The sequence below is a fragment of the Pecten maximus genome, chromosome 3, assembly GCF_902652985.1.
Source record: "Pecten maximus chromosome 3, xPecMax1.1, whole genome shotgun sequence".
Classification (NCBI taxonomy): Eukaryota; Metazoa; Mollusca; class Bivalvia; order Pectinida; family Pectinidae; genus Pecten; species Pecten maximus.
The window spans coordinates 8,273,118-8,345,206 of NC_047017.1; the positions used below are offsets into that span (position 1 = coordinate 8,273,118).

Below are 72,089 nucleotides of genomic sequence, written 5' to 3' on the forward strand. Positions count from 1 at the left end.
ATAGACCCCTATACTTGTTGTAATAAGTGTCACTTTCTCGACAAAAGTTATGTCGAGTTGACTACATCTAACTTAAGTTATTGCCATATAAATAGCGACATGTTCAGTTATCGCGTTGTCGCATTGTCGTTATGTCGCTTCCGGGCTGTCGTCTCCGTGAATTCGAAGTTACCTGTGGACTGAGTATTGCAATTTTTCAATAGATATCCCGGGAAAGTTATTTATCTATATTCAGTGATATAGCATATCTCATCATGTTATGTACCATATAGGGCCTTATGCATATATATATTTGTAATTTAACGGCGTCGTTAACGTTGGCGCAGTCTTGTCAACTTTCTCGACACATTAACGTTGTACTATAATCTAGCCTAAAGGCCCCCTCAAAGTTTAAACTGGGCTTACTGAATCTATCGTCCCATACCTATATATCTCCCTACATTGTAACACTTGGCAGCTAATATTGGGTTCCTCGCAACACGTACTACAAGCAGCTAACCTATTAATAGACCTTATTGGTTTAGCCTTCCGTCCGTATTTTTTGACGTTATACTTTCTCATCCCTACAAACACGAAATGGAATAGGCCGACTTGTAAACAAAACGGAAGTTGGTCTGCATGGCTGCCGAGATAGTCGTTAGATCAGTGATAATCGGATGCAGTGTGCACGGATTTGACAGGTTTTAAAGCTAACTAGAGGCAAATTGGAGCCATGGCAGATCTTGAAGAACTTAAACAGAAGTATAAATTCCACGATGAGACCCTGAGTTATTTTAAACTACGAGCCGAGGCTGGGTTTGGGTCGTACCCGAACGCACCGTCCGTAGAAGCGGCGAGAGATATTAATTTGCAAGTGACCAAAAAATTTGCTGGCGAGATCGAATTTGACGGATCGGAGAAGGAGTTTAACGTTCCTTCACCATATGTCCCAGGTAAGTGTTTATCTCATCTGTAACTAATATGTTTAGATATAATGCATCCACACATTATATCGTCTTCGGAATGTTCCATTTTGCCGACGGGAGATCGTGAAGGGGGGCGGGGCCGTTTATATGCACAGTATTAAAAACAACCTCACGGTCTTGGAACGGAATGTTCTGCATCTGCAGTCTTATGACATAAGTTAAATAAATAAATAAGAGATACATATATTGAAGTACCACATTTATCTTCTTTACTGGCATATATGCATGTGTATGCTAGGCATGGAATGAGAGAACCAGCTGCAGTACGATGCTTACACAAATAGTGGAGAGTTTTGTTGTCAAACATGTTTTATATGTGAGCTGTTCCGTATTCCGTGCCCCGACCAGGTGATCATGAAATGCTAACATCAACTCCCCACCAACAAGGTGATTATGATATACCATATAAAATACCCCCCCCCCCCCCCCACAACAGGTGATCGTATATAACCGCGTCAACTGCTCCCCTCCTCCCACAGGTGATACTTATATACCCGATTCACGATTCAACTGCCTCCATCAGCTGATCAGGATATTACCACATTGACATCCCCCCAGGTGATCATGATATTACCACATCGACATCCCCCCAGGTGATCATGATATTACCACATTGACACCCCTACCAGGTGATCATGATATACCCACATTGACACCCCCCCCCCCCCCCCAGGTGATCATGATATACCCACATTGACACCCCCAACCCCACCCCCAGGCGATCATGATATACCCACATTGACACCCCCACCCCAAGGTGATCATGATACTACCACATTGACACCCCCACCCCACCCCCCAGGTGATCATGATATTACCACATTGACACCCCCACCCCACCCCCAGGTGATCATGATATTACCACATTGACATCCCCCCCCAGGTGATCATGATATTACCACATTGACAACCCCCCCAGGTGATCATGATATACCCACATTGACACCCCTCCCCCACCCCCGCCCCCAGGTGATCATGATATACCCACATCGACACCCCCCACACACACACCCCCACTAGGTGATCATGATATTACCACATTGTCTGCGCCCATCAAGTGTACTATGTGAGATGACCACATCAACTACCCCACCCCCTCCAGGGGAGATGCCCACTACAACTGCTTCCCCAGGGGATCATGAGGTAAACCAACATCATCTGCCTCACCACCAGGTTTATCATATATACCTAAATCAATTGCCCAAACCTCAGTAGATTAGACGCCCACATCTATACTGCCCTCACCCCATCCCCACCCTCACTAGGTGGTATGCCAACATTAGAGGATGACGTTGATTGACATCACTCCGATGAGACAAATGCCTTTTGACACGTCTACATTCAGTGAGAACATTAAGCTGCTGCGCTCACATGTTCTGAACATCATCGCTCAATTGAACACGGAATTGAGATGTTCAGGAGGAGGGGGTGGGAAGGAGGTGGGGGGAGGAGGAGGGGAAGGGGGAAGGAAGAGGGGGAGAAGGAGGAGGGGGGGATGGGAAGGAGGTGGGGAGGAGGAGGGGAGGAGGAGGGGGAAGGGGAAGGAGGAGGGGGAAGGAGGAGGGAAAAGGAAGAGGGGGAAGGGGAGGGGAGGAGAAAGGAGGAGGAGAAAGGAGGAGGGAGGGGAGAGGGAGGGTGAGGGGGGAAGGAGGAAGGGGAAAGAGAAGGGAGAGGAGGGGGGAGGGGGGTGTTATCCTTTTAATGGGTTTTCCTGTGGTGAGCTGTGTGTTTAATTTGGACACTGGTTGCTGGTGAGGTTGGTAATAATTGTTACTTGTTTAGGTTTGAAGTACGTATACATTCACATGTTAAAGCAGTGTGTAGTATTAGTACTAGTGTCGTGGATGTGAGTTACGTTAAGCCGACTTCACAATGGACTAGTCCACTGAAAGGCTGTAGTAGCTAGGGAATGTTAAACTCATTAATAAAAATATTGATAATGATACAATATAATGTATCAGTAGTTCTCAATGGTGTTTGGTTTATTGTTTAACATCCTTCCAACATGCTACTTGTATGGCCATTTAAGGATGTCCTCTCGTGTGTGTGATATGAATGTTGAGACTGTGTGATTTGGGAGATAGAGGGGCTATAGTTAATGTTTTCACTGTCACATCATGATAGCATGGAACTGACGCTGACGTTATAGTGCTACCTCACTGAAACATACTGCTGAAGACACCTAGCAGGACACCTCACCCAGTCACATTATACGAGCGAACCATGCAGTCATACCAAGCCCAAACTGCTATGCTTAAAGAAGGAGCATAAAGTACAATTTTTATAGTCTCTGATATATCTCCAGTAGGGGACAGTATCCAAGGCCTTCATCACAAGGGTGAACGCTCAACTACAGGTCTAAAGTCAGGTAGTGTAAAGGGAGACATTAGGAAGTACTTAGTATACCAACATATACTGTAAACGTACTTATTTTAGCGCCATCAAATTTTAGCGCATTTGCAGATTTCAGCCAGTTAGCGCAATGATGAATTAGTGCATCCACAGAACTTTCTATAGAAATGGAACGTACAAAAAGTAATTAGCGCAATCGTAATTTAGCGCAAGGCTTCCAGCGCGAAAAGCGCTAAAATAAAATTTCTGCTAAAATATGTACGTTTACAGTATATAGTATTTAGAGAGGAGAGTCAAATTCAGTTGCTTCTTACAAATCATGCAATGGAGGCAGGGCTAGTAGGTAAAATTTTGTATGTCCCTAGCTAGCAGCTGCAGGGCAGGATTGTAATGATCTGATCTAGTATAGTGTATGTGTTAATTATACAAAATCCTTGTTTCTGTTACAGATGGTATTCCTGTGAGCTCTGATCTAGTATCTAATAGTTATACAGAATCCTTGTTTCTGTTACAGATGGTATTCCTGTGACAGTATATAGCTCTGATCTAGTATCTAATGGTTATACAGAATCCTTGTTTCTGTTACAGATGGTATTCCTGTGAGCTTTGATCTAGTATCTAATAGTTATACAGAATCCTTGTTTCTGTTACAGATGGTATTCCTGTGACAGTATATAGCTCTGATCTAGTATCTAATGGTTATACAGAATCCTTGTTTCTGTTACAGATGATATTCCTGTGAGCTCTGATCTAGTATCTAATAGTTATAGAATCCTTGTTTCTGTTACAGATGGTATTCCTGTGAGCTCTGATCTAGTATCTAATATAATCCTTGTTTCTGTTACAGATGGTATTCCTGTGAGCTCTGATCTAGTATCTAATAGTTATATAGAATCCTTGTTTCTGTTACAGATGGTATTCCTGTGAGCTCTGATCTAGTATCTAATAGTTATAGAATCCTTGTTTCTGTTACAGATGGTATTCCTGTGAGCTCTGATCTAGTATCTAATATAATCCTTGTTTCTGTTACAGATGGTATTCCTGTGAGCTTTGATCAAGTATCTAATAGTTATACAGAATCCTTGTTTCTGTTTCAGATGGTATTCCTGTGACAGTATATAAATCTAAGAACTGCAGTCTAGTAGTAGCTCCATCCATATTTGTGTTTTTCCATGGAGGCGGTAATGTGGTCGGCTCCAGGCAAACTTGTGATGTCATCTGTAAGCTGTTCTCAAGGTAGATACATTGTAATATACTGTAAATATACTTAATATATTGAAATATACAGTACTATAAATATGCTACATACATTATGATACAGTGTTAACATACTAGATACATTAAAATACACAGAAAACATTCCATTGGTTTGGTTTGTTTTTGTTTATTAACATCCTATTAACTGCCGGGGTCATTTAAGGACGTGCCAGGTTTTGGAGGTGGAGGAAAGCCGGAGTACCCGGAGAAAAACCACTGGCCTATGGTCAGTACCTGGCAACTGCCCCACGTAGGTTTCGAACTCGCAACCCAGAGATGGAGAGCTAGTGATAAAGTGTCAGGACACCTTAACTACTCGGCCACCGCGGAAAACATTCCAAATACATTGTAATACACTGTAAACATACTTAATATATTGAAATAGGAAGGTCACCATGAAACTAAATAGAACTAACCTCAATGTCATCATAGCTATAAGCAGAAATAAATCTCAAGGTCACCATAACTACCTATAATAGATTCTTAGGGTCATCATAAGTAGACATGAATGAATCCCAAGGTCACCCTAACAGAAGTAAATCTCAAGGTCACCCTAACAGAAGTAAATCTCAAGGTCACCATAACAGAAGTAAATCTCAAGGTCACCATAACAGAAGTAAATCTCAAGGTCACCATAACAGAAGTAAATCTCAAGGTCACCATGACAGAAGTAAATCTCAAGGTCACCATGACAGAAGTAAATCTCAAGGTCATCCTAATTAAAACTAATTAGAAATTAATCTCAAGGTCACCGTAACGAAACAGAAATGAATCTCAATGTCATAACTAAACAGAAATGAATCTCTTTGCTGGCTACTGTGTAAATTTACCTAGGATGAATTGAATTGATAAAGAACTTTACTTTATTATCCATATCTAAAAGTCAAGAATCAAGATTCAAATGAAAACTTGACAATATAAATAAATAACTCAAAATATGATATGGTTATTATTTGCTCTGAAATATATATATTTGCTTGAAGAATCATTGAAACGCTTCATTTGAAAAAAAAGAAGATGTAACTTGCATTCAATGGGTCAAAATTTGAAAAATTGAGAAAGACATTCAGTTTAAAAAGTCTTTAAACAAGTCTGTAAACACAACTGTCATCGTAATTATCTGGGTCTGAGCTTAACAACGTAACATATACTCATTTTATTCACACAAGCTGTGGACAACATGAAATTTGGGTAAGAAAATGTCAGATATAATTATATATATAATTAGCCAGTTAAAAACATAACATTTCCAAAATCAAGCCTTTTACCAAAATGATCTGTAAAATTTATTTCAGTATCAGTCAGACCTTGTGTCTTTTTCTGTAAAGAGTACATAATTATTTAGGTGGTATATATATATATACCTGTAGTAATATCTAAAACCTTTTTGAATGATGACTGTTAATGTTTGCTGAACAATGCGTAACTTTCACAAGCTGAAGTTTACAAACTGTCTGAGTCATGTTGGTATTTAAACATTATGATCAAATCATGGCTGTAGGCTGGATGTGCATTTCTTTACCTACTCGTTATCGGATGTATCCTGACAAAGGCCTATACTTAAAGCTGGCAGTAAAAAAACAAAAGCCTTAATACCTCGAGCTGACAGTAGCAATTTTACTTGAAGATTTACTGCACAATGTCATTTAAATAATTTGATATAATAGTTCTCGTCCAGACATCTTCTCACAAAGAGGATCACTAACTACAATGTTTTGCTGATAAATTGCATTGATACTGCATGCACAATAAATGGATGTATGTACTATGATACTGAACACAGGAATTCTGGGTAATAATCTGGGGAGTTTCCTGGTTTTGGAGAAAGTGGATGGGATCTTAGTTCCATTTATACACACTTGTATAATTACAAGGCACATTCTGATCATTTTAATGAGATATTCAGCAAAAACAGCAAAAATCTCAAAATCCCGCCACAGAGTGACCCCTGTGAACAGTTAAGTGCAATTCAACACCCTTGAGTATTAAATGCTATGTTGAATTGAAAAGCCTTGAATTTACTTTTGACCTTGAAAGTTAAGTGCCTGTGACCTAGAAAAAATTGTTGAATATGTGATGCAATATGCTTGACAGACATTTTTCAAAATTGTTGTTCTAGGCAGGAGGTCGTTATAAACAGTGGTCATTATACAGCAGGGGTCGTTATATACAGTGGTCATTATATATACCGCAGGGGCCGTTATATACAGTGGTCATTACAGCAGGGGTCGTTTAATATACAGTGGTCATTTAATATACAGTGGTCATTACAGCAGGGGGTCGTTATATACAGTGGTCATTACAGCAGGGGTCGTTAATATACAGTGGTCATTACAGCAGGGGGTCGTTATATACAGTGATATTACAGCAGGGGTCGTTATAGACAGGTGGTCATTGTAGCTTGACTGTAATTACATGGAAATGAATAGGAGAGATGTCAATATCTCCAATCCAAATTGGAACAGAAAATCTTTTTTTTAAAGTCTTTCGTCCTTGTATTAAAAGGTGACATTGCATGGTGTCTGGATATTGGCAAATGAAGGCATGAAACTTAATTAGCCTGAAAAATGGCAGACATTACAATCACCATGGTAATGTGAAATGTCTGATTACTTTATATGAAAAAGTCCTTGACAAATTTAATTACCTACATGTAAGGCCTTTAATATTGTTTGATCCGATCTGTATGTACCCTGAACAAGTAATTGACAGTTGGCACGGGTCATGATAGCTAGACTCAAGCAAATTCTATCATGTCTCGAAGAATGAGTTAAGATTCAAGTCAAAGGTTTTGTTTTTTTTGGTGTTCGGTTACAGACCACTGCTCAAGGACATCTTGGTGGTCCTTCTAATGTTTTCATTTGTCTCGGCTCTCGAGCTACAGGTTCATACTATTTACCTGTGACAGTAAACAACTTTTCTTTATTTACTGCATCATTTTCTCACAAGAAAAACTCAACACCTGTATGAATAGATTTACATGTATTTATTGACAATAAAGAGATAGGTACACATCGACACATTCATCACCATCAGCATCCTCAACATCATATCTATCCGTTCCCTGACTAACATATAATTACCCTTAACCCCATACTACAGGTCCTGTCGAACCATTTCGAAATGAAGCAGCATCTAGTAAAAAAATACAAAAAAAGTCTTGGTCTCGGTTAAAACATGTGTGTCGCCTCTGGTCTGCCCTCGCTGAATGACACCTAATAAGACAACCTGCACGTGCATTACTAACTACCATGCTACCTATGAGAAACTCGCCATCTACGGGAAAATAATTTCTGTCCAATTCACTCTGCTCAAACTATTGAAATTTAATGAGTTTCAGGTAAAATTACTAACTACTATATATATGCTACTGATGAGAAACTCGCCACCTATGGGAAAATAATTTCTGTCCAATTCACTCTGCTCAAACTATTGAAATTTAATGAGATTCAGGTAAAATTACTAACTACTATATATATGCTACTGATGAGAAACTCGCCACCTATGGGAAAATAATTTCTGTCCAATTCACTCTGCTCAAACTATCGAAATTTAATGAGTTTCAGGTGTAACAATAGGTGTCTTAACAGGTAGACGTGAACTTTCATACCGTCATGCTTAATTAAGTAGATTTTATGTAATTCCCATGAGAAACTTTTACGAACAAATTAAGCTATGCAGGCATGAATTCAGATTGTATATAATTATATACCTACTTGTGTGTATATGAATATTATTTTAAGTATTTACATGATTTACCAGTGATAGATTTCCCACCACGATTAGGAAAGTCCCAAGTATCATGTCTCGAGTACAATTTGTAGAGTAAACTTTTATGGCCTTATGTACATAACATAGAGTACGAGTCTCCTCAAACTTATATTTAATTCAGGAAGTTCCTGAACTTAACATGTACATATTCAATGGGAATTTAAAGCATTAATGAGTTTAAAGAGGAAAATTCAAAGAAAAGGAATTTTCCTTAAATTCTGTTATGTTTTACTATTGAAATTTTTAATGAAAGTGATATTGAAACTGAGGCCTTGTCCATCTTGAAGCATAATTTTGTAAAATTTTCTAGTAACCAGCGTAGATTCATCGAGATTTACAAAATATGGTTACCACATTTAGTCGAATACAATTCCTACCTTCAAAATCTATGTTATAGGCCTGAACTTGCTCTCTCCCACAAAACTCCCATGTATAAAAAATGTGTGATTTATGTATATACAATGTATAAATATTCACACAACATAACACTATAAAAACAGATTCACACATCCCTTGTTGTAAGCCAGGCTGTTTGTCCCCCAGGTGACTACTCCAACAGAAGAACATTGGATTGCCATATGATATTGATGAATTCCAGTCGGCTTGACGATGGACTAAAGATCGAGATGTGTTATAGATTGTGTCTGTTGTGGATACTAATGTAGAACCCAGAGATTAGATTTGTGTGATGGACCGGATTTAGCTCGAATTTTCAGCATCATGCAGATCTAGGAGTTTTGCTTATCTGATCTGAAGTGGTGTACAGTTGGCGGTGGTGGTTGTTGGGTCAGAGAGTTCAAATTATACCCAAGAATAAAAAAAAAAAAAAATGCTTGAGACATAAATATTAAAAAAAAGGATTTTAAGCTATCATCATCATTTGTAGGAGTTCGATGAGTCTACAATTTATATCCCATTACTAACAGTTTATACAATACGTACTGGGTTTACAACATATGAACATTATATATATAATTATGCTTCGTATCATGATATTACCTGGTTAAGTCATGATTTATACATAAGTCCATAACTTCCAAACCTTTATCATGATGTCATTATTATTGTGATGTCATAATTGTCTCGTTGGTGATAACGAAAGATGGCTGTTGAAAAGGCTGTTCAGTTGTCCAGTTGGCATTCATCAGCCCATAACTTCAAACAGAAAGTAGTTCAATGCTTAAATAAGCTAGATGACAGAATGTCAGCAAGACAAGAAAGGAAGGAACTAAATCTGTGATATAAAAGTTGCTTTTGAAATATTTTATGCAAATGAAATATAAGTTAAGCTTATCTTAAATTGAAGAAGTTCCTTGAATTGCAATAATCAGTAAAACATTTTTAGCTCAGATCTGCTCGAACATACAGCTGGAGATCTTTGACCGACTTTCAATAAATATATACCAGGTATCAGTGTACAGGAGTCAATGTTCACAGTCAAAGTTTATTTTATGGGGTAATAAATTGATGTTGAAACAAATTTTAAAGTTCATTAAATTTTTTCATGACTTTTTAATGACACCCCACGAATATGCAGCAGTGATATTAATTCCTGCATTTTAATGCCAGATACATCATTAAATTCAATATACCTTTATGTAGATTAATGTTAGTCAGATGTAACATTGTATACAGAGATATATTCATGTGTAATTTTGTTTTACAGAGACGCCCCATGTGTGGTCGTCAACGTGGAATACAGACTCGGACCAGAACACCTATTTCCCGCGAGCAATGACGATGCTAAGTGTGTGGTCCGCTGGGTATCCATGAATAAATCACTATTAGGTAAAAAAAAATATATTAAAACGGAAACCCGGGTATCCCATGAATAAATCATTATTAGGTAAAAAAAAATATATTAAAACGGAAACCTACATTTAATGGTGTTCAAAATTCAAATCCATGTAATGCAAAAAGTTTAAAATCAACCCAGCCTTTTTATACAGGATTCTTGTAATTTTTTATCTGAAAAAAAGGACAATTAAGTTTTATTGTAGAGCAAAATGCATTTGAAAAATTGAACGATGTATAAAAAAAGGAATAATTTAATTTCCACTCAATTTCCTGCTTGATGTAATATTAGGTTTTGATAATATTTTCATTAATAATTCAAACACTTGTGATGATGTCGACTGTTGTATTGTAATGCACATTAATGATTTTGCTGGCATTTCAGAGAGAATTTGTAAATATTTATTGATTTTCAACAAATAAACTCCCTTGCCAGTTGGAGGTGTCGACAGATCTAGCTCTCCTTGGTTAGAATCCAGCCACTACAACATTTATTTATATATTGGAAAACATGTTCACATGCAAATTTAACTGATAAATACTAGCCATGATATACCACTTGGCTGGAGTAAACCTCTTTAACTCGATTGGTTGAGCACAGGACTAGAAAGCCAACAGTGGTCCTGGTTTCGATCCTTAGTGGAGGCATAAAAATGAATTTAATTAATTAAGATTTCTGTTGCTTTAGTAATGCTTGTGCTGATGCAGGGGCTTAGCTTTACTTGTGAAAGCATTGCTTGAACAATTAAAACTCCAAGATTAGCTCTTTGCTGGAGGGTGTAGCCCCTGGTAAATACTAGCTGCGATATACCGCTTGGCGAGGGAAACGTTCTATATAGATTGATAGGTTGAGCGTAAGACTACACAGCCAGAGGTCTTGGGTTTGAGACCTAGCAGAGGCATTGATTGAAATATTGTATTTTTATGATCATATTCATTGTTAAACTTATATGTCTGCAATATACCTTGTAATTAGATTTGGGTGATCATCAGTCCAGCTTGAAGGTCAAAAATCTCACTTGAGCACTTTGTGAAGGGGTGGGGGTATATCTGTATGAGCACATATACCTCTAAATTTTTGCAATACTGTTTGTTTTTTTGTTCAAATTTTCCTGTGATTCAATGCACAATGGTGCAAAGTTATGTTCAATTTCAAAATAATGTTGAATGCGTTATGGTCAATTCAATCCACAAGGATCTATGCTCAGAAAAATCTGAAAATATAACCCTCCTTTAGAAACATTCTTGTCTACTGTTGATGCTGATATGCTTTGTAAAGATGTTTTTGTTGTAAATCTTAACACAAGACTTTTTAACTGTAACAGGTGCTGTCAACAACAGTACGGTGGGTGTGGGCGGGGACAGTGCCGGGGGACAACTTGCTGCCACCGTCGCTCATCAGCTACATTCGGTTGTTAATTACCAGGTAGGTCATTATCTCATCTGCATGTTTTCTGTTTCGTAGGCGCAGTCAATGACAGTACAATTGGGGTCGGAGGTCACAGTGCTGGGGGTAGACTGGCGGCCGTGGTGTCGCAACAACTCCGGAGCGACATTGATTACCAGGTAACAATGTGACCAGGTGGTGGATTATAAACTTACCAGGGGTGGAGCTTGTCTTTCCTCTTCATCAGTCCTTGCATGTATTCTCATTTCTGTTCTCTCTTTAAAAGACAATTAATATTCAGTAAACCAAATACAGTGATTTCCTGTGTATTGCCTGCTTCGTTAGATTGCATACATCAGCTGAATTAATGGTTTTACAATCTAAAGTCTGTAGGTAACCGGATAACAGTATATAATGCCAGCGCGATACCAGTTCACTATCGGGGGAATCCCTGTGTTCAGCTCTCACAGTTGACCTGTATTATTTCGACACACAGTGTAAATAAACATATTTCTAGATATACTTGTCAGTTGTTTTTACTTGATACAATTCCTATTTCGGATGTAAACAGCAATATCGGTACATGTACCTGATAATAACAGGAAAGGACAAAAAGGTAACTTGCATTTGACAAGTATTGTATAGCCCGCAATTTTTATGTTTTTTGGGAAATATTTTGTTAAGATAGCTCGCTTCATCAGATAGCCTGCTTCATTAGATAGCCCGCTTCATCAGATAGCCCGCTTCATCTGATAGCCCAATCCATCAGATAGCCATAGAAAGCATTTTTTAATGTTATAAATTGTATAACCCATGGACAATACACAAGAAATAACAATATTGCTATCTTAATCTCTGATATTCTTAAGTATAGCATGAAAAATGAAAAATTTGTTGTGTATATACTTTCGTTGCTTTCATGGTTGCTATGGAAACATGAATATAGATATAAAGATGCACAACAAATATTGTTGTATGTATTATTGTTATATTATTGTATATGGACTAACCACAAAAATTGTAACCATGCAATAATTTGAAAGCTTCAAACCACGAAAGAAATACACACAAATAGTTAATGTTATAAAGTAGATCAAAGATTTCTTTTAAGCATGACTGGTACATGTATATCTCCAGTCCTGGTTGAAACTCCTTCTTATCAAGAGTGTCAGCCCCAGGCAACCTTTGGTGAAGGTCATGAGGTTTGTGGTTCAATCCCTGCTCAGGAAATCAGAGTTAATAAACTGCTGGTAGTTCTTTGTATGAGACACTTCTCCTCAAAACCCCTGATAGTATACAGTGGGCCATCTATATGATGTCCAGTATTAGGAATTCACCAGCTGCTACAATTACAAGGAAACACTGCTTGAATATGAACTAGGCTGTTCATGTGGAAAAGAAGAGAGAAAACAAACAGCAATCCAAGCTTGTATAATTACTATTCTCTCCAATTAGATGATGCTGTTCTTTCTTATATATCCAACTGTCCTTCCCAATTAAGTGCTTTAGATTTACATTTTCAGCATATTTTTCACTTAAGAATTTTCACCTACCTGAAGGTCATGATATTAGGCCAGAAGCATTTTGGGATAAAGGGCTATCAATTTGTTCAAATGAATGACCTTGACCTACTTTCAATGTATCAGGTGTCTTTAAACAACTTTCTCTCAATTATGAAGAAGTCTAGTGTCAGGATATTGTGCCAGTAGCATGCTGGGATAAAGGGCTACCTTAGCTTGTTCAAACAGATAATCTTGATCCACTTTCAAGGTCACAGCTGTGCCTTTGGTATCGGGGAATTAAGTGCTGCAAAATTTGTTTAAATGAATAAACTTATAAACTCTTTATTTGAGTAAGGTGGTAATCAGCTCTTGATCATCTTTGAAGTTGCATGAGAAGCAGGTGAGTGATACAAGCCCATTGGACCTCTTGTTAAAAAAACAAGTTTTATTTTTGAACTGAAAATGTTCAGTAAAACATTTTGTGATATTTGGGTGAGGTGTTGTAGAATGAAGTCATTTCCAGGCCATAAAACCTATAATTAAAGAGTGTTTTTGTTTGTTTTTTCTTCCAGATTCTAATATACCCCAATGTTGACTACAGGAGGCAGTATGCATCTCAGGAGGAATTTGAAAATTTCCCTGGACTTTCAAAAGAGATGACTCAATGGTAAGTAGGTGAATTATGTTATAAAGGGTCAAGGTCAGTGATATAAAGGGTCAAGGTCGGTGATGAATAGTCAGAGTAAGTTATATAAAGGGTCAAGTACAAGAGAATTAAGGCTCAATGTCAAGAGTGTTTATGGTCAAGACCAAAAGTGGAAGGGGTCAAGGACAATAGTATAAAGGGTTATCATCAATAGTATAAAAGTTCAAGGTCAATAATATAAGGGGTCAAGGACAATAGTATAAAGGGTCAACATCAATAGTATAAAAGTTCAAGGTCAATATTATAAGGAGTCAAGGTCAGTAATATAAAGGGTCAATGTCACTAATATAAAGTGTCAAGGTCAATAGTGTGAAGGGTCTAGATCAGTGATTTAAACTGTCAAGGTCAGTAGTACTAAAGGTCAAGGTCAATAGTGTTAGCTAGGTCAAGGGCAAAGTACAAAGGGTCGAAGTCAATAGTATAAATGGTCAAGGTCAGTGATACAAAGGGTCACTTATAAAGTCAGTGATATAAATGGTCAAAATCAGTGTTTCTGTATCAAGATGTTTTGCAATTAACTTTTAAAGGAAATATTTGAAAAAAGAGAAAAGAAGAAAAGCAGGTTTGAGGTACAATGTATCTGGAGCTTTCTTTAAAAGAATGTGAAGTAAAATATTTATTTCTTATTTGAAATAGGCTTTTTAGGTCATCTGACCCGAAGGGTCAGGATGACCTATATATAGTCATCATGCTTCATCCTTCGTCGTGCGCCGTGCGCCGTGCGTAAACTTTTCACATTTCAATCTTCTTCTCAAGTTCCACCAGTGGGATTAAGCTGAAACTTGCCTGAAATGATCCTGAGATGGTCCTGACCAAGTGTTGTTATTTTTCGGGTCAGTCTGAAATCCAAGATGGCCGCCATAGCTGCCATTTTGAAAACACATTTTAAACTTCTTCTCAAGTTCCACCAGTGCTGTTGGGCTGAAACTTGCCAGAAATGATCCTGAGATGATCCCGACCAAGTGTTGTTATTTTTCGGGTCGGTCCGAATTCCAAGATGGCCGCCATAGCCGCCATCTTGAAAAACACATTTTAAACTTCTTCTCAAGTTCCACCAGTGCTATTGAGCTGAAACTTGCCAGAAATGATCCTGAGATGATCCCGACCAAGTGTTGTTATTTTTTGGGTCGGTCCGAAATCCAAGATGGCCGCCATAGCCGCCATCTTGAAAAACACATTTTAAACTTCTTCTCAAGTTCCACCAGTGCTGTTGGGCTGAAACTTGCCAGAAATGATCCTGATATGATCCTGACCAAGTGTTGTTATTTTTCAGGTCGGTCCAAAATCCAAGATGGCCGCCATAGCCGCCATCTTGAAAAATACATTTTAAAATTCTTCTCAAGTTCCACCAGTGCTGTTTGGCTGAAACTTGCCTGAATTGTTCCTGAGATGATCCCGACCAAGTGTTGTTATTTTTCGGGTCAGTCTGAAATCCAAGATGGCCGCCGTAGCCGCCATCTTGAAAAACACATTTTAAACTTCTTCTCAAGTTCCACCAGTGCTGCTAGGCTGAAACTTGCCAGAAATGATCCTGAGATGATCCCGACCAAGTGTTGTTATTTTTTGGGTCGGTCCGAAATCCAAGATGGCCGCCATAGCCGCCATCTTGAAAAACACATTTTAAACTTCTTCTCAAGTTCCACCAGTGCTATTGAGCTGAAACTTGCCAGAAATGATCCTGAGATGAACCCGACCAAGTGTTGTTATTTTTTGGGTCGGTCCGAAATCCAAGATGGCCGCCATAGCCGCCATCTTGAAAAACACATTTTAAACTTCATCTCAAGTTCCACCAGTGCTGTTGGGCTGAAACTTGCCAGAAATGATCCTGAGATGATCCCGACAAAGTGTTGTTATTTTTCGGGTCGGTCCGAATTCCAAGATGGCCGCCATAGCCGCCATCTTGAAAAACACATTTTAAACTTCTTCTCAAGTTCCACCAGTGCTATTGAGCTGAAACTTGCCAGAAATGATCCTGAGATGATCCCGACCAAGTGTTGTTATTTTTTGGGTCGGTCCGAAATCCAAGATGGCCGCCATAGCCGCCATCTTGAAAAACACATTTTAAACTTCTTCTCAAGTTCCACCAGTGCTGTTGGGCTGAAACTTGCCAGAAATGATCCTGATATGATCCTGACCAAGTGTTGTTATTTTTCAGGTCGGTCCAAAATCCAAGATGGCCGCCATAGCCGCCATCTTGAAAAATACATTTTAAAATTCTTCTCAAGTTCCAACAGTGCTATTGAGCTGAAACTTGCCTGAAATGATCCTGATATGATTGCGACCAAGTGTTGTTATTTTTCGGGTCGGTCCGAAATCCAAGATGGCCGCCGTAGCCGCCATCTTGAAAAACACATTTTAAACTTCTTCTCAAGTTCCACCAGTGCTGTTGGGCTGAAACTTGCCTGAATTGTTCCTGAGATGATCCCGACCAAGTGTTGTTATTTTTTAGATTGGTCTGAAATCCAAGATGGCCACCATATCCGCAATCTTAAAAAACACATTTTAAACTTATTCTCCAGTTCCACTGGTGTCATTGAGCTGGAAATTTGTGAGAATGTTTAGGAAGGAGGGCAAACTAAGTGTTGTTGTTTTTTTCGGCCTCGTAAAAACTTTGACATGGCAGCAATGACGGCCATTTTGTAACATGATTGCGCAATCATGGTTTTCATGAACAACACCTATTTCAAACTTCTTCTCAAATTCCACCGGTGAGATTCAGCTCTTACTTACCAGAAATTATCCTTAGATGGTCCAGACCAAGTGTTATTATTTATTGGGTCGGTCAGAAATCCAAGATGGCCACCATGGACAACAGTGCCACTATATACTTGCTACAGAGAATGCATACTACAATAATATAAGGGTTTTAATTTAGAGTCAGATGACCGTTAAGGCCCCTGGGCCTCTTGTTATAAGTTTGATATTTGTTACGAGAACCCACTGTGTAGGTAATACTCTATAATATACATGGATATATTTATATATGTAATTTGATACAGCAACATTCATGAGTTTGTTCTTGTATTTGATAGTTTATTATTCTTTAAACAAGAGAAAGTTAAGAAATAGGTGGATCCATTTGAAAAGGTCAAAATTATACTCTTAGCCTAATTTTGAGGTACAATGCTATTCTAACATAATACAGTGCAACTTCCTAAAACTGAACCTTCTAAAAACCGAAAACCTCTGCATACCGAACGAATTGTCTTTGTACGGAATTGGTCCTTCATTATTATAGTATTAAAATTAAGATCATGACATGAGGTCAGGCCAGTCAGCCGTGAAACAACACCTGTGACGGGTATTGTGTGAAGCCTAATTGTCTCTGGGCCTACGTATACATGTAGGTGATTTGTACAGGTATCCAATATATACCCCAAGGGGTTATTATGACGGTAGGCCTAGTGTATAATCAACACGACAATTATGAACCAATGCCACACTTCATTGAAGCACGGAAGTTTGTTTATCTTCTCAATGTTAGTAGAGCTAGAAGCCTGAGTTTCGCATCTAATTTAAATGAGGCCCAAAGGGGGTTGTTTTTGCATGGTCGTAAATGAAGCCTGTGTCCGATGTTTTCTAAGACAAAACCGATGTCTGAAATACGACAAGTATCAACTGATCAATTGTAATTGATATTGAAACAAAACATCTTCACACTCTTCCATATTATTCGATGTGTAAAATATTCCATATCGGCCCTATCCACTTGACGAAACTTCACCGGATGTAACAAAATGTAGGTCGATCATAAAGTGTAGTTGTACATGTACAAATACTGTTTAAAACTGCAGTTATAGTCATTTGCCTTTCTACATTGATTAACTTTCATAATATTCCCATTATTCAAACAAACCAAATTGTCTACGTACATGTATGTACGTGCCGGTTGGTAATCGGGTACATTTTAGCAAAACATCATCCGACCAATTATATCCGGAATTTGACCAGTCATTTCGATCAACTTCTCCAAACCGAATTAAACCCTCTGTAAACCGAACAAATATCCATGTCCCACACATGTTCGGTTTATAGAGGTTCCACTGTATTTACATTTATGTACGATTTATTATGATGTTCTGAATCAGTAACAGGGTCTTGTATTCTTGTGTTTGCACTTTGTCCCACAACAAAGCTAATGCATATTGAATTTTTTCTGAACTAGAATGACTGGGTATTGTACTATCCAAATTGTTTTTTGTTTTTAGGTTTTCCAAAAACTATATAGATGATAGTAAGAAGGAAACAGTTCTAGCCTCGCCTATTCTAAATGAAAAGTTCAACTGTCTGCCGCCTGCAATGATCATCCTGGCAGAGTTTGATGTTCTTAGAGATGCCGGCTATGGTAAGTGATATTAACTGGATTTTATCATCACAAACAGGCTAGGGCCATCTTCAATGTCCAAGGGTCCCACTTTGAACATAGTTACCTTTTATATATGTAATGACAAGGTGGTGTGGATAGCCATATGATTGGTTCTAGCTATATAGATTTCAGTACCAGACCAATCACTGGGTAGGTACCATATTTATCCACAAATAAGCACCCTTCCTTAGTGTAAAAGTTTAGGGAGGGCTTATTATTATTAGCTCAGTATTTCAAAATGATTTGTTGGTAGTGTTTTTTTTGTGGGCAGTGAGTTATTTGTGGACAGTAGCTTATTTTTGGGCAATGAATTATGTTGGGTAGGGACTTGTTGGCAGTGACATATTTGTAGGCGGAGTTTTATTCGTTGGCAGTGGCTTATTTGCAGATAAATATGACAATTGTCATATATTAGAGAAAAACCTGATCAGTTTGTGGTTTGAGAGTCTATCAATTCAATCACATTGTTTTATATCTTTTTTGCAGCATACCACGAAAAGTTGAAGAAAGCAGGTATCCGCTCACAGACATTCTGTGTTAAGGGGGTGACGCACGGCTTTTTCCATCTCCCAGGTGAGGCAGTAGTGTTTTGTTTTCTCAAAGTACATATCACTGACTGAAAAAATTGTTGGATACACTTTAGATTTTCTCTAGATGTTTTTCTAATGACCTCAAGGTCAAACATTTTCTGTATTTATCCGAGTAGGAAATAAAGTTTAATAAAGGTTTGACTCAATGTAGACAGTAGACAGAAAAATTGGAGGGAATGTTTGTCTTCTTTATTCAGGTTACTTAAAGAAAGAACTTGTCTTTATCAAAGTTTGATGGATTTATTTGTATTATTAGTTGTATCATAGGCAAAACTAATACAAAAAAATAAAACGAAAGCAAAATAATAATACAAAAATTGGTGTTTATTTGACCCTTGGTTTTTTGGTCAAACATTTAACAAAATGTGTGGGTTCAAAAATTGAATAGAATGAAAATTAGCTTGAAGTTATTTTTTCGTCAAGGTCATTTCAAGGAATCCTGCCAGAGAGCCCATGAAAAGGTCTGCAAGTTCATCAAAGCCAGCTCGTGATCTATCAACAGATGTTGCCTTGGTTACCGGGAGACTGTGCCATTGGATGAAATTGTGTTTAATAATTCTCTAGCTTATTTTAACAGTGTTTGTATAGAAATGTTAACTGTGTATCGCTAGTCAATATAAAATGTTAGAAAATAACAAATTTATACAATATAGTCTAAAGTCCCATTGAATATCTATAAATTTTGCTCATTATTTTTACTCAAGACCGGAGACATTATCAAGATCTGTAGCTCAACCCACACCGAAATAAAGTACAAAAAAAGTATGGGAAAAAAGTACTAAAAAAGCATAGAAAAAGTATGCTTTTTTTGACTCAATTTGGAACCGATATTCCAACACGGTTCCAAATTGAGTCAAAAAAAGTACTAAAGTACAAAAAAAGTCTAACAAAAGTATACCTTTAGAACATTTTATTGTTTTCATTAAGTACAGAAAAAGCACAAATATAGTACAGAAAAAGTACATTAAAAGTACAATAATAGTATAAAGTGCACAGGGCCAAATTGATGGTGTACTTTTTTTGTGCTTTTATACTTTTTTAGTACTTTTACAGGGAAGTCCATAAAGTACAAAAAAAGTACAAAAGTACAAAAAAAGTATGAAAATGGTACAGAAAAAGCAGGAAATTAGTACTGAAAAAGTAGGAAAAAAGTACCAATAAGGTAGGAAATTAGTACTGAAAAAGTAGTGGAAAAGTAGGAAAAAAGTACTAGAAAAGTAGGAAAATAGTACTAAAAAAGTAGGAAATCTGTACTGAAAAAGTATCAAAAAAGTAGGAAAATGGTATTGAAAAGAAGGAAATTAGGACTGAAAAAGTAGGAAAAAAGTACCAATAAGGTAGGAAATTAGTACTGAAAAAGTAGTGGAAAAGTAGGAAAAAAGTACTAGAAAAGTAGGAAAATAGTACTAAAAAAGTAGGAAATTTGTACTGAAAAAGTATAAACAAGGGCCCAATGGGCCCAAATCGCTCACCTGCAATGCAGTGATCTTTTCATATATGGATCCTGCAGTTATTTGAAAGCATGCTACAGGACCAATATAATAATGTCTCTCTGCACTTTGGCTTTTCACTAAAAGTCATTCAAAGATTTAAGCATACTTGATCGACGTGACCTTGAATGCGAGTCAGGGTCATTCATTTGAACAAACTTGGTAGCCCTTTACCCCAGCATGCTACAGACCCAATATTAACTCCATGGGACTCTTGGTTATTGAGAAGAAGTCGTTTCAAGATTTTAGCCTTTTTGACTCCTGTGACCTTGAATGAAGGTCAAGGTCATTCATTTGAACAAATTTGGTAGCCCTTTACCGCAGCATGCTACAAACCCAATATCAACTCCCTGGGACTCTTGGTTATTGAGAAGAAGTCGTTTAAAGATTTTAGCCTGTTTGGTCCCTGTGACATTGAATGAAGGTCAAGGTCATTCATTTGAACAAACTAGGTAGCCCTTCACCCCAGCATGCTACAGACCCAATATCAACTCCCTTGGACTGTTGGTTATTGAGAAGAAGTCGTTTAAAGATTTCAGCCTTTTTGACTCCTGTGACCTTGAATGAAGATCAAGGTCATTCATTTGAACAAACTTGGGAGCCCTTCACCCCAGCAAGCTACAGGCCAATTATTAGGTCTCTGGGACTCTTGGTTATTGAGAAGAAGTCGTTTAAAGATTTTAGCCTGTTTGGTCCCTGTGACATTGAATGAAGGTCAAGGTCATTCATTTGAACAAACTTGGTAGCCCTTTACCCAAACATGCTACAGACCTAATATCAACTCCCTGGGACTCTTGGTTATTGAGAAGAAGTCGTTTAAAGATTTTAGCCTTTTTGACTCCTGTGACCTTGAATGAAGGTCAAGGTCATTCATTTGAACAAACTTGCGAGCCCTTTACCCCAGCATGCTACAGGCCAAATATTAGGTCTCTGGGACTGTTGGTTATTGAGAAGAAGTCATTTAAATATTTTAGCCTTTTTGACTCCTGTGACTTTGAATGAAGGTCAAGGTCATTCATTTGAACAAATTTGGTAGCCCTTTACCCAAGCATGCTACAAACCCAATATCAACTCCCTGGGACTCTTGGTTATTGAGAAGAAGTCGTTTAAAGATTTTAGCCTGTTTGGTCCCTGTGACATTGAATGAAGGTCAAGGTCATTCATTTGAACAAACTAGGTAGCCCTTCACCCCAGCATGCTACAGACCCAATATCAACTCCCTTGGACTGTTGGTTATTGAGAAGAAGTCGTTTAAAGATTTTAGCCTTTTTGACTCCTGTGACCTTGAATAAAGATCAAGGTCATTCATTTGAACAAACTTGGTAGCCCTTTACCCCAGCATGCTACAGACCCAATATCAACTCCCTGGGCCTCTTGGTTATTGAGAAGAAGTCATTTAAAGATTTTAGCCTTTTTGACTCCTGTGACCTTGAATGAAGGTCAAGGTCATTCATTTGAACAAACTTGGGAGCCCTTCACCCCAGCATGCTACAGGCCCAATATCAACTCCCTGGGCCTCTTGGTTATTGAGAAGAAGTCGTTCAAAGATTTTAGCCTTTTTGACTCCTGTGACCTTGAATGAAGGTCAAGGTCATTCATTTGAACAAACTTGTGAGCCCTTCACCCTAGCATGCAGCAGGCCAAATATTAGGTCTCTGGATCTGTTGGTTATTGAGAAGAAGTCGTTTAAAGATTTTAGCCTTTTTGACTCCTGTGACCTTGAATGAAGGTCAAGGTCATTCATTTGAACAAACTTGGTAGCCCTTTACCCAAGCATGCTACAGACCCAATATCAACTCCCTGGGCCTCTTGGTTATTGAGAAGAAGTCGTTTAAATATCTCAGCCTTTTTGACTCCTGTGACCTTGAATGAAGATCAAGGTCATTCATTTGAACAAACTTGGGAGCCCTTCACCCCAGCATGCTACAGGCCAATTATTAGGTCTCTGGGACTCTTGGTTATTGAGAAGAAGTTGTTTAAAGATTTTAGCCTTTTTGACTCCTGTGACCTTGAATGAAGGTCAAGGTCATTCATTTCAACAAACTTGGTAGCCCTTTACCCCAGCATGCTACAGACCCAATATCAACTCCCTGGGCCTCTTGGTTATTGAGAAGAAGTCATTTAAAGATTTTAGCCTTTTTGACTCCTGTGACCTTGAATGAAGGTCAAGGTCATTCATTTGAACAAACTTGGGAGCCCTTCACCCCAGCATGCTACAGGCCCAATATCAACTCCCTGGGCCTCTTGGTTATTGAGAAGAAGTCGTTCAAAGATTTTAGCCTTTTTGACTCCTGTGACCTTGAATGAAGGTCAAGGTCATTCATTTGAACAAACTTGTGAGCCCTTCACCCTAGCATGCAGCAGGCCAAATATTAGGTCTCTGGATCTGTTGGTTATTGAGAAGAAGTCGTTTAAAGATTTTAGCCTTTTTGACTCCTGTGACCTTGAATGAAGGTCAAGGTCATTCATTTGAACAAACTTGGTAGCCCTTCACCCCAGCATGCTTCAGACCCAATATCAAGTCCCTGGGTCTTTTGGCTATTTAGAAGAAGTCGTTTAATTTTTTTTTAGCATATTTGACCCCTGTGACCTTGAATGAAAGTCAAGGTCATTCATTTGAACAAACTTGGTAGCCCTTCACCCCAGCATGCTACAGACCTAATATCAACTCCCTGGGACTCTTGGTTATTGAGAAGAAGTCGTTTAAAGATTTTAGCCTTTTTGACCCCTGTGACCTTGAATGAAGGTCAACGTTATTCATTTGAACAAACTTGGTAGCCCTTCACCCCAGCATGCTACAGGCCCAATATTAGGTCTCTGGGCCTTTTGGTTATTGAGAAGAAGTTGCTTGAATGGAAAAGTTGACGCCGGACGGACGGCCGGACGGCCAGACGGACGGACGGACGACGGACGCCGCACCACGGCATAAGCTCACCTGCCCTTCGGGCAGGTGAGCTAAAAAAGTACTGAAAAAGAAGGAAAAAATTACCAAAAAAGGGACTTAATTTAATGGTGTAGGAAATTAGTTCTGAAAATATAGGAGATAAGCTTAAATGAGAATACTGCATGCTTAAACAATACATACATCAGTCCCATTCCTAAGAGAAATGCACAATTGTATCAAGTGAAAACAAACATTGAAATACAAGATTAGTTATCCAATCACAATTCCACTGAGTATAATTTCATGCCATAGCAAAGTCTGGATCTAATAAGCTCGAAATTTGTTTAAGGGTGAGGTTAAGGATTTACAGATGGACATCTATGTATAAGGGCAATAACTTTTGATAAATTATTCTAATATTTTTTTCAAGCAGGAAAACACAATTTTATATCATGTGTATGTAGGAGATCCAGACAAAAAAAATATACCATTCTAAATAAAAAGGGCAATAACATTTGTAAAAATTGTCGAATCATAATTCCTCTTGAGGAAACACAACAAAAAGATGTAAATAAAAAACAATGCATAAATGCATACTGAATACAATGAAGTATGGTATATGCATAATGTTGCTTGCTTAAACTGGTCAAATCCAAGTAAGTGTGAATTCGAAAAATAAAATGTCTGATTCTCTTCATTCCTTTCTTGCTTTATGCGAATCATTGCCCTCAATTCGGACCACAATGCAATATCTTCAAGCTTTCCGTCACTTCAGAATGTACTGCATAATCTGTTGGAAGAAAGAGAAAATTTTAAAATATTTTGTATATCAAAACTTAGAATAATTGTGAAGATTTGTTCAATATAAAAATGTAGATAATTTTCCTTATATATGCACCTGATCACTTTACTGTCATTTATTACATGCATGTCTGCTTGGAAGTCTTTTTATCAAGAAAAGCTAGCCACAGGTATACAAGTTTAAAGTTACAACATAAAACTTTTAATTATAAGGATAAGTACTTTAATAAAAATCAAGCTACTCCAGAATTCTCTGACAGTTTGTTTCATCTTAAATTATGCAACTAACTATCAAAATACTCCAAAACACAGATTTTTTTTATTCAATCATTTCTTGAGATCATTTTTTTTGTGAATTGATCATGATCATGACATACAACAAATTTTCAATGGATTTTATTGACTTCGTTTTTTAATGTATTTTCTTCAAATTCCATATACTATAGTAGACAATTATTAGCTCATTTACCGATATTTTTACATATATTCCCTAAAATAGATATACACATGTTGCCCGAAATGTGACGTTACTTTCGTTCTTATATTCTAACTTAAAAATGTCATTGCTATTTTTTTTGAAATTTTATGCAATATCTCTTGAAATCAACTACAAAAAATTCTGTAAATATTATCAGATGAATAAGCAAATAATTCTTTACATGTAAGTGAAATTTCAATAAATTCCATTGAAAAACGAAGTCATAAAAATTAAGATATTACGAATTTACCGTTACGTGACAGAAATAAAAATGCAATATAACTACGTCGAAGTTCGTCAATAAAGAAATAAAATTCTTCTTGTTCTCAATATTTGGGTGCTATCAATCAGGATGCTTATAAAATCCCAGGCGTATGGTAGCATAAATCTGTAAATTGAATACTTACGATTGAAACACACGTGGATCTAGCAGTTCTTTGTTAATTAAACTCGGGCCGTGTAAACTGTAATCGGTGATGAATTCATTATGAAAACCCTGAAACACGAAGTAATCAAGTATTAATATTAACATGTGTAGGCCCCTATTCACCTATATAATGTGAAACGATGTAGGAACGTGCAGAAGACGAAATAGATTTAAATAATAAAATTGTAAACTTACCTGGTCGCGATATCTGTGATATTTTCGGGTCAAAATGAGCATTTGTCGCCAAAAACAACAAGAAAGCTGATATTCTTTGGCCACTTACTGACAGATAGTCGATCTTCTTCAGTTAGGCAAGAAAATGAATTTCGTTTTTAGGCTATTCTATATCAAAATCGTGTTTGTTTATGTTTCTTCCGTTGATAAACATCCGGTGAAATTCAAACATGGCTATCAGACTTCCCGCTAAAATCTCGCTGTTTGTTGCATCATGGGATAAAAAAAAAGTTTTGTCGGAGATCTACTGTATCGATTTCATTCTTTTATTACTTGCTTTTTTATATTCTACTTCCTTAATCTCTATTGTTTCATACTTTTGGTATTACTACTTCAGCATTTAAAGCTTGCACATTGCACAAAATGATCGCACGAAGCGAACTCGTCAAATCTCGGTAGATTCCGTAAACCGAAGTAAACAAACGAGATCACGGCCCCGAGGTCATAGGTGAACCGACCGATGGTAATCTGACACAGGTATAAATAAGCCTCGTCAGTACCTGTTATGTAATCCGGATGTTTTGTTTAAATGAGGGTAGGCAACTGTGATCTGATCGTAGTGAAAGGCAGTCAAGCTTGACAATATAAATTGTTATAATTAACGCCGCGGGCATAAGACTTAGTCTAAGAGGGGCAATTAATATGTGTACAGGTGAGACGGGAGGTACACAGGTAACTCCAATAAACAATAAAGCTAGGTATGATTTGCCATTACAGTCGACTGTCGCTTATATTAATTAACACCACGGGTGAAATTAACTTTCGGTACGACGTTAAGCATATATATCCTGATCGCTTTGTTAGCTTAACACACAGGACAGGTTTCAAGATTTAGTTTAAAACAGTTGAAATATTTTTGATCGATCTTGGTGTTGCAGTTATTCAAGCCGTCTACTATATCAATTAAAATATTTATGATAGATCTTGGTATTGATCTTGATTTCTGTATACAATAGAGTATTTTATTTGTACACACAACACTCCTACGAGATCATTCTACAACATATTAGAGTACAGCTACATTGTGTCGTTGTCCGAATTATCGTACGATCTTGCTAAATAAATATCAGACAAATTAAAGTTTTCTTTTTGTGTTCACTTTCACCATTTCAATGAATGCGATGTAATTCTGATTTAAATACCGGAATATTGTTCCTTGATCATGCCTGTTTGTTGTCAGTCAAGCCATATCGAGATCGAGATCATCACAGCGCTTGACTTCAATATACGTTTTACAAAGAAGCGTCCGAGTGACTATATCAGTATTACACATGTTTATACGAGTATATCGGTGAATATTTTGACAGAACACGACGTGATTTCGGGTGCAATTATCAGATGTAATCTTAAAACCACGTATATCCAGCAAGTATATGATATGCAGACAAAGAGCAGGTGATTTTAATTTCATTTGAATGAATTAAAAGCGTATTACAGGCACGGGCACATGTGTGTTCGTAGAGTGATCCCCGATCTGGTAGAGGTTAACGTTTGGATAAACGAAATGTTTTAAACTCCGTTAAAAAGTTTATAATTAAAGCCAAAATACTGTAACTTCAAAGAACGATCTGGAACAAAAATTTTATAGAGCTAAGTTTTGACGTTCGTCACATGAACGTATAGTAACATTCATCAATGTGAAGTTTATTACTTCTGAGATGCATATGGAAATACAAACGAAAAGTGACAAAGAAATCACCGTTAAAATGTGTGAACCTTACTAACAAAGTACATTGAAGTGAAATACTTATGATAATAATTGTTGAATTTTAATTATTTTTAGATAAATTTCTGTGGTACTGATCAAAGTATGAAAAGTATTTTTTAGAACATAAAAAAGACAAAAACAAAAAAAAACAAAAACAAAAAACGAGATCAAAAACATTTAATATTACCAAATGATAATTTTCTGTATCTTATTTGATAGATATTTGTTGTGGTTAATCCTGGGTATTATTTTTTTAGTCTTAGATTTGTAGTCGACTGAAAAAGTCAGATTTAATTTTGAAAATATTAATATGCTATAACCCCTCGCAATGTCTGAAAATATTCTAAGTCCATAATAAGTACAAAAAAAGCACAATGGCATTAGCTGAAAAATTCTAAGTCCCAAAAAAGTAGGAAAAAAGTACATCCATATTTTCACAATCTTTCAAAAAATTCTAAGTCAGATTTTAGCACAAAAAAAGTACTCTGAAAAATTTCAGAGTCCAAATAAAGTACCATGAAAAATTTCTAAGTCCAGAATAAGTACAAAAAAAGTACTCTGAAAAATTTCAGAGTCCAAATAAAGTACAGAAAAAGTACCCTGAAAAGTTTCTAAGTCCAGAAAAGTACAAAAAAAGTACTCTGAGAAATTTCAGAGTCCAAATTTAGTACAGAAAAAGTACTCTGAAAAATTTCTAAGTCCAGAAAAGTACAAAAAAAGTATACTTTTTTGGTACTTTTTCAAAAAAGTAGGAAAAAGTGTATACTTAAAGTAGCATAAAAGTATACTTTAGTGTGCTTTATTTCGGTATGGGAATGACAAATCCACAAAATTTTAAAATGATATTTTCTCATAACGTATCAAAGAAAGCAAGGGTTTTATAAATATTTTCCCCTGGTGATGATCATATTGAATCCAAGAATGTATATGTTTTAATAAATTTTTGATTAGTTGTTGAAATATTTTGGATTCAAAATGTTATATTTTTTCATAATTTGCTGCTAGAGGGTGATAGATTTGAACCCAGAACTCAACATTATCTAATCAGGCTCTTTTATCTTAAAACAATACAAGTTTTACTTTACAGAGTAACTTCATAACTAAAGAAATCAATTTTTCTATAAATCTACCCTTAAAGAAAGATTGTTGAATCAAGTTGTTTGATAAATGTTTTGAGTCCAGGATATGTTTGTTTTACTCTCTATTATTGAAATTTATAATCATGAAAATATCACTTATACAAATTTTACATAAAAAAAACCCTGAAACTGTATTTGATCTAATAAGTGCACCTGCCCCTATAAGCACCCCTGCCACCTATATTCAGGAAAAGACAATGGGTGCACGAATTGAAATGTATAAAAGTTTCTTACATCTCTGATCTGCTTATATAATCTTCAGTCTTAAAAACCAAAGACTCTAGATTATTTTTGCTACATACTGGTACATATATGTAAATTTATAAATGAAAAAAAAGTGTTTCCACTCAAATTTCACACAATTTTTTTTCTCTGTACCTGTACATGGTTTGATAAGTGCATACCACTTTCGTGCTTTTATAAGCGCACAGTGCACTTATTAAATCCAATACGGTATAATAAGCTGTACGTACACTAGTTAAATATATCATCTAGATGGGCTGAAAGGCAAGTTTCTCTGTTTCAGTGTTTTCGGGAGAAAAAATAAATTGTAAGTTGTAAAACGTTCATGATTTGGGATTTTTGTGATGATAAATGCTCAAGAAAATTATGAAACATTCGATTAATGTACCGATGAGATCATATATATGAAAACAAATCATGACTGATCCACCAAAATTATTTCTTTGAAATACTCATTGTTTGTACAGCAGTGAAATAAATGTATGTTTGTATGATGTTCGTCAAATAAATCTCTTTGTTTTCGTGGTTTATATGATGTTCGTTAAATAAATCACTTTCGATTATTCGAAGTAATTCTCAAGAAGACTCGCATATTAAAATCATTCTGGAAATTATCAGTAATTGATAATTATCACTACATGCATCTAAATTAGATAATTGCCAATATTGAACACAAAGGCAAAATTTCTGTATTAATTAATCATGAAAATCATGTGATTTACATTAACGAACAATAAATATTCAAGAATTGTGAGAGATTCAAACAAACTTAATTCATACTGAGGTAGCTGCCTGAATATTACTCGAAAAGTTTAAAAGGGAGTTTCAGTCGAACCCTGCAAAATGGGGACCAAACCCCTGGGATCCATTACTGTACAGACTAATTTTTTGTCTGTGAGTTTCATTTTTGGGTTCAGAAATAATTTTTGAATATTTTTTCCCAGAATTTCTGATTGTTCAATCCCATTTTTTTTAATCAACATTTGTGCCATAATTACTACTGTATGATAAACACAACTTACATAAATATGTCCCAGATTTTAAAAATATGATAAAATTTTGTTTGTAAAGACATGTTATCATAAAGCATAATTGATTGAATCTATAACCTTTATTTTATGATAGATGCATTCTAAAGCTGTGGTGTTGTAAGGTGTAAGTCGACTGAAATCATACTTGAAGACTATCTCTAGGTTTAAATCGGAGTCGATATGTTTGTATAGATATATCAACCTGTATTGTCAATGATCTGTACATGTCTGTGGTGTTATGTGTACATATCCATCTACTGATGATGTTGATTGCTTTATGCTGATATAACTGAAATTTTTTTTTGCCAAATATTGAAGTTTAATGATTTTATATATTGCTGCTACATTGTAGTTGTATATTGATGCAGATCATTAGAAATATTTTAATGCATTTATGTTTTAATTTACTGTTTTACATTAACAGAAGGTTTAAAAAAAATTATGTACAGACTTGTGCATAAGAACAATACATCAGTGTCCTAAATCTACACAGAGTTGTCGTTCTCTACAATTTCACACGGGTAAGGTTTTTGAAGTATCGACAACTCTGAGTATAGATAACACGTATATATATATTCATGATAAAACATTTACAGTGAATATATGATATATACCTGTACATTAAAACATTCTCATAACCAATCTCCCTTGGGACCTAGAAAATCAGTTTGTTAAACATGTACATTTAGGAAGGGGATGCTGTCACACCAAGAACATTAATTTTGATATCCCCCTCCCCCCGTACTGTCACATCAACGGCACTACCCCCTCCACCACCACCAACGATGTTAGGATTTTGAAAAAAGATTTTTTTTTTAACAATTTACTATCATTTTCTTATTCATGCCGGATAGATTTGTTTGAAAATTTCTTTAAATACCATCAGTTACTACCTACAACTTATCGCCTTACTTGGTTGCCTCCCTGTGTACACATACCATACAAGTTGTCTCCCCAACTTTACTCTGGGTTACATAAAACATTGTAAGTTTACATGTATACTCCATTTTCATCAATGGTAGCAATAGATGTAGTCCTTTGTCTGCCAAATTGTTATATTTTTTAAATATTTTTGATCAAGATGATTTACTTTTAAAAATATATAATCTTTTGATGTCTTCCAAACCTATACCACAATAACAGCACAAAGTCTACAATATAAACTCATTACACCGTCACCTGTCCTGTGTCTACCGGGGTGTTGGCAGTGTAAAGGGATATGGCAGTATAAAAAGGGATATTTTTTTTTTTTTTTTTTGAAAAATGAAATATTATTAATAGAATGACATCGAGCACAATTAAAGTGAAGAACAAAAAGAAGAACAGTATGTTTGGTTTTGAAGATATTATTACGGAGAGTATATATAGGGTTTAACCACAGACGGGTATATCAGATATATATATCAGATATGTGATATACACATCTCTGGTTTAACACAATGCCTGCTCTTTCACAAGTTGGGGCCGCAGTGGCCGAGTGGTTAAGGTGTCCCAAGACTTTATCACTAGCCCTCCACCTCTGGGTTGCGAGTTTGAAACCTACGTGGGGCAGTTGCCAGGTACTAACTGTAGGCCAGTGGTTTTTCTCCGGGTACTCCGGCTTTCCTCCACCTCCAAAACCTGGCACGTCCTTAAATGACCCTGGCTGTTAATAGGACATTAAACAAAAACAAACCAAATTCACAAGTCTGCTTTCACGCTTCTACAAAATCGCTGTATATACGTGTTTACCTCATTTGAAATCCACCTTATATTGTTCAAAAGTGGAAAATAAAGTGGCAAAGATTTTTGTTTTCAATTATGTAGCAATTTATTTTGTGTTCAATTCACCATGCACATCAGCATACAATGTCACTTTTCATCGTCACGGTAGAGGGTTGAAGCTATAATGTGCACGACAATTAATTTTCAGCTTAGTAAGAAAAATATATATAGTGTTTGCTTTTTACTGCCTTCTGTACTGTGCTTCCTGCCATAACCCTTGTCTTTATATTTACATGATAATTCAAATGACTACACCAGCATATATTTGTTCTTTTTCAAGTGCATCTTATTAATTAGTTAAATCTCGAATTTGATTATAAACTTCCTAATTGTTCAAAACTTATTGGTAGATTTTTGATATTTCATTTAAAATTTGTTGAAACATTGGTCAACATCTGTTGCTAAGAAACCACGTACCCAATTGTTTCACAATGTAATACTTCATACTAATGTACATGTTTTCATGGTAAAGCATTCTGAGCTATCAGATTTTCGTCCCTTTGTTTCACTATAAGTCCTCCTCGTCCCCCAACTGCACTTGACAAAGTGATACAAAGGGAAATAACTCTAATAGGTCTGAATGGTATTTTGATAGCTTAATTGACAGCCAGTTGGGGCTGAGAATGGGTTTTAATTTCACACTTGTATAGTTAGGGTGTAAAAATCGACTTCACACACTTGTATTATTCAATTGATGTTTGATCTTGAGTTGAGAGCGATTTTACATATTATATATGAAAGTATATTCTTGACAATGATAGAAGATGCATTGTAATATATGCGGCCTTCTGTGTATTAGCCTTGTAGAGTATAACCAATATACTGCGGTATGTGTTATATCGCTTCATAAAACAATAGTAACCAGCTTTAATTGTCTCTTGTCATGTTTTTCTGCAATATTTTTAATTTTGGTGCTTATATATTGATTTTATTTTTTGCTGATTTTTCGTATTTTATTTCAAATGAATAATTATATATAAAGACTGCAGCACTGTGTGTCGATATGATTTGTAGTATGGGGCTGACACGATACGGATAACAATTTGTTAATTACATTACCGTGTTTATCCTGCAATAAGCCCAATGGCTGCCAACACAAAACCCTGACTCAGAGAAGCGGGCTTATTACTGGACATGGCGTATTGTTGTACGCCTCACAATGTGATATATTGTGGTGTAATTATTGTTTCACAGATAGATGAATTAACTTTTAAAGGGTTAGATAAATAAAGTTTTAAAATATCCTATAACAAGAGTTTTTTCCCCCTTTTATCATAATAGAGCAGTAATTATCAAATTAGCTATTTCAAGGTCTTGTACAGCAATTATCAGACATTTATTTTCCCCTTTCATAATGAATCAGTAATTATCAACGCACCTTACCAGTAACAATGGAATTATTCTATGTATTGTTGTTTTGTGAAACTGCTAAGACCTAAAAAAAAAAAAAAAAAAAAAAAATCTAAACCGATGTCTACAGCATGTACAATACTGCAAAATGTTGCCTTTTTGTTCTTAATTACAATAAACTGTTTGTTTTTCCGCGATATCGTGGCAGCCCTAATTTATAGTATAGATAAGGTTTTAAATTGATCATAGGTGTTTGATTTTTATCACATTATCATATCTGTATACTGTAGTTGACTTTATTTTATCAATGATCAGTCTTAACACTTTCAATATATATTTTTACCTTGTCCAAGCAAGATATTAGACATGTTTGCATGGATTTACAGGACAATTACCTGTTTGAAAATGAAATAGAAATTATATTCTATAAACTATAATCAGAATTTTATTGATTTCTGTTTAGATTTATTAGAATTTTAATGAATAATGCAGTCATTAATCTCCTGAAATTTCCTAATTATCTGAGAAATATTGAGAAGAAATGAAGACAAAATTTCAGTAAAGCATGTCTATGGTGTTAATTGGAAACTTTGGACTTAGCAGAGAGATATGTGTTGTAATTGTAACCCTGTAGCTTGGGGATACCTGTATTGGGACTAAGGAAGGATTGATCATTGATAAAATAAATTCTTGGGATTTAAAAAAAAATGCAAAATATCATTTCAGTTTGCTATGGTACTTAACACATTCGCAGAATTTTTAGTTTTAGTTTTTACTCTTTTTAATTTTAATTAATTTTGCAATTATACACCTGTGCAATTTGTGGCAAATAAATTGTTAATTGTTTTACTTGCATTATTCCAGTGCTATTAATAAAATCTATGATAAACTGAGAAGACGGCTTGTTATTTATTTTTCGTTCCTCTTTGATTCATGAAGCACAGAGGAATGATAGATAGATGTATAAATGACATGGTAGAGGAAGGAAGACATGTCTCAGAAAACTGAAATCAAAATGAAAGACAGAATAGAGAAGGAAAAAATAACGGAATATTGATTGACACGAAAGGAATGATGAGAGGAATGAATAGCTTGAGAGTGAGAAGGAAAGAATGGCAGAGGAATGAATAGCTGGATAGTAAGAAGGAAAGAATGACAGAGGAATGAATAGCTTGATAGTGAGAAGGAAAGAATGGCAGAGAGAAGGATGAGAGGAATGAATAAGCTTGATAGTGAGAAGGAAAGAAATACAGGGAAGGATGAGAGGAATGAATAGCTTGATTATGAGAAGGAAAGAATGGCAGAGGTAAAGATAAGAGGGATGAATAACTTGATAGTGAGAAGGAAAGACTATCTTGATACTGAGAAGGAAATAATGACAGGGAATAATAACTGGACTTTGAGAAGGATGGATTGACAGAGGGAATAATATAGTGTGACCTTCAATAGGATAGAAGTCAGAGGGAAGGATGGTATAAACTAAAGGATCTAGATTGTTAGAAGCACGACATTACATAGATGTTTCACATCTTTTGTGTTTGTACTTTCATACAAAATCTATCATCACTTGATCTTCTATATGTTAATGTTGGTAATTTTAATTTCTGTAGACCGTGTGTAATAAATGTGTGCTGTATAAACCAGTTTAAACCCATTAATATCCGTGTGTTACATTATTCTCTTCAATATGCAGACGCGTAGCTGGGCTGTTCCTGAGGTGTGAAAGCGAGGGTGAAAATATGCCCTGCTGTAGGACTGCACAATGTGGTTCACTATTTATTTCGCTGTAAGCTCTTGTGCCACCAGTGATAAATGAATATGCATGGAATCAACAACGACCCCAAACGATCCGGGACCTATCCGAAAGGAAAACGACAAGAATCTCAAGACGCGTACGTTGTACTCTTAATGAAGACAGACGGGAACTTCTACATCGACACTGAGACAAAGACAGAATCACATTAAGGATTTGACAGCTCCTTATCACAAAGGACTAAGTACTTTCCTATCCAATGGAGTCGCCAAGCTTCAAGTCAACATCCGGGTTCACAAAGCCATACGCGGGACCAAATGAGGCACCGGCAAGATTGCTACATGAATTCGCAAACTCGGATGCCACCCATCTTCTACTTCATCATTCAAAAGTCTTTAGAATGTGGTACCATCTCAGATGGCTGGCGCGACTGCATCCAGCATCCCTGTCTTCAACTATCGGCCAGTTTCTCTGGCGTCAATTTTATGTAAATTCCTGGTTCACATCATACACTGGAAAGTTATGGGCATTTCGACCAGCATACCATCCTCATTGACAAACATCAGGACTTATGATCAAACAAATCCCGATAAAACCAACTAGTTTTCACCTTAGACGACATTTTCAGCCAAGTAAGGCATTATTCTACTTGACCTCGACAAGGTCCCGCATTACGGGGTACAAGATAACACACATTGCTCTATCTCACGTTTATAAATGACACCCAGTGATGTCAAAGTCAGAAGCCAGTTGATTGTTTTCTGACGACTGCCTGTTTTATCCACACATCGGCAATGAGACCAACTCACAGAGACTCCAGGATGATCTGTCCTCGCAAATGATTGTCAACTCCAAGAAATGTGTCACCATACACACAAGTCTCAAGGAAGCATAGTACGATTAACGCAGAAAACATACTCCATAATCCGTGGAGTCAAGCAAGTGCCTGGCAGTGACCTCCATAATCCGTAGAGTCACGAATGTACCTGGCAGTGACCTCCATAATCCGTGGAGTCAAGAATGTACCTGGCAGTGACCTCCATAATCCGTGGAGTCAAGTAAGTGCCTGGCAGTGACCTCCATAATCCGTGGAGTCAAGTAAGTGCCTGGCAGTGACCTCCATAATCCGTGGAGTCAAGTAAGTGCCTGGCAGTGACCTCCATAATCCGTGGAGTCAAGTAAGTGCCTGGCAGTGACCTCCATGATCCGTGGAGTCAAGTAAGTGCCTTGCAGTGACCTCCATGATCCGTGGAGTCAAGTAAGTGCCTTGCAGTGACCTCCATAATCCGTGGAGTCAAGTAGGTGCCTGGCAGTGACCTCCAACGAGGACCTTACATAACCAAGGGAAACCGGACTCTAGGACTCATCAGACGCAACATGAGATGATGTAAAATCTCCTCACGAACGAGAGCTTCGACGCCCCACAGTTGAATGTACGCCCCACGGTTGGATGTATGGCAGAAGTATGTGGCCCACACACCACCAGTTAGGTAAACCGTCGAGAGAAGGTTAAAAAGGGCGGCTCCTTTTAACACCATTAGTTATTACGACCTTATCCATGGAAGTACTTAATCAATGACCAACAAGCTCAGGTGGGAACCTTTGGCCAACAGAAGGATGCAAACTCAGACCTGTGCTCCTATACTGTTAACATGGTTATTTTCGCGGGAGGTTAATTTCGCGATTTTGATATGTATACTATACGCGTAGGGGCTATTTTCGCGATCGATTCACCTTCGTATGTAGTTCGAGATTACGCTTTTTTGTTTGTTTGTTTGTGTTTAACGTCCTATTAACAGCCAGGGTCATTTATGGACGTGCCAGGTTTTAGAGGTGGAGGAAAGCCGGAGTACCCGAAAAAACCCCACCGGCCTACAGTCAGTACCTGGCAACTGCCCCACGTAGGTTTCGAACTCTCAACCCAGAGGTGGAGGGCTAGTGATAAAGTGTCGGGACACCTTAACCACTCGGCCACCGCGGCCCCTGGAGACTACGCAAATTGATATCAAAATAATAAGCGTGGGGGAAATTTTCGCGATCAAAAGGACGCGTAATAAGCGTAAATTCCCCCCGTGCGTAAATGTTCACGTTTACAGTATAAGATCCAACACGAAACGTGGTATAGTTACCATACCACAGTAACTACATCTCGTAGGGAGCGATACAGGGACCAGGGGATATCGCACCCCCGGTACCCCCATCACAGAATCATATCCACAGGGCGCATTCTTTATCCTTGACAGGAAAAAAGGGTACAACAGCAGAAAAGTATTTCAAGAACAGCAACATCTACCGAAAGCCATGTTTAGTTCCGGGTTGTGCTAAGCAGACTGACGCCTATCCAGCTTGGCATGTAATTATACGATCATTTTAATAATTTCAAGTGTACATTCATGGTCATCCCGTGTTCCCTGTTTTTTTAGTCTACGTGACCAGCCTCATACAAGAGTATGACGTTCTTTGAGATCAATTCTTATAAGGAGGAAGAAGGAGGAAGGTGGTTCAAGTATCGACCCCTGTAGAATACCTCTGAGTACATTTTGACACATTTTCTCCGTTCACAAATAATGCAACGACATTTTGTTTCCTACTTAATAAGAAGGTCTATATCAAAGAGGCAAATTTCCACAGAATGTCTCATTCCTTAATTTTATACTGGTTTTTACATGACTAGTGTCTTTGATGAACTTTTTCTTCCGGGTCATTATCATATGAACCTTGTATCTTTTCATTTTAGTACGAATTAAGACATTTTACAGTCGTATTTGGTTGATAGAAGAACCACGTTCGGCTAAGAGTTGTTTGTAGCCACCAGCTACTACAATGAGGCCCTGCGACAAAATGACTCTGGTTATTCACGGAGCGATAGACCTGGTACACAAACTTTGTTAAGTCATGATCAACCTCTGAAATTTCAGTAAAATATGCATCAAACGACATTTAATATCTACTTGTTAAATGATGCTGTGGATTCCGTGTCGATAAACATAATGTTGTGTCCGTTTACGTGCCATGGTTGTGTCACGGACGACATCCCACTCGTCTGTAGCATTATTGTATGTGGTACGTATACCGGAACGAATGTAAAAGTATTAATCCATATATATGCAAAATTGTCGCCAGCTGGTGTATCGGGCCTGGTGTGACACATGGTTATTTGTTGAATATTGTGACGTACATGCCTTGTGCTGGACCCCTGGAAATATGTACAAGGATTGGATGGAGATTCTCCGGCGACAACAGGAAATACCAGCCATTTTGTGCATGTATTTCCAATTATGGAATTAAATTGCGGATGAGTTTTGAAAGACCGGCACGACATTTATTTAAGAGGTCAGTATAACATTGTGTATAGGAAAGGGCTAACATGTTCTGACTTTCGTGGTAGTTTGATATGCGTTTCAAATACAATACGCTTAACAGTGATATTTTATTTCAGCTATAAATCTATACATCTGTATTTATTTTAAAACTAGTCAAGACAAGACAAGAAAAAGAAAACTTTTGGAAAGCTGTCAAGTATTTACTTGGGAGAACTTTAAATTCATTTCAATTCAAGTTTCTTCCGAAAGCCTCACAGCCAGTAGGTACATACAGTCATATGCATTACATAGTCATACATACAGTCATGAATATTACATACAGTCATACATACATATATACCATACTAGTACCATAAACATTTCTGTTTAGTATACAACAGACATTTCATCACACGAAAGTTTAACCTCAGTTAAATTTAAGTTTACAAATTGTTGAATCAATCTGCCACTTAATAGTAAGTTTGATAAATATATGTCGTGCAACATCAGCAATATAATTTTCATTATACAGACAAACAGACAGACAGACAGATGGATGGACAAAAGTTGATATAGAAGTACGAGTTTCCAAGTGAGTCTTTCAAAACACAACAATTGATTACTTTATCGTCTAAACTGCTAACTTAGATGATGTTGATCTAAAGCTATCCACTAGCAGATATAATCTAGGTGATACTGATGTCCATTTCGGGTTGTTTACGCCCCCGCCCAAATTATACCCGTTGTGTATACTCGGCGGTAATACACATTTCAATTTAAATACCGAAAGTATGTTCATTGATGCGTATCGTGTTTTCTTTGGACTTTAAAAAGACGTGAGTTGATATAGATATACTTTCTATAGACACGAAAGAAACCACTCATTGTAGGAATAATAGATCGTAGTTTTGTCGAGTAAGTGAAATTACATGTGTACGTAATGTGGTATACGTGATCCCCTACAAATACATATAATTATAGGGCGGTAGATGGGACCTAGCTAGCTAGGTATAACATGTACCTAGTACAGGTATGTATATATATCTATCTATATATAGTACAGGGCTGTAATAAGTATATTTTACAATATATAATGCAGTTTAGTTCTTTTATTTATCTAATTGTTTTTTTTAATAATGACCATTTTTCTCTGATCTATTGATGAAGGTGATTTGGCCAGAGTAACCTTGACCTTGCCGGTGAAATAACCTTGACCTTGCCGGCATAATAACCCTGACATTACATGTATTGCCATGGAGAAGGACAGGATCGTCAGTACAGAGAAGGGGCCCACTAAATCGTCAACCTTTCTGTCAAAAATCACTGTCATCGCACGACTATGGGCCATTCTAACGTTGGCCGGTATGTACCCGGCTATAGACAAATCTAAACTTTGATTGGTTAAATCTACCGGCTATGGGCGAATTCCAACGTTGGTTTCAATTGGTTAATATACGTGTAATCATAAACGGGCTATTGGCGAAATGTAACTTTGGTTGGTTCATAAAACTTTCATCGGGCTATGGGCGAATTCTTACGTTGGTTGCATTGGTTGATATAATTATTCATCGGCTATGGGTGAATTCTTACGTTGGTTGGTTGAAAAAAATATCAGTGGGCTATGGGCGAATTCTGATGATGGTTTGGTTAATATGTTTATCTACGGGCTATTGGGGACTTTTAATGTTGGTTAGTTAATATAATTATCTATCGGCTATGGATGAATTATAAGGTTGGTTGGTTGATATAATTAACTATTGGTGAATTCTAACGTTGGTAAGTTGATATAGTTATCTATACCGGCTATGGATGAATTCTAAGGTGTGTTGGTTAAATAATAATCTACCGGCTGTGGGCGGATATTTCGACCTCAGGATAACATGTCTATCAGCTGTTGTGTCGGCATGCATATGGTGTAACATGTTGTCATCCATGTATTTAGAATCCGACATATTTGTTTGTCCTCGCCGTGGTTATGACTTGTACATGTGTTATGACTTGTACATGTGTTCATGTATATCATTATTGAATTTCAGTTTGCTAGACTTAATATGTAAGTATTATAGAGGGTGATTATTTTTATTGACAGTGATGTGGGGAGCAGGGGTGTACACTATACAGAACCCTCCCGACGTCGACCCAAAGTTGTATCTCGGCTGGTACCTCATGTAAGTTATTATACAATTACTGACTTTGTAGGAGGTCAATACATTGGTTCATTAACCCTAATGATTTTGATAATATTATTTTTTCTTTTTTTTTATATTTCATCAATAATGTACATTTTATTTTCATCACGTGAACATGTAAACAATCGTACAACAGCGATAGACAGACGGTTAAAAAGACATAGAAATTGCATATTATTTGTACATGTGTATTTTTCTTTTATTAATAATTAATTAAGGGTTAATTTCGTTTATTTATGTGAAGCCTCGATATGCACATTTAGCCATTCTACTGACGTTTTCGGTTAATTATTAGCTATAATCACACATTGTAGTAATCATGTTTGATGTGATATATACATACATTTAACAGGTTGACATTTACATCGATTAATGAAATAACCAGAGTTTAGACTTCATACATGCGTCATTAACGGTATTAGCTGTATTGGCCTGGCTTCAAGGACACGACGCCGACTTGTGTTAGCAAATCAATCATCAGATATAGACTCATTAATCGCTTACAAAAAATAATTATTTTAAAAATAAGCGTGTCCTTTTGTTAAAGAATTGGAAAATTATGAAGAAAACTTAAAATGATTTCAAAATCAAATATAAATTCAAAAAAGAATTTAAATGAAAAGTTTGTTAAGAAATTATGGTATTCTGAACATAATTTCAACATTCCTCAAAATACCTATATACATGTACATGTTACTAATAAAGTTCTAATCGTATCTTCTTCAGAGCTGCAAGTATCGTGGTTACCTTGCTTGAACTTACCTGGATCATAAACAAATCTACATGTTGCAAGTAAGTATCACAATGGCGATTTTTTGTAAACTATTGTTCAAAAGAGAATGTGATTCATAAAGTTACTTTATGATGTGCAGGTTGTTCAATAAATATCCGGGTACTGGTTTTGAAATGATCGATATTATTTTAAATAACAAAAGCATTAAATCCAGTATTTCCTACTGTTGACAATAACACCCGGACTGACTTTCCTACAATAACACCCGGACTGACTTTCCTACTGTTGACAATAACACCCAGACTGACCTTCCCACTGTTGACAATAACACCTGGGCTGACTTTCCTACAATAACACCCGGACTGACTTTCCCACTGTTGACAATAACACCCGGACTGACTGTCCTACTGTTGACAATAACACCCAGACTGACTTTCCCACTGTTGACAATAACACCCGGACTGACTTTCTCACTGTTGACAATAACACCCGGACTGACTTTCCTACAATAACACCCAGACTGACTTTCCTACTGTTGACAATAACACCCGGACTGACTTTCCTACTGTTGACAATAACACCCAGACTGACTTTCCCACTATTGACAATAACACCCGGACTGACTTTCCCACTATTGACAATAACACCCAGACTGACTTTCCCACTGTTGACAATAACACCCGGACTGACTTTCCTACTATTGACAATAACACCCGGACTGACTTTCCTACTGTTAACAATAACACCCAGACTGACTTTCCTACTATTGAAAATAACACCCGGACTGACTTTCCTACTATTGACAATAACACCCGGACTGACTTTCCTACTGTTGACAATAACACACAGACTGACTTTCCCACTGTTGACAATAACACCCGGACTGACTTTCCTACAATAACACCCAGACTGACTTTCCCACTGTTGACAATAACACCCGGACTGACTTTCCTACAATAACACACAGACTGACTTTCCCACTGTTGACAATAACAACCGGACTGACTTTCCCACTGTTGACAATAACACCCGGACTGACTTTCCTACTGTTGACAATAACACCCGGACTGACTTTCCTACTGTTGACAATAACACCCGGACTGACTGTCCTACTGTTGACAATAACACCCGGACTGACTTTCTCACTGTTGACAATAACACCCCGACTGACTTTCCTACTGTTGACAATAACACCCGGACTGACTTTCCTACTGTTGACAATAACACACAGACTGACTTTCCTACTGTTGAAAATAACACCCGGACTGACTTTCCTACTGTTGACAATAACACCCCGACTGACTTTCCTACTGTTGACAATAACACCCCGACTGACTTTCCTACTGTTGACAATAACACCCGGACTGACTTTCCTACTGTTGACAATAACACCCGGACTGACTTTCCCACTGTTGACAATAACACCCGGACTGACTTTCCTACTGTTGACAATAACACCCGGACTGACTTTCCTACTGTTGACAATAACACCCGGACTGACTTTCCTACTGTTGACAATAACATCCGGACAGACTTTCCTACTGTAGACAATAACACCCGGACTGACTTTCCTACAATAATACCCAGACTGACTTTCCTACTGTTGAAAATAACACCCGGACTGACTTTCCCACTGTTGACAATAACACCCGGACTGACTGTCCTACTGTTGACAATAACACCCGGACTGACTGTCCTACTGTTGACAATAACACCCGGACTGACTTTCTCACTGTTGACAATAACACCCGGACTGACTTTCCTACTGTTGACAATAACACCCGGACTGACTTTCCTACTGTTGACAATAACACACAGACTGACTTTCCTACTGTTGACAATAACACCCCGACTGACTTTCCTACTGTTGACAATAACATACAGACTGACTTTCCCACTGTTGACAATAACACACAGACTGACTTTCCTACTGTTGAAAATAACACCCGGACTGACTTTCCTACTGTTGACAATAACACCCGGACTGACTTTCTCACTGTTGACAATAACACCCCGACTGACTTTCCTACTGTTGACAATAACACACAGACTGACTTTCCCACTGTTGACAATAACACACAGACTGACTTTCCTACTGTTGAAAATAACACCCGGACTGACTTTCCTACTGTTGACAATAACATCCGGACAGACTTTCCTACTGTAGACAATAACACCCGGACTGACTTTCCTACTGTTGACAATATCACCCGGACTGACTTTCCTACTGTTGACAATAACACCCGGACTGACTGTCCTACTGATGACAATAACACCCGGACTGACTTTCCTACAATAACATCCGGACAGACTTTCCTACTGTTGACAATAACACCTGGACTGACTTTTCTACAATAACACCCGGACTGACTTTTCTACAATAACACCCGGACTGACTGTCCTACTGATGACAATAACACCTGGACTGACTTTTCTACTGTTGACAATAACACCCGGACTGACTTTCCTACTGTTGACAATAACACCCGGACTGACTGTCCTACTCATGACAATAACACCCGGACTGACTGTCCTACTCATGACAATAACACCCGGACTGACTGTCCTACTGATGACAATAACACCCGGACTGACTGTCCTACTGATGACAATAACACCCGGACAGACTTTCCTACTGTTGACAATAACACCCGGACAGACTTTCCTACTGTTGACAATAACACCCAATGATGCCAATAATATGAGTTATGTTACCTCACAGGCGAGAAGGCTGTTGTTGTCACTGTTGGTCTGTGATCATGTGGATTGATAACTGGAAGAAAGGCGTGCTCTATCTTCTTCTGTCCGCACCGGTATTTATGGAAGGCCTTCGGAATATCCTCGGAATTATAAGCGGTAAGTACATTTGTACATCTAGGTACTTTCTTGGAATTTTCGATGGTAATTGAGTTGTTCAAATTGCAATGAATGTGTTCGCCGTAACCGATATCGGATTACTACCGACACATGCGAATTTTGTATCATTCGTAATTATTATATTTGATAGATACATAATTGAGGCGTTAAATAATTATGTGTGGTCTGTTGTGTATTGTGACATGTGTATTTTGGATTCCTATTAGTGATGCGTGGACGACTGTATATTGTGACGTGTATATTTCTGGGTTCCTACTAGTGGTGTACGGACTACTGTATATTATGACGTGTATATTTCCGGGTTCCTACTAGTGGTGTACGGACTACTGTACTAGTGGTGTACAAACCACTGTATATTATGACGTGTATATTTCAGGGTTCCTACTAGTGGTGTACGGACTACTGTATATTATGACGAGTATATTTCAGGGTTCCTACTAGTGGTGTACGGACTACTGTATATTATGTGTATATTTCTGGGTTCCTATTACTGATGCGTGGACGACTGTATATTGTGACGTGTATATTTCTGGGTTCCTACTAGTGGTGTACGGACTACTGTATATTATGACGTGTATATTTCCGGGTTCCTACTAGTGGTGTACGGACTACTGTATATTATGACGTGTATATTTCAGGGTTCCTACTAGTGGTGTACGGACTACTGTACTAGTGGTGTACAAACCACTGTATATTATGACGTGTATATTTCAGGGTTCCTACTAGTGGTGTGTGGACTACTGTATATTGTGACGTGTATATTTTAGGGTTCCTACTAGTGGTGTACGGACTACTGTATATTATGACGAGTATATTTCAGGGTTCCTACTAGTGGTGTACGGACTACTGTATATTATGATGTGTATATTTCAGGGTTCCTACTAGTGATGTACGGACTACTGTATATTGTGACGTGTATATTTCAGGGTTCCTACTAGTGGTGTACTGACTACGGTACATTATGACGTGTATATTTCAGGGTTCCTACTAGTGGTGTGTGGACTACTGTATATTATGACGTGTATATTTCAGGGTTCCTACTAGTGGTGTACGGACTACTGTATATTATGACGTGTATATTTCAGGGTTCCTACTAGTGATGTACGGACTACTGTATATTATGACGTGTATATTTCAGTGTTCCTACTAGTGGTGTACGGACTACTGTATATTATGACGTGTATATTTCAGGGTTCCTACTAGTGGTGTACGGACTAATGTACATTATGACGTGTATATTTCAGGGTTCCTACTAGTGGTGTACGGACTACTGTATATTATGACGTGTATATTTAAGGGGTTCCTACTAGTGGTGTACGGACTACTGTATATTATGACGTGTATATTTCAGGGTTCCTACTAGTGGTGTACGGACTACTGTATATTGTGATGTGTATATTTCAGGGTTCCTACTAGTGGTGTGTGGACTACTGTATATTGTGACGTGTATATTTCAGGGTTCCTACTAGTGGTGTACGGACTACTGTATATTATGACGTGTATATTTCAGGGTTCCTACTAGTGGTGTACGGACTACTGTATATTATGACGTGTATATTTAAGGGGTTTCTACTAGTGGTGTACGGACTACTGTATATTATGACGTGTATATTTAAGGGGTTCCTACTAGTGGTGTACGGACTACTGTATATTATAACGTGTATATTTAAGGGGTTCCTACTAATGGTGTACAGACTACTGTATATTATGACGTGTATATTTCAGGGTTCCTACTAGTGGTGTACGGACTACTGTATATTGTGACGTGTATATTTCTGGGTTCCTATTAGTGGTGTACGGACTACTGTATATTGTGACGTGTATATTTCAGGGTTCCTACTAGTGGTGTACGGACTACTGTATATTATGACGTGTATATTTAAGGGGTTCCTACTAATGGTGTACAGACTACTGTATATTATGACGTGTATATTTCAGGGTTCCTACTAGTGGTGTACGGACTACTGTTTCTCTCATATCTCGCCATGTTGGATAGAGTTTGCCCATGTAAGATAGCTATGTAAGATAAATCTATCTTACATAGCATTTCACGCGCGCGGATTAATCTGCGTTCAAGGGGGACAACTCTCACAACGTCGTCTGCTTGTGTTCACATCCGACAGTCCTTATCGTCGGTGTCTGTTTTGAAACGTTGGACTTAACTTTAAAAATACATACATTCTTAGATAAATATATATCATATCAGCAGTAAATCAATAGGGCTACACGGTTAAACGATTAGACATTTCATCTGAGCGAACATATAACTCCGTTACTGTAACAAACAGACTACGCCTACAGGCCTGTTGTAACAGTTACAGTACAATACAGACTTGCCTACCCGACAGATTTGTCATTTGTCATTAAAAACATGTAAACACACACAATCACCTGGCAATGACAGGAAGTAAAATAAAAGCCATACATAAAAAAATATAAAAAAGAAAATGTCAAACGTCACAACCTATGAAATGGTTCCGTTTGCGTCAGCAGGGGGCCCTGGAATTTGTTTACTCTACTGTACTGTACTGTCAGTAACTGTTAGGCCTACTCAGTAACCTGTGTATTTGGAAGTTGGGAATTGGCTCTTAAATGAACGAACATTCGGTAAAAATGACATCCCTCGATGTTCATATAAAAATATTTATTTCAATTGTAACTCAGAGTCTATATTTGTGTAGAGTAACTATGAAAACTAACTGCCATCCTAGCCTTTCAATATGATCATCGTTAGCCTATCGACTGACCTACCTTCGTCATTCCATCAAGACAACCGGTTAAACACATATAATCCTATGTCACAGAAAAGATCGAATACTCGTATAGAGTCACTGTTCGCTGGTTCACACACGAAGTTGCCAAAATCACAGTGAATTTAAAATTACCAGCCACGAAACATCGCCGCGTCATGGCGATCGAGATCGACATCACTCTCATTGAACTATGAATGGAATTCCAATGACAGTCGTGACGTCATGCAGTGACGTAGTATTTCATAAAAAAAAATTTGACTTGACATTTAAAAGTACAGTGTGTTCTGTGAAATGATTAAATATGTCGAGGTGCAAATCAAATTATATGTGAAGTTGGAAAACTCATTTCAGCGTTGGCTTTCAGTATTGTTGATAGAACTTCTTTTTCTCGGATGTTGACAATTTGATCACGGCCACGTAAGAGTCGGTCAAGTTACGGTAATTTTTATCGGCGAATTGTTCATTCGTTCATCACTTAACCACAAAATGAATGAAATTTGTGTGCAAACATTGTTTGCCAAAAATAGGGTATGATCTTTCAGAATATCACAAGTATATTTAGTAAAAACGTCAAATAAAGAAATTAAAAAATTGAAGAAAATGGATGGCTGAGGGACACTTTCGCCAGAAATTCGGTAATGATATGAGAGAAAAAGACTCTTTCATTATGTGTGTATGTAGGATAGGGATATTCCACCCTCGGGATCACAAAATGTGGTAAAACCCTCGGCAAGCCTCGGGTTTCACCACATTTTGTGACCCCTCGGGTGGAATATCCCTATCCTACATATACACATATGAAAGAGTCTTATAATATTGTGACGTGTATATTTCTGGGTTCCTATTAGTGGTGTACGGACTACTGTATATTGTGACGTGTATATTTCAGGGTTCCTACTAGTGGTGTACGGACTACTGTATATTATGACGTGTATATTTCAGGGTTCCTACTAGTGGTGTACGGACTACTGTATATTATGACGTGTATATTTCAGGGTACCTACTAGTGGTGTACGGACTACTGTATATTGTGACGTGTATATTTCAGGGTTCCTACTAGTGGTGTACGGACTACTGTATATTATGACGTGTATATTTCAGGGTACCTACTAGTGGTGTACGGACTACTGTATATTATGACGTGTATATTTCAGGGTTCCTACTAGTGGTGTACGGACTACTGTATATTATGACGTGTATATGTCAGGGTTCCTACTAGTGGTGTACGGACTACTGTATATTATGACGTGTATATTTCAGGGTTCCTACTAGTGGTGTACGGACTACTGTACATTGTGACGTGTATATTTCAGGGTTCCTACTAGTGGTGTACGGACTACTGTATATTATGACGTGTATATTTCAGGGTTCCTACTTAGTACTAGTGGTGTACGGACTACTGTATATTATGACGTGTATATTTCTGGGTTCCTACTAGTGGTGTGTGGACTACTGTATATTATGACGTGTATATTTCATGGTTCCTACTAGTGGTGTGTGGACTACTGTATATTATGACGTGTATATTTCAGGGTTACTACTAGTGGTGTACGGACTACTGTATATTATGACGTGTATATTTCAGGGTTCCTACTAGTGGTGTACGGACTACTGTATATTGTGACGTGTATATTTCAGGGTTCCTACTAGTGGTGTACGGACTACTGTATATCGTGACGTGTATATTTCAGGGTTCCTACTAGTGGTGTACGGACTACTGTATATTATGACGTGTATATTTCAGGGTTCCTACTAGTGGTGTGTGGACTACTGTATATTATGACGTGTATATTTCAGGGTTCCTACTAGTGGTGTACGGACTACTGTATATTATGACGTGTATATTTCAGGGTTCCTACTAGTGGTGTACGGACTACTGTACATTATGACGTGTATATTTCAGGGTTCCTACTAGTGGTGTACGGACTACTGTACATTATGACGTGTATATTTCAGGGTTCCTACTAGTGGTGTACGGACTACTGTATATCATGACGTGTATATTTCAGGGTTCCTACTAGTGGTGTACGGACTACTGTATACTATGACGTGTATATTTCAGGGTTCCTACTAGTGGTGTACGGACTACTGTATACTATGACGTGTATATTTCAGGGTTCCTACTAGTGGTGTACGGACTACTGTATATCATGACGTGTATATTTCAGGGTTCCTACTAGTGGTGTACGGACTACTGTATACTATGACGTGTATATTTCAGGGTTCCTACTAGTGGTGTACGGACTACTGTATACTATGACGTGTATATTTCAGGGTTCCTACTAGTGGTGTACGGACTACTGTATACTATGACGTGTATATTTCAGGGTTCCTACTAGTGGTGTACGGACTACTGTATACTATGACGTGTATATTTCAGGGTTCCTACTAGTGGTGTACGGACTACTGTATACTATGACGTGTATATTTCAGGGTTCCTACTAGTGGTGTACGGACTACTGTATATTGTGACGTGTATATTTCAGGGTTCCTACTAGTGGTGTACGGACTACTGTATATTATGACGTGTATATTTCAGGGTTCCTACTAGTGGTGTGTGGACTACTGTATATTATGACGTGTATATTTCAGGGTTCCTACTAGTGGTGTACGGACTACTGTATATTGTGACGTGTATATTTCAGGGTTCCTACTAGTGGTGTACGGACTACTGTATATTATGACGTGTATATTTCAGGGTTCCTACTAGTGGTGTGTGGACTACTGTATATTATGACGTGTATATTTCAGGGTTCCTACTAGTGGTGTACGGACTACTGTATATTGTGACGTGTATATTTCTGGGTTCCTACTAGTTGTGTACGGACTACTGTATATTGTGACGTGTATATTTCAGGGTTCCTACTAGTGGTGTACGGTCTACTGTATATTATGACGTGTATATTTCAGGGTTCCTACTAGTGGTGTGCGGACTATTGTACATTGTGAAGACATTCAAGGATGGAATAGTTTACACTGTGACAGAAACTCGTTACGTAAAAACTTACACGCCGAACGTCAACATGCTGGTGCACGAGATGGCCACACAAACTGATGACGACAGATACTACGAGGAAATCTCGCCGAACAGAAGGCGATGACGTCAATGACCATACCACGCTAAATTACTACGTCATGTTAAAACGCCCTTTTAACAAGCTGGTCATCGAAATGGAGGCCACCGGGGTATGTTGGCCATCGACGTGAGCATGTGTATTGAGCATGCTTTCCAGGCCCAAACATGCATTGCTTACATTGAGAACATGACCAATGAAACTTTCCGAGAAAAAGGGGAACCGCTATTCAGTACAAAGCCCACCAAAAATCAATTTTAAATAGGGATGACTAATTTTTTTCCAAAAAACCCTACTTTAAAGAAGTCATTTTTTTGAAAAATAAAAAATTTGTGTTGATACCTTTCCTTTTTGGTGCATAAGTTAAAAATTATTATTTATTCGTGTTCCCAATAACCCCCTATCGATCTTTTTGGAAAAATCCCCCTTTTTTTTCTTAAAAGAAATTTTCAAAAATTCTTTTTTGTTTTTTTTTTTGTTTTTTATTTTTTTTAAAGTCTTTTTTTTGCCTAAAGGGGGTTTCTTTTCTTGTTTAAAATTCCGAAGTCTTTAAATTTCTTTTGGGGGGCTTTCATCTTTTCTTTTTCCCTCTTGTATTTTAAAACCCTCCTTTTAGGGCTCCTTTCAGTATTTAAACCCCCCCGGAATAAATATCCAAAAAAGGGTTAAGATAACTTTTTTTTAAAAATTTTTTATAAAAAAAGTTCAATACGTTTTGTAAGAAATGATTAAAAAAAACGGGGTTTAAAAAAAAAATCCGTAAGTTTGCCAAAAAAGTAAAAATATCCGTCTTTTTTTTTTAACCAAAAAAAAAAAAGTTTTTCTTCGGTTAACATTTTTTTTCCCCCCGCGTCTGGCTTAAAATTATTACCCCCTCCCAAAAAACTTGGGCCTTTGTCAAACACCCCAAAAAATGAAGCAAATTAAACACTTTTAAAGTTTTTCGTTCCCCAAAAGGTTCGTCACAAAGGGGTTTGGGTTTAAAAACCCCCTCCCCAAAAAACCCCCCTGTCCCCCTTCTTTAAATTTTATCAAAAAAAAACACCTTCTTTATAAAAAATTTTTTACTTTTTTTTATATTTAAACTCTTTATTTTAAAACCAACACCCCATAATATCGTGTTTTTTGTTTTAAAAACCAAAAAACCAAAATTATTTTTTTTCCCCGGAAAAACCCCCTTTCTTTTCAAAAAACCCCGCAAAATAATTCTAATTTTCCCCTTTTCCCTTGCAATTCTCTTTACCTCACCTTTGGCTTTTTTTTAAAAAAACAATTTTCCTTGTTTTTCAAAAACCCCTTCTTTAATTTACATCGTCCTCCCTTTTTTAATTTAAATTACCTTCCTCAATTCCTTTTGAAAATTTAAATTAAAATTTTTTCCCCCTTTTCCGTAGAAAAAAAATTCTAATTAATATTTTTATCTTTCCTAGCTTATTTTTTTTTAAAATTTAATTTCTACTCCTCTTCTCAACCCCCCCCTTTCCCAACCACCCCTGAAGTGTCACCCGACCCACACCTAGGTTTTTGGTCTCCCACTCCACCCTTTTTACCACCCCCAGAACGTCCCTTCTACACACAGACCTACACACCTAGAACGTTTGTACTACACACGGACCTACACACCTAGAACGTTTGTACTACACACGGACCTACACACCTAGAACGTTTGTACTACACACGGACCTACACACCTAGAACGTTTGTACTACACACGGACCTACACACCTAGAACGTTTGTACTACACACGGACCTACACACCTAGAACGTTTGTACTACACACGGACCTACACACCTAGAACGTTTGTACTACACACGGACCTACACACCTAGAACGTTTGTAATACACACGGACCTACACACCTAGAACGTTGTACTACACACGGACCTACACACCTAGAACGTTTGTACTACACACGGACCTACACACCTAGAACGTTTGTACTACACACGGACCTACACACCTAGAACGTTTGTACTACACACGGACCTACACACCTAGAACGTTTGTACTACACACGGACCTACACACCTAGAACGTTTGTACTACACACGGACCTACACACCTAGAACGTTTGTACTACACACGGACCTACACACCTAGAACGTTTGTACTACACACGGACCTACACACCTAGAACGTTTGTACTACACACGGACCTACACACCTAGAACGTTTGTACTACACACGGACCTACACACCTAGAACGTTTGTACTACACACGGACCTACACACCTAGAACGTTTGTACTACACACGGACCTACACACCTAGAACGTTTGTACTACACACGGACCTACACACCTAGAACGTTTGTACTACACACGGACCTACACACCTAGAACGTTTGTACTACACACGGACCTACACACCTAGAACGTTTGTACTACACACGGACCTACACACCTAGAACGTTTGTACTACACACGGACCTACACACCTAGAACGTTTGTACTACACACGGACCTACACACCTAGAACGTTTGTACTACACACGGACCTACACACCTAGAACGTTTGTACTACACACGGACCTACACACCTAGAACGTTTGTACTACACACGGACCTACACACCTAGAACGTTTGTACTACACACGGACCTACACACCTAGAACGTTTGTACTACACACGGACCTACACACCTAGAACGTTTGTACAACACACGGACCTACACACCTAGAACGTTTGTACTACACACGGACCTACACACCTAGAACGTTTGTACTACACACGGACCTACACACCTAGAACGTTTGTACTACACACGGACCTACACACCTAGAACGTTTGTACTACACACGGACCTACACACCTAGAACGTTTGTACTACACACGGACCTACACACCTAGAACGTTTGTACTACACACGGACCTACACACCTAGAACGTTTGTACTACACACGGACCTACACACCTAGAACGTTTGTACTACACACGGACCTACACACCTAGAACGTTTGTACTACACACGGACCTACACACCTAGAACGTTTGTACTACACACGGACCTACACACCTAGAACGTTTGTACTACACACGGACCTACACACCTAGAACGTTCCTACTACACACGGACCTACACACCTAGAACGTTTGTACTACACACGGACCTACACACCTAGAACGTTTGTACTACACACGGACCTACACACCTAGAACGTTTGTACTACACACGGACCTACACACCTAGAACGTTTGTACTACACACGGACCCTACACACCTAGAACGTTTGTACTACACACGGACCTACACACCTAGAACGTTTGTACTACACACGGACCTACACACCTAGAACGTTTGTACTACACACGGACCTACACACCTAGAACGTTTGTACTACACACGGACCTACACACCTAGAACGTTTGTACTACACACGGACCTACACACCTAGAACGTTTGTACTACACACGGACCTACACACCTAGAACGTTTGTACTACACACGGACCTACACACCTAGAACGTTTGTACTACACACGGACCTACACACCTAGAACGTTTGTACTACACACGGACCTACACACCTAGAACGTTTGTACTACACACGGACCTACACACCTAGAACGTTTGTACTACACACGGACCTACACACCTAGAACGTTTGTACTACACACGGACCTACACACCTAGAACGTTTGTACTACACACGGACCTACACACCTAGAACGTTTGTACTACACACGGACCTACACACCTAGAACGTTTGTACTACACACGGACCTACACACCCAGAACGTTTGTACTACACACGGACCTACACACCTAGAACGTTTGTACTACACACGGACCTACACACCTAGAACGTTTGTACTACACACGGACCTACACACCTAGAACGTTTGTACTACACACGGACCTACACACCTAGAACGTTTGTAATACACACGGACCTACACACCTAGAACGTTTGTACTACACACGGACCTACACACCTAGAACGTTTGTACTACACACGGACCTACACACCTAGAACGTTTGTACTACACACGGACCTACACACCTAGAACGTTTGTACTACACACGGACCTACACACCTAGAACGTTTGTACTACACACGGACCTACACACCTAGAACGTTTGTACTACACACGGACCTACACACCTAGAACGTTTGTACTACACACGGACCTACACACCTAGAACGTTTGTACTACACACGGACCTACACACCTAGAACGTTTGTACTACACACGGACCTACACACCTAGAACGTTTGTACTACACACGGACCTACACACCTAGAACGTTTGTACTACACACGGACCTACACACCTAGAACGTTTGTACTACACACGGACCTACACACCTAGAACGTTTGTACTACACACGGACCTACACACCTAGAACGTTTGTACTACACACGGACCTACACACCTAGAACGTTTGTACTACACACGGACCTACACACCTAGAACGTTTGTACTACACACGGACCTACACACCTAGAACGTTTGTACTACACACGGACCTACACACCTAGAACGTTTGTACTACACACGGACCTACACACTAGAACGTTTGTAATACACACGGACCTACACACCTAGAACGTTTGTACTACACACGGACCTACACACCTAGAACGTTTGTACTACACACGGACCTACACACCTAGAACGTTTGTACTACACACGGACCTACACACCTAGAACGTTTGTACTACACACGGACCTACACACCCAGAACGTTTGTACTACACACGGACCTACACACCTAGAACGTTTGTACTACACCGGACCTACACACCTAGAACGTTTGTACTACACACGGACCTACACACCTAGAACGTTTGTACTACACACGGACCTACACACCTAGAACGTTTGTACTACACACGGACCTACACACCTAGAACGTTTGTACTACACACGGACCTACACACCTAGAACGTTTGTACTACACACGGACCTACACACCTAGAACGTTTGTACTACACACGGACCTACACACCTAGAACGTTTGTACTACACACGGACCTACACACCTAGAACGTTTGTACTACACACGGACCTACACACCTAGAACGTTTGTACTACACACGGACCTACACACCTAGAACGTTTGTACTACACACGGACCTACACACCTAGAACGTTTGTACTACACACGGACCTACACACCTAGAACGTTTGTACTACACACGGACCTACACACCTAGAACGTTTGTACTACACACGGACCTACACACCTAGAACGTTTGTACTACACACGGACCTACACACCTAACGTTTGTACTACACACGACCCCTAGAACGTTTGTACTACACACGGACCTACACACCTAGAACGTTTGTACTACACACGGACCTACACACCTAGAACGTTTGTACTACACACGGACCTACACACCTAGAACGTTTGTACTACACACGGACCTACACACCTAGAACGTTTGTACTACACACGGACCTACACACCTAGAACGTTTGTACTACACACGGACCTACACACCTAGAACGTTTGTACTACACACGGACCTACACACCTAGAACGTTTGTACTACACACGGACCTACACACCTAGAACGTTTGTACTACACACGGACCTACACACCTAGAACGTTTGTACTACACACGGACCTACACACCTAGAACGTTTGTACTACACACGGACCTACACACCTAGAACGTTTGTACTACACACGGACCTACACACCTAGAACGTTTGTACTACACACGGACCTACACACCTAGAACGTTTGTACTACACACGGACCTACACACCTAGAACGTTTGTACTACACACGGACCTACACACCTAGAACGTTTGTACTACACACGGACCTACACACCTAGAACGTTTGTACTACACACGGACCTACACACCTAGAACGTTTGTACTACACACGGACCTACACACCTAGAACGTTTGTACTACACCCGGAACCTACACACCTAGAACGTTTGTACTACACACGGACCTACACACCTAGAACGTTTGTACTACACACGGACCTACACACCTAGAACGTTTGTACTACACACGGACCTACACACCTAGAACGTTTGTACTACACACGGACCTACACACCTAGAACGTTTGTACTACACACGGACCTACACACCTAGAACGTTTGTACTACACACGACCTACACACCTAGAACCTACAGCACCTAGAACGTTTGTACTACACACGGACCTACACACCTAGAACGTTTGTACTACACACGGACCTACACACCTAGAACGTTTGTACTACACACGGACCTACACACCTAGAACGTTTGTACTACACACGGACCTACACACCTAGAACGTTTGTACTACACACGGACCTACACATCTAGAACGTTTGTACTACACACGGACCTACACACCTAGAACGTTTGTACTACACACGGACCTACACACCTAGAACGTTTAGTACTACACACGGACCTACACACCTAGAACGTTTGTACTACACACGGACCTACACACCTATAACGTAAGTACTACACACGGACCTACACACCTAGAACGTTTGTACACACGGACCTACACACCTAGAACGTTTGTACTACACACGGACCTACACACCTAGAACGTTTGTACAACACACGGACCTACACACCTAGAACGTTTGTACTACACACGGACCTACACACCTAGAACGTTTGTACTACACACGGACCTACACACCTAGAACGTTTGTACTACACACGGACCTACACACGGACCTACACACCTAGAACGTTTGTACTACACACGGACCTACACACCTAGAACGTTTGTACTACACACGGACCTACACACCTAGAACGTTTGTACTACACACGGACCTACACACCTAGAACGTTTGTACTACACACGGACCTACACACCTAGAACGTTTGTACTACACACGGACCTACACACCTAGAACGTTTGTACTACACACGGACCTACACACCTAGAACGTTTGTACATACACACGGACCTACACACCTAGAACGTTTGTACTACACACGGACCTACACACCTAGAACGTTTGTATTACACACGGACCTACACACCTACACGGACCTACACACCTAGAACGTTTGTACTACACACGGACCTACACACCTAGAACGTTTGTACTATACACGGACCTACACACCTAGAACGTTTGTACTACACACGGACCTACACACCTAGAACGTTTGTAATACACACGGACCTACACACCTAGAACGTTTGTACTACACACGGACCTACACACCTAGAACGTTTGTACTACACACGGACCTACACACCTAAAACGTTTGTACTACACACGGACCTACACACCTACACGGACCTACACACCTAGAACGTTTGTATTACACACGGACCTACACACCTACACGGACCTACACACCTAGAACGTTTGTACAACACTCGGACCTACACACCTAGAACGTTTGTACTACACACGGACCTACACACCTAGAACGTTTGTACAACACACGGACCTACACACCTAGAACGTTTGTACTACACACGGACCTACACACCTAGAACGTTGTATTACACACGGACCTACACACCTACACGGACCTACACACCTAGAACGTTTGTACAACACACGGACCTACACACCTAGAACGTTTGTACTATACACGGACCTACACACCTAGAACGTTTGTACTATACACGGACCTACACACCTAGAACGTTTGTACAACACTCGGACCTACACACCTAGAACGTTTGTACAACACACGGACCTACACACCTAGAACGTTTGTACTACACACGGACCTACACACCTAGAACGTTTGTACTACACACGGACCTACACACCTAGAACGTTTGTACTACACACGGACCTACACACCTAGAACGTTTGTACTACACACGGACCTACACACCTAGAACGTTTGTACTACACACGGACCTACACACCTAGAACGTTTGTACAACACACGGACCTACACACCTAGAACGTTTGTACTACACACGGACCTACACACCTAGAACGTTTGTACTACACACGGACCTACACACCTAGAACGTTGTACTACACACGGACCTTACACACCAGAACGTTGTACTACACACGGACCTACACACTTCTAGAACGTTTGTACTACAAACCGGACCTACACACCTAGAACGTTTGTACTACACACGGACCTACACACATAGAACCGTTTGTACTACACATCGGACCTACACACCCAGAACGTTTGTACTACACACGGACCTACACACATAGAACGTTTGTACTACACACGGACCTACACACCTAGAACGTTCCTACTACACACGGACCTACACACCTAGAACGTTATGTACTACACACGGACCTACACACCTAGAACGTTTGTACTACACACGGACCTACACACCTAGAACGTTGTACTAACACACGGACCTACACACCTAGAACGTTTGTAATACACACGGACCTACACACCTAGAACGTTTGTACTACACACGGACCTACACACCTAGAACGTTTGTACTACACACGGACCTACACACCTAGAACGTTTGTACTACACACGGACCTACACACCCAGAACATTCCTACTACACACGGACCTACACACCTAGAACGTTTGTACTACACACGGACCTACACACCTAGAACGTTTGTAATACACTCGGACCTACACACCAAGAATGTTTGTACAACACACGGACCTACACACCTAGAACGTTTGTACTACACACGGACCTACACACCTAGAACGTTTGTACTACACACGGACCTACACACCTAGAACGTTTGTACTACACACGGACCTACACACCTAGAACGTTTGTACTACACACGGACCTACACACCTAGAACGTTTGTACAACACACGGACCTACACAACTAGAACGTTTGTAATACACACGGACCTACACACCTAGAACGTTTGTACTACACACCGACCTACACACCTAGAACGTTTGTACTACACACGGACCTACACACCTAGAACGTTTGTACTACACACGGACCTACACACCTAGAACGTTTGTACAACACACGGACCTACACACCTAGAACGTTTGTACTACACACGGACCTACACACCTAGAACGTTTGTATTACACACGGACCTACACACCTACACGGACCTACACACCTAGAACGTTTGTACTACACACGGACCTACACACCTAGAACGTTTGTACTATACACGGACCTACACACCTAGAACGTTTGTACTACACACGGACCTACACACCTAGAACGTTTGTAATACACACGGACCTACACACCTAGAACGTTTGTACTACACACGGACCTACACACCTAGAACGTTTGTACTACACACGGACCTACACACCTAGAACGTTTGTACTACACACGGACCTACACACCTACACGGACCTACACACCTAGAACGTTTGTATTACACACGGACCTACACACCTACACGGACCTACACACCTAGAACGTTTGTACAACACTCGGACCTACACACCTAGAACGTTTGTACTACACACGGACCTACACACCTAGAACGTTTGTACAACACACGGACCTACACACCTAGAACGTTTGTACTACACACGGACCTACACACCTAGAACGTTTGTATTACACACGGACCTACACACCTACACGGACCTACACACCTAGAACGTTTGTACAACACACGGACCTACACACCTAGAACGTTTGTACTATACACGGACCTACACACCTAGAACGTTTGTACTATACACGGACCTACACACCTAGAACGTTTGTACAACACTCGGACCTACACACCTAGAACGTTTGTACAACACACGGACCTACACACCTAGAACGTTTGTACTACACACGGACCTACACACCTAGAACGTTTGTACTATACACGGACCTACACACCTAGAACGTTCCTACTACACACGGACCTACACACCTAGAACGTTTGTACTACACACGGACCTACACACCTAGAACGTTTGTACTACACACGGACCTACACACCTAGAACGTTTGTACTATACACGGACCTACACACCTAGAACGTTTGTACTACACACGGACCTACACACCTAGAACGTTTGTACTACACCTACACGGACCTACACACCTAGAACGTTTGTACTACACACGGACCTACACACCTAGAACGTTTGTACTATACACGGACCTACACACCTAGAACGTTTGTACTACACACGGACCTACACACCTAGAACGTTTGTAATACACACGGAACCTACACACCTAGAACGTTTGTACTACACACGGACCTACACACCTAGAACGTTTGTACTACACACGGACCTACACACCTAGAACGTTTGTACTACACACGGACCTACACACCTAGAACGTTTGTACTACACACGGACCTACACACCTAGAACGTTTGTACTACACACGGACCTACACACCTAGAACGTTTGTACTACACACGGACCTACACACCTAGAACGTTTGTACTACACACGGACCTACACACCTAGAACGTTTGTACTACACACGGACCTACACACCTAGAACGTTTGTACTACACACGGACCTACACACCTAGAACGTTTGTACTACACACGGACCTACACACCTAGAACGTTTGTACTACACACGGACCTACACACCTAGAACGTTTGTACTACACACGGACCTACACACCTAGAACGTTTGTACAACACACGGACCTACACACCTAGAACGTTTGTACTACACACGGACCTACACACCTAGAACGTTTGTACTACACACGGACCTACACACCTAGAACGTTTGTACTACACACGGACCTACACACCTAGAACGTTTGTACTACACACGGACCTACACACCTAGAACGTTGTACTACACACGGACCTACACACCTAGAACGTTTGTACTACACACGGACCTACACACCTAGAACGTTCGTACTACACACGGACCTACACACCTAGAACGTTTGTACTACACACGGACCTACACACCTAGAACGTTTGTACTACACACCGACCTACACACCTAGAACGTTTGTATTACACACGGACCTACACACCTAGAACGTTTGTACTACACACGGACCTACACACCTAGAACGTTTGTACTACACACGGACCTACACACCTAGAACGTTTGTACTACACACGGACCTACACACCTAGAACGTTTGTACTACACACGGACCAATTAACCTAGAAGGCTGGTTTTGTGTTCGGTTTCCCCTCGACTTTAATTGGTAGTAATTTAGATTTTAAAATATCACTTCACTGAAACTGTCCCAAAGAACAATGAATTTGGTAGGAACAATAGTAGTTATTATGATATTGTCGTCGTTCTATAGACTGTATCAGCTAACAAAGGCTGACCTCTTAAGTATCTCTATAACATGATATATGTAGATAAATACATATATTGTACCGTGAGATTTCTTAACTATCATACAAACGCACTTCGGCCTAGTAATTAGCTTTTCTTTTGTTACACTATCCAAGAGACTTTCAGGGGCGGCATTTAGTTGACTTTGTATCTGTAAAGCTTCAGTACATCAATGTCAAACACTAATTTCGTTTTGAATGATCGTTTGCCTTTTTTTTTGTTTACTAATCACAAAACTTTTCTTATTTAAATTACCACAAGTCATTTTCAGCTAACAAAATTACCCAATCCAATATACAGCTGGTTTTGTGTGAACGCGTTAAAATGATGTATCATTCTACATGATTTCCACTGAAAGTGTCACATGGGTAACATGTTAGGTAAAATGGTCTATCTTCCATATACAGGAATTACTGAATTTTGAACAGGATAAGCATTACCCCTCTAGCCGTTGGATTGGAGTCATGGGGTTAAAAAGTTACAATGTGCGGTAAGTCATTTTAATACACATATTCATCATTTAACGGCAATTCTATATAGTTCTCAGAGTGGCCAGCGATAGCTAAGTCGGTTAGAGCGCCGGCTACGTTATCCCTGGTGTGAGGTTCGACGCTCCCTACCCTACACCTTTGTGTTCCTCGGGACGCTTCTTGTACATCCTGTATGGGACCAAACATTAAAAAAAATAGGCTCAATGGATCTATAATCGGGCACCTGCTTCAAATTAAACTATGGATTTGTGTGAAGCTATGCTGATTACCACTTTATTCAAATAGAAAGAGTATGCTAGGTTTATTTATTTATGAATACACAGTATTGTGTAACCCTTTATTCCAGCATACTATTGGCCCTATACCAGATATCTGGGCTTACTTGGCTAATGAAAAGTCGTTTAAAGATTTTAGCATACTTGACCTCTGACCTTGAATGTAGGTTGATATCATTCATTCGAATACATTTGATAGTCTCTTTACCTAAACATGCTACAGGACCAATGTCAAATATCCGGGCTTATTGGTTATTGAGAAGAAGGCGTTTAAAGAGCTTAGCCTATTTTACCCATATAACCAAGGATATAGGTCAAGGTCATTGATTTGAGCATGCTACAGGTCCAATATCAGGTTTCTGGGCTTCTCGCTTATTGAGAAGACGTTGTTTTAAGGGAATTGTTGACGCTGGACGGACGGACGGACAGATACCACACCGCGGCATAATGGTAGAAAGATGCTTGTACTGTATGCATGTTTATCGAAGCCTTTAAATCTGTTCTTATTTTTAAAAATATAAATACGTTAGTTAAGTGAATATAAATGAAACTCACGTCAAATTATTGGCCAATATATCTAATAATTATTTTTAATTGTACATCTTACATACAACAACATGAAGATCATTTGCTGCTGATTTTAGGGGCCTTTGGCGTCAAATCGGCCAACAGTTTTATCGGCATCACACAAGCAATGATTAATGATATGTATTGTATGAAGTTTGGTTTTTAAAAGCATTTCTAGTAAATCAGTATCACGATTAATGCAGTAACAGAAAAAATCCACACAGAAAACCCTATAATTGATACAATTATTTAGTTTGTATAAGTAATAGGGCATAGCAATACTAAAAAATGTCAATAGAGACTATGTCAATAAAATTTGTTGAAATTGAAATTAAAACACCAAATAAAGAATATTATTAATCATTTGAGATAGAGTACAGGGAGTCGAGATATTTTCAGTCTTTATAATTTAAACAGAAAAAATGTTTTGTTTTTCAGGTACATGTCTGCGGGATTGTGTTTACTGATTACAATGTACAGTTTATTAGTTTACATAATGGCTTTCTCTACTGATTCCTCATTCAAGCTTTTGTGGAAAACAGACAGGAAATTGTTAACTTATGGCCATAGAGACTCGACGTACGAACCCCAAATCAGCCCACAAAACTTGTCCAATCACAGCCGATACATCCGACAGGATAGACCAGCCAATCATATAGCATTTCTGAAGATTCACAAAGCTGCCAGTACAACGGTTGCAAATATCTTTCTACGTTATGGCTATGAAAAAAATCTCGTCATGGCTGTACCAAAAGGCCTTGGTGGGGGTGGTCCTTCACTGTCACCACGCTACTTCTACCCTCCGCCAGAAAATGGAACTTACGATATTTCCTGTGCGCATGTCCCGTATAACAGAGAAGACTTTAGTAAAGTCTTACCTAAAGATACTATATACATAGGAATTGTGAGAGAGCCATTTAGCCTTTTTAGATCATTTATACATTTTTTCCGTCCCAAAAATGTGGTTGATTTACCAGGAGAAAACCCAGTGTTGAAATATCTGTCTAATAATGAAAAACCAGTGAAATTTGAACGATATACTGTTGCCAGAGCCATTGACAGGATGTACGATTTAAATATGATGGCAAATGAGTTTGGATTTCCCAAGGAATTATTTTTCAAGAGAGATGAAACTGTAATACAAAGTTATTTACGCAAACTCGATAAGGAGATGGATATCGTGTTGGTGGTAGAATATCTGGACGAATCTCTCGTGATGATGCGACGGATTTTAAACTGGGATCTCAGACATGTTTTATATGGCAGCATTCATATTAACAAGCGCCAATACCCTCGCCTGAAATTTGGATCAACTGAGAAAAATCTGTTTAAAGTGAAATCATATCTCGATTACGCATTATATGATTATTTTCTGCTTAAATTTCAAGACAATCTCAAACGCCAACATTCTGATTTCTATGAAGAAGTTGCTTACTTCAGAAAAACAAGAATGATCTTTGATAATTTCTGTAAGTCTGCAAAATCTGGCAGAATTACAAGAAGCACACTGTCATTTGAAGGCAGTGAGTGGAACAGGCCATTCGTCCTCACAGTGGAGCATTGTAAATGGCTCTACATCAGCGGCGTTACGTTTTATAACAGAATTATAACTGAACAGGGTCTCCGAGATAATTGTAACGTAACAAGTTATATCAGCCTACATCAATCACGCTTGTTTGTCCGGATGGAAGCACGCGTGGAGTCTTACTGGGGTGAAAACCCACGTGGTCGGGTAGGTGTTCGAACCCCGGCCGCCAAGTGTGCTGCCACTGTGCCACCAATCACCCGGTAGTTTGTAAATATAATATTATAATATAAAACACTGCCGAGTTACTGTGGAGGCAGGAAGCGGGTTTACCAAGTCTAGATGACTACGGACTACACTTTTTTTTAAAATCCAGTCGAACTTCCTTATCTCGAAGTCAGTGGGGGGTAATCAAACAAACTATCTCGAGTATTGGAGTTAACTATATATCTTACATAGTATATTACTGTTGAGAATATATTTTTTTTCTCACTTCGAGTAAAGCAGGGTATTCGAGTTAACAAATGTCGAGATAACGAAGATTGACAGCAACATCAAACTAAATGCATGTCACAATTAATCTGGTGGCGGAATTTGTTGAAATTTTACTTTTCTGAAATATGACTATATAATCAAATCGTTACAATAGTGTTTATAACCATTTTAGGATATGTTACTTGTGTCTGTGTTTTACACATATAAATGGTTTCTGGATTTTGAATTGGATTTAGGGTTTTGGTTGTCGTATTTTTTTTTATACTTTTTCCTGTAAATATCATAATTTAACTGTAGTATGGATAAAAAACTCTAAAATCAAAATAACATATGTAAAAAACAGTAAACTTTATTTGAGTAAAACAACTTTGGAAAATATTTAAGATCACAAACTAAAACATTATGTTAGGACAACATACACAATGGTTCAGTATATGTTGAACTCGATCTACAAAGCATTAGTCATGAGGGTAAAAAATGCACAATTTTTTTCAAAAATAAATAAGTATAATAAAAAATGATAGAGGATATCTAAAAGCATCTTCAATAAACAAACCCTCGTGCTGCACACTCGTGAAAAATATCAAAACATTAGCCAAACACGTGAAATATATATGGTGTTACTGAAGACACTGTTAGATATCCTCTATTTATATCATCATCAATAGAAAATATCAACACTCGATATATTTATCGTTATAACGTCTTAATTAACAAACAAAATCTGCCCGCATTGTATGTAGTTTAAGGGGAAATTTTATGTACAAAGGTCCTGATGAAGTCCGATAATGCATCCGAAACCACAGGCAAATTACTTAATAAATCATAAGTACCCACTTCCAGCCTGTTGTGATAGACTCTCCTGATTTAGATACATTCAATGTGATTTTTGTAAGGTGTCGGCCAAATACACTGTCCTCCACTGACCAATCATCAACAGAGGCCAGTCATCTTATATTATATACTTTTTACTCACATAGATCAAGATGCATAGGAGGGTCCATTTCGATATTGTGAGGAGGATATTATGATATTCAAATGGCATATGTCTGTATCCTGCAGCCCCATATAGAATGTACCCTTCCATACATAAAATCAGTTAGCCAAGAACATGTATAGATGATAATTATCGTCTACTGCTATAAAAGAGCCTGAGACAACACTTAACACGCATTATAATTGTTTCTGGTCTGACAAAACAACTGTTTAGACTTCTACTGACAACCAGTTCAGCCATTGTTATTTAAATGACCCACGAACAACGTTGTCTAATACTTCTACAGTTGACCAGTAGAGTCATTTCTATCACATGCATGTATTACACGGTCAACACTGTCCAAGACTTCTACAGTTGACCAGTAGAGTCATTTCTATCACATGCATGTATTACACGGTCAACACTGTCCAAGACGTCTACTGTTGACCAGTAGAGTCATTTCTATCACATGCATGTATTACACGGTCAACACTGTCCAAGACTTCTACTGTTGACCAGTAGTCTTTTCTATCACATGCATGTATTACACGGTCAACACTGTCCAAGACGTCTACTGTTGACCAGTAGAGTCATTTCTATCACATGCATGTATTACACGGTCAACACTGTCAAAGACGTCTACTGTTGACAGGTTCAGTCATTGTTATGCATATGACCAACGATACACACTGTCAACGACTTCTACTGTTAACCAGTACACTTATTGTTAACTACATGTATATGACCCAAGGTCAACACTGTCCACAACTTCTACTGTTATTCGGTTCAGTCATTGCTATTTATATGACCCACGGTTTACACTGTCCATGGCCTCTGCAGTTGACCAGTAGAGTCATTGCTATCACATATGACACGGTCAACACTGTCCAAGACCTCTACAGTTGACCGGTTCAGTCATTGTTATTTATACGGCCTATGATCAGCACTATCGTAACTTCTGCCCTCGACCAAAATGATGATGATGATGATGATGATGATGATGTAATGTTTTTGTGTGACTGTTTATGTATCAATACAATTAGAAAAATGAATAGAAGATAAATAAAAAATGAATATTTAAATAAAACATTTCCAAGAATTGTAACATTTAACAAAACTGTGATTGTCTGTAGTATGAAGATCTGTCTATAATCTTAGGATGACACTACTTAAGACTGATATTGGTAATATTGTTGACGAACAGTATCGTCGGTCGTCTTCCTTTTCAAGGCCATTCTCTGCTTTTCGGAGCTAGACGCCCCAGCATACCTGGACTGTGATTGCTGCATCATTTGACAGTACATCCTTGACGACATGTCCGACCTTTTCGCAGTGTTCTGGTACTGTAACCAAACAAATATGCATCATTGCAAATGTGGGATCAGACTTGATCATTACATATCCAAGAAAGTTATATTATTAAGATATATTTTCCAGAAATCCAGTGAAATAAAAATTATATAAAAAGGCTTCCTACAACACAGTAGGTGTACCACCATTGATGGTAACAGTTTGACAGTTTGACTTGAAACAAGAAGACTGTAATTGTACACATTTGAAAAATAATTTCTGTATATTAGCAGATTTCGTATTTGGGTGAATTAAATGACGTAAGTTAACATATAAGTAACCAATGATCCACCCTTAACCTGTGTTGACCATCATAAAGATATATAATGCGATTTACTAAGATCAAAGCTAATGGAACAGGTTTATTGACGGAACTGAGGTACAGTAGTAAGATAGATAGCTAGAATAACACTTACTGAACTACTCAGTCGGCTGTTGAGGTCCTGGTGGAGGTCAGCACATTCTGTCCTGAAGTTGTATCTCGCCTCTATCTGTTCGTCAGAGTTGCATGCTTTGTTGAACATTCTGTTCACGGAGGTCCTGTTCAGAAAATTAGTTTATGCATAAGCTGCAGACAGTGATCCGCCCGATAACGCTCTACTGGTCAAGTGGTCAAGGGATTTCCCGCCATATATCACTTTAGTTTAAACAGTATTTTATTAATTTTCAAGTTTATACAAATCATATATACATATATCACTTTGAATCTTGAATGGTGCATCAAAATCATCAGAGTCAATCGCTCTGAAGACCTAGGTACGAAGCGACGCTCTTTTAACAAAATGGACGATGCAGCTGTCAACAAACAGCTGAAAACATAGCGATTCCCCTGGCTCAGGGGAAAGTGAATTGAATCAATAGTGGGTAACTCGGATTCAGCCAATACTAAAATGGCCACAATGACAGAGGTGAAAAAATATGGGAGCATCTGACGTCGAAAATTAAAAATGATAATAATAATAAAAAAATATAAATGAAAAAAAATAAAAAAAAAATAAAAAGAAAAAAATACAGAAAAATAATAAAGCAATTGTAGCATTTTGATTTCGGTCGATACATGGTTATATCGACCAAAGAAAAAGATATCAACCTGATCAAAATGCTTTACATGTAATTGTATGATACATGTATGTATAATAGGAACAGAAATGAGGAAGGAAGACAATTCTATGAGTCGTGCCCTGAAGTCACGATCTACAACACCTTATCACCTAGTCAGATATGCTTGCTATATAAATATATATGATTTTGAGACATTGCTATTCACTCAGGAAGAAAAATATCTACCTCCAACCCCTCCCAACATAAGGATAACTTGACAACATAGGACACTCGACTGCATGATGTTGAAACTGATATTCTCCAACTATTCTACCATGAGTGTCAAGTGACAAAATTTCAGCAGCAATATGGTAGAACACGTTTAAAGTTACGTTTATTGATAAAAATACTTACAATCTATCTCTTGCCTGCGCCACTTTTCCCTTGGAAGCTAAATCAGCCGTTTTCTGTGCCGTAGCCAGACCCACCACGGCAACATTCATCTCCTGATAGTGAAATCAGCCAATAAAACTGGTCAATCAAATGTATTGAATAATTTCCCCTGCTGATATTTTAGTGATTATGGCATAACACTCCCATTTAATTAAGTTATATTACAAATACATATTTCCTGTTTGGGATTTGCCATTCAGTCCATTCATTATATCCCACGCGACCCATTACCCAAGTTTGCTTTACACCAAATGTGAGTCTCCACCATCTCGGCGTGATGACGATTGAAAATGTGTTGTCCTGCAGATGAATCCCACCACCTAGGTTTGCTTCTAGTCAAATTAATTTAAACTCTAATCAGTGGTTAAGAATAAGAAGGGGATGGCGTTTGAATAAAATTCTTGAAATACATTTGAACGACGGATGATGGATGGCATGGTATGGCATAAATTCAGATTGGCCTTTTGGGCTTAAAAACCTTAACTAAAACAGGTTCGCAAATTAGCTCTCCCCAAACTTTAAAACTACACTTTAACACATGAAGAAGATTATTATTTGATGATAGATAGTAAATTTTGACACTATGGGATGGGGTTATTTTAAGATAAATAGTCAAACTTTACACCTGGGGGACTCACCTTCTCCATCTTAGGTCGGTCTTTTGTGACGTTCATGGACTTACTGATGACTCTCAACATTTTACGTCCATCTTTCATTGTAAACCTCACACGAACCTGAAATGATAATGCGTTGTTAAACAAGACCATTCAGCAAATAACATTCTCCCACCAGAATTTGGTGGTTTATAATAAGAATTCAGTAGGTGATATCATAGTTTTATCATTAGATGAGCATATGCCCCCAGTATGAAGTTCGAGTGACAAGTAGTGTCGGGGAAACAGACCAGACATTTTATTTTATTTGACGTTAGTCAAGGGTAACAGGAATACCGTAGAGGGAACAATGTACGCCCCTTCGAAAGCCATATAATCTTGGATACAACTACCTTGCATGAATATAAGATTCGCACCACCTTCAGAGTGGCTAGCTGACATGCTAGAAGTCTCAACAGTTTCCTAATTATTTCAATTAATCCAAAGTCTCCAACTCATTAAACATAACTTGTTATCTGATTGTAAAGCCTTCCAGGATTTAAAGGAATCGATACGAAAATGTAGATCTCCGGACAAGATATAAACAAAGGGCAGTCAATTCTGCCAAAAACATTCAAATCATTTTTTTTTTCGAGAAAACGTAACTTTCGTCGTGATTATGATGCACTTTAAGTTTGAAAGAAATTGGTGGAAAAACGTAGGATACGGTTTGGTTTATTTTGTTTAACGTCCTATTAACAGCCAGGCTCATTCAAGGACGTGCCAGGTTTGGAGGATAAGGGTCCAAGACAAAATTAAAAAATATTGAAATTAACAAAGGGCATTGGCAAGACACCAAAGCTTAAAAAACTCAAAGCAAAGTTATAAAGGAATCAGTCAAATAATGTATACAAAGAGTACAGCCATAGAACCAAATATGAAACAAAAGCGGTTAAGTATTCGGACTAAAATACCGAACAACATACCTGGAACGGGAGACAATCCACTTTCAAATCCTTTTTCATATTTTTTCGTCTGAAAAAGAATGTAACATCTGTGTCTCTGGTGGCATTACCAACTTCCTTTTTGATGCGACTCCTGCCCTGTAAATAGGTAAACAAGCGATCGAAGAGTCCGTAAAGCATTCCTTAAGAATTTTACTAAACGTCAAAGTAATTTACATGTTTAATTCATTATTGGCTTTAATAGTTTATGTCGAACAACAGTAGCAATGGTTATTGGGTGAGGGTCTCAACTTTAGCTTCAAAGATATGACCCCAAAATACAATTCAAACTCCCTAGGGTTGGTTTCATAACATGGTTATGTTTAAAGAAACTAAGTCCATTCGGGTTGGGAAAGACCCCGGGCCTTTTTTTACATCGGGATTGTGTTTATCCCCTTGACGACTAGCAATGTCATATATAGTTATATGATGGGGATCCCAACGGTTCAATATAATCAAGAAACGGTAAATTCCTAGGGATGGGAATAGACTTCAGGGTCCATTTTTATGATTGTGTTTGTCTTTTGATGTCCAGCAATGCTTTATACGATTATTGAGTGGGGATGTCAAGAGTTTCAAATATATAAGAAGCAATAAGCCAAATTACTCCTTTGTTGGCCCCGTCCAACAGCCCCCTTCCTAGAGGTCAGCCCCACAATTTATATCTTTTTGAATCCTAACCACCTAGGGACGCGACCAGTCAAATATGAACGAAATTCATGGCTTAGTTATAAAGAAGAAGTTGTTTATAGCAATATAGCTAAATTGGTCCCTTTTGGCGCCGCCCCTCAGTCCCCTGGGACGGAGTATGACAGGCAGTACGCTTTGGCCCAAGCTCACCTTGGTCCTTCGGACCTGGTGAGCTAAACAATTAATACTCATTATAAATAATTTTCTGTTTAGTAATACAAATGAGATGTGATGACAAACGAAGCTCTGTTTTAATCATCTAATCTCATGATTTTTCAGGGCTGACTGAATCTATTCTGAATACATTGTATATACACTGACCTTTGGGAAGTCATCATCATCCACCTCAAGTTCAGGGTGAAGATGGAATTCCATACATACAGATGTTGCCACGATGAAGTTTTGGGAAATCAGACGTAACTGTCTCATAATCTCAAGGGGGTCAAGGACATCAACATTCCCGCCAGAAATATTGGCGCAGGGAGACACATTCTCAAGTCCCACAGGTTCTCCGTCAACAGCCAGGATAGAAACAACTATTCCATTTCGTTTAGCGTAGTTACCGACCTAAAGAAGACATCAGTAAATCCCATTATATATCAATGCAACTTTGCTATCCAAGGGTTTTCAAAACGATAATCTGCTTTTTCATTTCAAAGGAATTTTGGAACATCCTAAATTGGCTACCAGTTTGCAATTTGTACATTTTTACATATGTATGAGACAGACGCGAACAGAGAGGACATTTTAAGTATCCCATCCCGATTTTACCGATATCAGACTAATAAGCAGATTACACTGGAGGTTTTTTATAAAGTTTTCTGCTTAATAACATTCCTACAGTGGTTTTCTAATCATTGGTGTTTGCTTGCAAAACAGTGTAACATTTTAATAGAAATAGAAAATAGTTGATACTTTAAAAGTGTGATTTTATTACTTGGAAACAGTTTTACTGATTTTATTCAATCTTACCATGAAGTAATAATCTTTACAACTGGAGTCATTCACCTAATCATATACTTATATCGATGTAACTTTGCCATGTAAGGAAAGTATTGTATTAAACACTCTAAATTGGCTATCAATTTGCAATTTGTGCATGTACATACGTTCAAGAATGAAGCATACTGAGAGACCAATAAGCGGATTCAACTGTACTTTTGTATCAAGTTTTCTGATTGACAACATGTATACAGTTGTTGTCATATATAAGATTTAATTGTTGTTTGTTTGCAAAAGCAGAGCACCGTTTTCACTAGGCTTGGAAAAACTAACACAAATGTGATTTGTTTTTACTTAGAAACAGTATTACTGATTTGACTGATCTTACCTTTTTGTAAAATGTCTTACAGGTGGCGCCACTGCTACCGACTCCAACAGTTGGGGAACCATCAGTACACAGGATAACCTCTGAACCTTTGGTTCCGGTAACCATGCCGATAGCTGTTGCTAGCGCTGGCCCGAGGGCTGTTGACTCCTTTGTACGCATGTTACTGATTTTCTCTGTAATGTCACTACATTGCGAAAAAATGATTAAAATCGTTAAATCATTAAGATACTGTCTTTGCAGACTGATGAGCATGCAAAACAATAATGCATTCATCCCTGTACAGGCAATATCACGTTCCCAATTACATCACAATCATTCCTTTAATATCACATACATAGAGGATATTGAATGGTTTCCCGTTTAATATTACAAATATTTCATGAGTATGACCGAATATCGATATTTTCACGACTTTGAAGCACTAGTAAAAACAATCGAAATATTCTTTCATACTCGTGAAATATATATTATATTAAACAGGAAACTATTCATTAAATTTTTTTTTTTTGCATTTTATATACTTAAAATCAAAATTAAAAACATCAAAACATTGATAGTGTCAAAAAGTGCGGGAATCAGTAACATAATTTATGACGTCATCTCTTTGTGATAATACTCCAAGTCAACTTGACGGTGCCAATTTGAAAGGTCTGATCAACGCAATTTAAGCGTATTCTGCCTTTGTTTATTCTGACACCTGTATTTTATGGTATGGTATTAATCTATTTACATTAACAAGAAAGATATAATACAATTTACATCCACACATTCATAAGTTTAAACCTTAATGAATGGAAAAATTGGAACCGCAATATTTCCGGATAATTTGAGAAATGTTGATTTTTTTGGATTTTCTAAGCAATTGTAAGGAGAAAACTCGAACCTTACTGGAGATTGCTTAGGGTTCCCAAAAGGAGGTAACTATTACTGGTAAACTTTAACGTAGCTTTCTCCCAGTGTATAAATTGTGACTTTTAACTTTCTCCTAAGGTATGAAAGTGTGAGGAAATTACCCGTAACTTTCCCCCGGGGTACGACTATGTGAGGAACCTATTCGTAACTTATCCCCAGGGAACGAATATGTGACGAACTTAATCGTTACTTTTTCTTAGGTTACGAACGTGTGACGAACTTATTCGTAACTTATTCCCAGGGTACGAATGTGTGAGGAATTTCTTCGTTACTTATTCC

At 38.4% G+C, this 72,089-nt stretch overlaps 3 protein-coding genes across 6 annotated transcripts; all 3 read left to right on the top strand.

The window, feature by feature from the left end:
• Positions 1 to 568: 568 nt before the first annotated feature.
• On the top strand, positions 569 to 19,419 carry LOC117323082 (AB hydrolase superfamily protein C1039.03-like). 2 transcript variants are annotated; one of them, XM_033878088.1, is made up of 8 exons: positions 569 to 932; positions 4,415 to 4,553; positions 10,012 to 10,133; positions 11,465 to 11,565; positions 13,601 to 13,695; positions 17,943 to 18,079; positions 18,587 to 18,673; positions 19,114 to 19,419. In XM_033878088.1, the coding sequence occupies exons 1-8, from the start codon at positions 713 to 715 to the stop codon at positions 19,179 to 19,181; spliced, it is 969 nt and encodes a 322-aa protein (XP_033733979.1). In that variant the 5' UTR covers positions 569 to 712; the 3' UTR covers positions 19,182 to 19,419. The 2 variants fall into 2 exon arrangements, with proteins under 2 accessions (XP_033733979.1, XP_033733980.1); XM_033878089.1 differs by lacking the exon at positions 11,465 to 11,565 and adding an exon at positions 11,605 to 11,705.
• Positions 19,420 to 36,913: 17,494 nt separating this feature from the next.
• On the top strand, positions 36,914 to 49,125 carry LOC117323083. 3 transcript variants are annotated; one of them, XM_033878091.1, is made up of 7 exons: positions 36,914 to 37,325; positions 37,827 to 37,886; positions 38,462 to 38,656; positions 39,384 to 39,462; positions 40,210 to 40,275; positions 42,939 to 43,072; positions 48,757 to 49,125. In XM_033878091.1, the coding sequence occupies exons 3-7, from the start codon at positions 38,548 to 38,550 to the stop codon at positions 48,945 to 48,947; spliced, it is 579 nt and encodes a 192-aa protein (XP_033733982.1). In that variant the 5' UTR covers positions 36,914 to 37,325; positions 37,827 to 37,886; positions 38,462 to 38,547; the 3' UTR covers positions 48,948 to 49,125. The 3 variants fall into 3 exon arrangements, with proteins under 3 accessions (XP_033733982.1, XP_033733981.1, XP_033733983.1); XM_033878090.1 differs by lacking the exon at positions 37,827 to 37,886 and having other exon boundaries at positions 36,916 to 37,325; XM_033878092.1 differs by lacking the exons at positions 36,914 to 37,325; positions 37,827 to 37,886 and adding an exon at positions 38,269 to 38,324.
• A 12,812-nt stretch (positions 49,126 to 61,937) lies between these two features.
• On the top strand, positions 61,938 to 63,233 carry LOC117324596 (galactose-3-O-sulfotransferase 2-like). Its single transcript, XM_033880516.1, has one exon. The coding sequence runs from the start codon at positions 61,938 to 61,940 to the stop codon at positions 63,231 to 63,233; it is 1,296 nt and encodes a 431-aa protein (XP_033736407.1).
• The last annotated feature ends 8,856 nt before the right edge of the window (positions 63,234 to 72,089 follow it).

What these genes read in the sequence shown, in the direction of transcription:
- LOC117323082 (XM_033878088.1), top strand. Translation starts at nt 713, where the DNA reads ATGGCAGATCTTGAAGAACTTAAACAGAAGTATAAATTCCACGATGAG. An exon ending in ATTCGGTTGTTAATTACCAG is followed by an intron (nt 11,566 to 13,600) that starts GTAGGTCATTAT and finishes TTTTTCTTCCAG; the next exon opens with ATTCTAATATACCCCAATGT. An exon ending in TCTTAGAGATGCCGGCTATG is followed by an intron (nt 18,080 to 18,586) that starts GTAAGTGATATT and finishes TCTTTTTTGCAG; the next exon opens with CATACCACGAAAAGTTGAAG.
- LOC117323083 (XM_033878091.1), top strand. Translation starts at nt 38,548, where the DNA reads ATGGAGAAGGACAGGATCGTCAGTACAGAGAAGGGGCCCACTAAATCG. An exon ending in GGCCATTCTAACGTTGGCCG is followed by an intron (nt 38,657 to 39,383) that starts GTATGTACCCGG and finishes TTTTATTGACAG; the next exon opens with TGATGTGGGGAGCAGGGGTG. An exon ending in AACAAATCTACATGTTGCAA is followed by an intron (nt 40,276 to 42,938) that starts GTAAGTATCACA and finishes GTTACCTCACAG; the next exon opens with GCGAGAAGGCTGTTGTTGTC.
- LOC117324596 (XM_033880516.1), top strand. Translation starts at nt 61,938, where the DNA reads ATGGCTTTCTCTACTGATTCCTCATTCAAGCTTTTGTGGAAAACAGAC.